The sequence below is a fragment of the Vicia villosa genome, linkage group LG4 (genome assembly GCF_029867415.1).
Source record: "Vicia villosa cultivar HV-30 ecotype Madison, WI linkage group LG4, Vvil1.0, whole genome shotgun sequence".
Lineage (NCBI taxonomy): Eukaryota > Viridiplantae > Streptophyta > Magnoliopsida > Fabales > Fabaceae > Vicia > Vicia villosa.
The window spans coordinates 153,352,902-153,424,990 of NC_081183.1; the positions used below are offsets into that span (position 1 = coordinate 153,352,902).

The following is a 72,089-nucleotide window of genomic DNA, read 5'->3' on the forward strand; positions in this document are numbered from 1 at the left end:
GTTGTAACATTTCCCATTTATTCAATAAAAGATTTATTTGTGTTTGCAAGAAAATAATCTTTAAAATATTTGGAAAAATCATAAATTTCTTTTTTGCATACATCATTTTGCATATCGAGTCTGTTGTATAGAGTCTCATCTTTTGGATCTTTCTCCAATAGATCGTCAAGCTGTCGCGTCTCAAAGTTTCTCGACCGCGCTCGCAATCAGATCACAGATACAATACTCGTTCAAGTAGAAGAAGAGTAATGGAACACTCTGAACAAGAGAATATTGAGCTCCGTGGTACAGTGACCACTCTTCAGGAAAAGTTGGAAAGTCTCACTACTCTGGTTGACTCCTTAAGGGCCGCACAGAATCAGCCGCCGCCGCCCAACAGTCAAGCAACAGTAACATCTGAAGTCACTACTCCAGTTTCTACAGTTGCATTCGGTATTCCATCTTTCTCCATGCCAGAAGGTTGGGGCCCGCCTTTCAGCTTTGGTACAGGTTTCCGCCATAATTTCTCTGGGGTTCAAACATCCACAACTGAAGCACCTGCTGCACAAGGTTCAGCGTTTATTCCACATTCAGGGGTAACTTTTTCCCAAATCACTATGGCACTTTCTCAACCCACTATGACAGTTCCGACCCCTACGGTTCACACAGTTCCTTATGGTGGCAATGAGATTTATCATGATCAGGATGATAGCATAAATCAGCGTAATCTTGTGGAAGATCTCCAAGAGCAGTTTAACAAGATGCAGTTGGAAGTTAAAGCTATCAGTGGAAAAGATTTGTTTGGAAAGAATGCCCAGGAGCTATGTTTGGTTCCCAGTGTACAAATGCCTGCTAAATTCAAGGTCCCTGACTTTGAAAAGTACAAAGGAAGTTCTTGTCCACAAAGTCATCTTGTGATGTATGCCAGAAAGATGTCTACTTATGCAGATAATCATCAGTTGCTTATCCATTACTTTCAAGACAGTTTGACTGGTGCCGCACTGAAGTGGTACACAGGCTTGGATAGCACTAATATTCGAACATTCAATGACCTAGGTGAGGCCTTTGTCCGACAATACAAGTATAACTCGGATATGGCTCCAGACAGAGATCAGCTTCGGTCCATGGCTCAGAAAGATCATGAAGCTTTCAAAGAATATGCCCAACGATGGAGAGAAACTGCTGCTCAGATTAATCCACCGTTAAAAGAGAAAGAGATGACAAAGATTTTCTTGAATACTCTCAGTCCGTTTTATTATGAACGCATGATTGCTAGTGCTCCAAGTGATTTCACCGAAATGGTAAACATGGGGATGCGTCTAGAAGAAGGAGTCCGAACCGGACGTCTAACTAAAGAAGGTGGATCTTCAAGCGGAACCAAAAAGTTCGGAAGTGGTTTCCCAAAGAAGAAAGAACAAAGTGTTGACATGGTGTCCCAAGGAAAGCCAAGAGGAAATGCCAATCGTCAACGACAGGTAGCTGCCATTGCGCCAGTCGTTAATACAGCACCGAATCCGGGGTTTACTCCGCAGTTTCAACAACAACAGCCTCGACCACAGGTTCAGCAGTTTAACAATAATCAGAATCGTGTGCAAAGAGCTCCACAGTTTGATCCGATTCCAATGACCTACACAGAATTGTACCCTGCTTTGATTGAAAGAGGTCTTGTTCAAACTAAAGCACCACCACCAGTACCTGAGAAACTCCCATGGTGGTACAAAGCTGAGGTCTCATGCCCTTATCATCAAGGGGCACCTGGCCATGATCTTGAGCATTGCATAGCTTTGAAATACGAAGTTCAGAGGTTGGTTAGGTCTAATCTCCTCTCTTTCAGAAATTTGAATCCTAATGTGCAAGCAAATCCGCTGCCCAATCATGGAGGGCATGTTGTAAACATGGTATATGGATGTCCTGGCCAATACCGAGTCTATAATATCAACTTCTCAAGAGCAGATTTGGTACAAATGCACGCTACTCTTTGTCGAGGGCCGAATTTTCGCCAGCATCAATACGGTTCCTGTAGAATATGTTGTGTGGATCCTCACGGGTGTTCGATTGTGAGAAGAGATCTCCAAGTGCTGTTGGATAATGGTACTATTGAGATCTACAGAAATAGGGATGAAAATGAAGTTAACATGATAGGATGTTATCCGCATGAGCTTTTAGTCTCAGATATCAACTCGGAAATGCCTACAGTTAACGTCATCGTTCCTCATTTCAACATGCCTGAGCGCATGGAAGTTACTTACAACAAGCCGAAGGTTCCTATTGCTCCTTTGATCATCTGTTTACCTGGACCGGTTCCTTATAACTCTGACAAGGCAGTTCCATACAATTACAATGCTACAATGATAAAGGATGGACAAGAAGTTCCTTTACCTACTCTCTCATCCGTTGTAAACATTGCTGATGTAAGTCGTGTAACAAGAAGTGGACGTGTGTATACTCCACTACCTCCAAAGCAGCCTGTTACTCCTGCAATTGGGCAAAATCCTGTTGGTACGCCAGTGGGGAATCCTGTGGAAACTCCTGTCAGTAATACAAACACTGATGTTGGTCAATCTAGTGGAACCAATGTCAATCCTGATTTTGATGAAATTTTGAAACTTATCAAAAGAAGTGAGTATAAGATTGTGGATCAGCTTATGCAGACTCCTTCAAAAATCTCAATACTTTCATTGCTTTTAAACTCAGAAGCCCACAGGGAAGCCTTGATGAAGGTCTTGGATCAGGCTTTTGTAGATCATGATGTGACTGTTGATCATTTTGATGGGATAATAGCCAACATAACTGCTTGCAACAATTTAAGCTTCTGTGATGAAGAACTCCCCGAGGAGGGTAAAAATCACAATCTTGCTTTGCACATTTCTATGAACTGTCAGTCAGACTCTTTGTCCAATGTGTTGGTAGACACCGGATCTTCCTTGAATGTGATGCCAAAGACGACTCTTGCTCGCTTGTCTTACCAAGGAATGCCTATGAAATTCAGTGGTGTAGTAGTCAAAGAATTTGATGGATCGCGAAAATCTGTTATCGGCGAAGTCAACCTTCCCATGACAATTGGTCCACATACATTCCAAATCACCTTCCAGGTCATGGACATTCAAGCTGCTTATAGCTGTCTGTTAGGACGACCATGGATCCATGAAGCAGGGGCAGTAACTTCGACGCTCCATCAGAAGTTAAAATTTGTAACAAATGGAAAATTGGTAACGATAAGTGGAGAACAAGCCTTGATGGTGAGCCATTTATCCAATTTCTCTTTCATTAGTGCTGATGATGTGGAAGGAACTCAGTTCCAAGGTCTCTCTTTAGAAGACGAATCTTCCAAGAAGAAAGCATCAATCTCTTCTTACAAAGAGGCAGTGAAAGTAGTAAAAGATGGAACTACCACTGGCTGGGGGCAAGTTGTGATCCCTACCAAGAATGAAACCAGAGCAGGTCTCGGATGTTCACCAATGTTCTCAAACTGCACCAAGAAGGATGAAACCCTTCGTCCGATCAAAGAAACATTCATTAGTGGAGGATTCCTTAACCCAATTCCTCAAGAGGTTAATGTCCTTATTGAAGAATGCATCGAAGAAGGTCTACCTGATCCTGAAGAAGAATGGAAATGTTATCTCAATGACTCGGGATACATATCTCAGGAAGAACCATATCCTCCGTCAGAGAAACCCAAAGGCAAAGAAACTGAGCCTGTTCCTGCAGAAATCTGGGACACCTTGGGACAACCAAGTGGGAAATTTGATTATATGGTGAAATATACTGCACCTGAGAGTTACAAGGTTGCGATTGAGGATATCCAACCAACTGGATGGGGAGATTCCTTTGAATATGATAGTCAACCAGAAGAGGCCTATCAGCCCTGTCAATTTTCTCAGCAGCCTGAAATTACTGGAGATTTCGGATTCAATGCATCTGCCAAGGTTTATAATCCTGAAGATGGTTACTATCACATAAATGCCATTTTTGAAGATGAAGGGGAAGATGGTCCCGCAACTGACTCAGAAAGTGTCGCTGACAATGAGTCTCTTCATCCCGAAGACTGGGAAATACATCCCGAAAATTCTGAGGATTGTGACTCGTCTTATGCTCTTCAAGAGGTGGAAGAAGACCGTTTCAACTCTACAAAGAACAAGGTTGACAAACCAGGACCTTCGAATCCTGCTCGACCAGCAGTCGATGTCAATACTGAAGACAATTCTGAGGAGAATTTTCCTGAATACATAATGCACAGAGGAGTTCGTTGCTACTGGAAGGCTGTCGACGTTCCGAATGTTGTTCGCCGCTCAAAGTAATCACCTCGCTGTTATTTTGACCTCCTGCCTTGCCCAAAGCAGAGAGATGTTTTATAGGGCTTTGCTTTTAAATGTTTCGCCCAAATAACTTTGTGTATAGGGCTTTGTTTTAAAAGTTTCCCTCTTTGTCCTGCCCAAGGCAAATGAGTTTGTGTTTAGGGCTTTGTTTCAAAAATGAATCATAAATAAAGTGTCATTTTGAATTCCCTACATTATATGTTTTATTTTTGCTTTTTTCTGGAAATGGTAATCCTAAAAAACCAAAATAAAATAAAAAAATAAAAAAAAAAAACTTTTTCAAAAAAAATCTGCATACACTCTTGCATTCATAAATTTTCTGAAATAGATATAAATCACATGTGCAGATTTACTATTGATAAACCCATTGAATACAATAACCCTATGCCCTCTCCCAACTTTGAGTTTCCTGTGTTCGAAGCCGAAGAAGAGGAAGAAGAGGAGATCCCGGACGAGATCTCTCGATTACTTAAGCACGAGGAAAGAGCCATTCTGCCTCACAAAGAGCCTTTAGAAAAGATTAACTTGGGTTCTGAAGAAGACAAAAAGGAAGTAACCATTGGATCGCTGCTTGATGCTGATATCAAGAGTAAGTTGACAGACCTTCTCAAAGAATATGTTGACGTGTTTGCCTGGTCCTACCAAGACATGCCTGGGTTGGATACCAATATTGTTCAGCATTACTTACCATTGAAGCCAGAATGTCCGCCGGTTAAGCAGAAATTGCGAAGGACTCACCCTGATATGGCTAACAAGATCAAAGTGGAAGTTCAAAAGCAACTCGGCGCAGGTTTTCTTGTCACCTCTGAGTATCCTCAATGGTTGGCCAACATAGTGCCAGTTCCGAAGAAAGATGGAAAAGTTAGAATGTGTGTTGACTACCGTGACTTGAACAAGGCCAGTCCAAAAGATGACTTTCCATTACCACATATCGACATGTTGGTTGATAACACTGTTAAGTTCAACGTCTTTTCCTTCATGGACGGGTTCTCCGGTTATAATCAGATCAAGATGGCTCCTGAAGACATGGAGAAGACATCTTTCATCACCCCATGGGGTACCTTTTGCTACAAAGTGATGCCGTTTGGATTAAAGAATGCAGGCGCAACTTACCAAAGGGCAATGACTACTCTCTTTCATGACATGATGCATAAAGAAATTGAAGTTTATGTGGACGACATGATAGCCAAGTCCAGCACAGAAGAAGAACATATTGAATACCTTTTGAAGTTGTTTCAAAGATTAAGGAAATACCAGCTTCGCTTGAATCCTAACAAATGTACTTTTGGGGTTAGATCTGGAAAACTCTTAGGTTTCATTGTCAGCCAAAGAGGTATCGAAGTAGATCCCGACAAAGTCAGAGCTATTCAAGAGATGCCTGCACCAAAGACTGAAAAGCAAGTAAGAGGATTTCTCGGACGATTGAACTATATCTCCAGATTTATCTCTCAAATGACTGCTACTTGTGGGCCGATTTTCAAGCTTCTCCGCAAAGATCAAGGGGTTGTATGGACTGAAGATTGCCAGAAAGCGTTCGACAGTATCAAAGAGTACCTGTTAGAACCACCAATATTGATTCCTCCAGTTGAAGGAAGACCGCTAATCATGTACCTTACCGTGTTGGAAGAATCCATGGGTTGTATGCTTGGACAACAAGATGAAACCGGTAAGAAGGAGCATGCCATCTATTACCTGAGTAAGAAATTCACAGACTGTGAGTCTCGTTACTCCATGCTCGAAAAAACGTGTTGTGCTTTGGCTTGGGCTTCAAAACGTCTCCGCCAATACATGATCAACAATACTACTTGGTTAATCTCCAAAATGGATCCGATCAAGTATGTCTTTGAAAAGCCTGCCTTAACAGGAAGGATTGCCCGATGGCAAATGCTGTTATCCGAATATGACATTGAATACCGTGCTCAAAAAGCGGTCAAAGGAAGCATTCTCGCCGATCACTTGGCGCATCAACCAATTAATGAATATCAATCTCTCAAGTTTGACTTTCCTGATGAAGACGTCTTGTACTTGAAGATGAAAGATTGTGACGAACCGTTACCTGAAGAAGGTCCTGAGCCTGGATCAAGATGGGGCCTAATTTTTGATGGAGCAGTAAACGCTTTTGGCAATGGAATTGGGGCAATCATCATCACTCCCAAGGGTACTCATATCCCGTTCTCCGCCAGACTGCTATTTGATTGCACCAACAACATCGCAGAATATGAAGCTTGTATCATGGGTCTCGAAGAAGCCATTGACTTAAGGATCAAGATCCTCGACATATATGGAGATTCAGCCCTCGTGATCAACCAAATCAAAGACAAGTGGGAAACTTACCACCCTGGTTTGATTCCTTACAGAGATTATGCAAGACGTCTGTTGACTTTCTTCAACAAGGTTGAATTGCATCATATACCTCGAGATCAGAATCGAATGGCAGACGCCTTGGCTACTCTGTCTTCCATGTTCAAAGTCAGTCACTGGAATGATGTGCCTACAGTCAGAATTACGCGCCTTGAAAGGCCTGCCTATGTGTTTGCAACTGAAGCAGTCATCGATGATAAACCGTGGTTCCACGACATCAAACGCTTCCTTCAAACTCAAGAGTACCCGCTTGGGGCATCAAACAAAGATAAGAAAACTCTAAGGAGGCTTTCTGGCAGCTTCTTCCTGAATGGAGATGTGCTATACAAAAGAAACTTCGACATGGTTTTGCTCAGATGCGTGGACAGACACGAAGCAGACATGTTAATGCATGAAGTGCATGAAGGGTCCTTTGGAACTCATTCAAACGGGCATGCAATGTCCAAGAAAATGTTAAGAGCAGGATACTATTGGTTGACAATGGAATCTGACTGTTATAAACACGTGAAGAGATGTCACAAGTGCCAGATCTATGCAGATAAGATCCATGTGCCACCGACTCTACTCAACGTTCTCTCATCTCCATGGCCTTTCTCCATGTGGGGTATCGACATGATTGGAATGATCGAACCGAAAGCTTCAAACGGTCATCGTTTCATCTTAGTGGCAATTGATTACTTCACCAAATGGGTCGAAGCAGCATCTTACGCCAATGTTACAAGACAAGTGGTTGTGAGGTTTATCAAGAATAACATCATTTGCCGATATGGTATTCCCAGCAAGATCATTACTGATAATGGTTCAAACCTGAACAACAAGATGATGAAAGAATTATGTAAGGAATTCAAGATTGAGCATCATAACTCTTCTCCTTACAGACCAAAAATGAACGGCGCCGTGGAAGCCGCCAACAAGAACATTAAGAAGATCGTCCAGAAAATGGTCGTCACTTACAAAGACTGGCATGAAATGCTGCCATTTGCTTTACATGGGTACCGTACCTCAGTGCGTACTTCAATAGGGGCAACTCCCTTTTCTCTAGTATACGGCATGGAAGCTGTGCTCCCCGTAGAAGTTGAAATCCCATCAATGAGAGTCCTCATGGAGACCAAGTTATCAGAGGCTGAATGGTGTCAAAGCAGATACGATCAGTTGAACTTAATCGAAGAGAAACGTATGACTGCTCTATGCCATGGACAGTTATACCAAGCAAGGATGAAACAAGCTTTCAACAAAAAGGTTCGACCTCGTGAATTTCAAGAAGGCGACCTCGTGCTTAAAAAGATCTTGTCTTTTCAACCAGATTCTAGGGGCAAATGGTCTCCTAATTACGAAGGCCCGTATGTTGTCAAAAGAACATTTTCTGGCGGCGCCATGACTCTTGCAACCATGGATGGTGATGAACTCCCATATCCTGTGAATGCTGATGCAGTCAAGAAATACTTTGTCTAAAAAATACAAAAGAACGGCTCGGTAAGTCGAAAACCTGCAAAGGGCGACTTAGGCAAAAATGAGCGTCTCGGTGGACTGAAAACCCGAAAGGGCGGTCCAGGCAAAAATTAGAGACAATAAACAGAAAAAATTCATCCTGGTAGATTGAAAACCTGAAAGGGCAATCTAGGCAAAAATTAGGGATTAATGACAAAGTAACTGCATCAGTCCGTACTTCGTCACCTGAGGAGTCTTCTTCATCAAAGGATCTTCAAACAAATCATCGCCAATCTGAAGCAACAAGCACAGTTGGAACTCAAAGTTGTTAAGGGGATAGTGGTTATTGCTTTCAATGTAGCCTTTTCCACATAATTACCATTTCCAACTTTTGTAAATACTCCATGGAATCACGCCTTTAGCTGATTTCCATCCTATTAAATAAATTTGAGCCTTGTGCCCATTTGTTTGCAATCTTTAATTTCTTTCAGCTTGCAAAATGACGCTTTAATTGTGTTATTCACTTTTGAAACAAAAAAGCAAAAAATAAGTTTTAAATGAATTTACTTCACTTTTCTTTTTCAAAATAAAAGCGAAATTTTCCTTTGAGTTGTGAACAACAGAAGGAACATCAACAGCTATCTCCATAGGATGAATCAAAGATTATGATAGAAGAAGCTTTTTTTATCCCCAGTGAAGAAGATTTTCCATCTCCAGTGAAGAAGTTCTTCCATCTTAATAAGAAAAGATGCTTATCTTCCCCAGAGAAGTTTAAAGCACACAACATCATTCATCACCTGTGTTATCTACACCGTGTTGAAGAACATTTACCAAGTATCTGGTTGTATTGCGGCGTTGGTCCATCTCCAGTATATACTTCATTGTCTGTCAGTTTCGTCAGCATGCATGCGACATTCATGACATTCATCATTCATACATATTTACATCATTTATGCATTCTTGCATTTTTCAATAATCACTTGTTCAGGGTATATCTATTCCGAAAAAAAAAAGGAAAAAAAGGAAAAAAGAAACAGATATGGGCGTGTCATCTATCCAAGTAGGTTGTCACCCATAAGCAGAAAAGAATATCTTCTTTCTCCAGTTCTCCACTGAGATCATTCCTCGTGGAAGAAGGTTGCTTTAGTTTCTCCTCTCAAAACAAAGGAGAAAATCCCCAGTTGAGTTCATTCCTCATGGGTACAAAGTCTTGTTTGACTGTCTCTTTCCAATTCATTCTTGGTTAGGACCTTGTCTTTACCAAAGATCCAAATTCCGATTCCTCAAACAGAGTCGTGAGAAAAACGAACCATAAACGATAGCCTCATCATCTGAGCAGTTTATGTTTCTTTCAAAAGATTTTCCTCTCTAGGAAATCAATCGTGAAGACCATTTGACAATCAGGGCCTTATTACTGTTCACAAGGCTGAATATCCAGTAATTTCCCAAGCAAAGTCTCCAGAATCATTTTATCACTCGGCTGATAATTGATCATGTCTTCAAAACCGCTATCACGAGGCTGGTAGTCGGTAACCTTTTGTTCTGGTTATATTATTAAACATGTCTATCACAGGGCTGATAGTCGATAATATTAACCGAACCTTTGAAACTCTTTGGAACTTCTCCATATGGACAAAATGGGACCAATGCAGATAGAAAGCTTGGGTGGAAAAAAGTGTGTCTATGTGGTTACAGATGATTTTTCTGGTTTTACTTGGATAAGATTTATGAAAGAAAAGTCAGACACCCTTGAAGTCCTTGAAGATTTGTGTCTAAGTATTCAAGAAGAGAAAAATGGGATGACTATGAAAGTTAGAAGTTACCATGACAAAGAGTTTGAGGATGCAAAATTCTCGAATTTTGTGATTCTAAAGGTATTAGTTATGAATTCTCTTCTCATCAAGATGGATTTGTTGAGCAAAAGACTAGAGCAATACAAGAATCAACTAGAATCATGCTTCATGCTAAGAAACTGCAACAAGAATTTTGGGATGAAGCTAGGATTACGGCATGCTATATTAATAACAGGGTGACCTTGAGAGAAGGTACTTCAACCATTCTTTATGAGTTATGGAAAGGAAAGAAGCCTACAGTCAAACATTTTCATATCTTTGGAAACAAATTCTATATCTTGACTAACAAAGAAACCATAAGACATGAAGGAATATTTTTGGGTTACTCTACATATGGCAGAGCTTGTAGAGTGTTTCACTCTAGAAAGAGAGTTACAATGGAACTCATAAGTGCAGTACTTGATGTCTCAATTACTGAAGAAAATATGGATGTCACAGATAATGTTGGAACATCTTGTATGCAAACTAAAGGTGTATTAAGGGATGAAATCTATGAATTCACAAGCACTGAATCAGTAAGTTCTCAACCCAACAAAGGTCACTCTACTGAAGAACAAATATTACATTTCAAGAAATTGACTATAAGACACTCTAACAAAGGGAACATCATTGAATTCAATGAACAAGTATCTAATGTTGATGGATGTTTTGGCTTAAGGAACAATATATGTTTTTGGATCAATGAGAAGCAAGTATGTGCTTCATGGTATACTGTTGAAGTTGAATTTAGGGAAACAAGAAGAAGTTTATCTAAACTGATAAAACACAAGTTGAAGAATTTTAATGTCAAACATAATGTCTTGATATTACAGTGTGTTGATTTGAATATTGTCATATATCTCATTCAACATGGCTGGAATAAGAATCTTGTTATCCAACTAATCAAGAATTTTGTTGAAGGGAAAGTGATTAGTCTGGAGCATATGGACTACAAGGAATTACTTACTATTATGTTTAAAACAAATCAAATTAATAACATAAGCACTTGGATTGGAACTTGCACTATTGAGGAGTTATAGCAATTACTGAAGGTGGAGAAAAACACAAGAAAGGGGGGATTGAATTGGATTTTCAATAATTCTCTTTCTTTTAAAAACTCTCGCGCGGAAGCTTACGGGGTTGCTATTCATCAGAAGCTATAAGCTCTCGCTTATCAGAAGCTTATCATTTCTCAGAAGCAGTTTGCCTTCTTAGAAAGTTAATACTTCTTTGAGCATCTGATAACTAGAAAACATTAAACATTAAATAAATAAATGAACACCATCACTAGTACAAAAAGAATAATTTACACCCGTTTTTTATTAAATTTACACCCATTATTTTTAATAAAAATCAGGTGTATATCCACAGGGTGAGAAATGTCTTACGCATTTACACCCTATTTTAAAACGGGTGTAAATACGTTCGTAATTACTCCCTATTTTAAGAATATCGGTGTCATACCCCAATTTTTGACCTAAGATACCACCTCATATCATTGCATATGCATCATTTGCATCTCTAACAAATTGCATAGCTTGTGTTTGCTACTTGTGACTCAGCAGGGTTAAATCAAGAAATCACTCATCAGTACAAGTAACAATCAATTAGGGTTTTGTTATCCCTTCATCTCAAATGAATCATCTTCATCTACAATCAACATTTGGTCCTCAGAGATTCATTTCAACAAGCTCAAAGGCTCTGAATCAACCAAATTAGGGTTTTGACTGAAGACTGCACACTCCTGACTTTTGCTCAGAATTTGACCTAATGGCTTGGGACATGATATCAAGACCTCAAGTGCATCATTTTGACCTAATCCATTGGCTCATAACATCTCCTACACAAAGATTGATCAGGCAAATCCTCAGATCAGGGTTTTGAACTATCAGGGACCAAAATCAGGGATCACATTTGGGAAACCCTAAAAACCCCCAGGGAGTCAATCAAAGGTTTCAATCATCTTCCAATAATCCCTATGACAACATCCAATGGAAATTACATCTCAATTCAAGATCCACAGTCATCAATTTCATCTGGTCGACAATTAGGGTTTTGACCTGATTCACTGAATAACTGACTTTTTAATCAGGACATGGTGCCACAACTCAAACCATGGCTCAATATCCTCTAATGCTTCAATATGATCCATTCATACCATTCATTTGATGAGGATAGCCTGTTTCATTGAAAACTCCAGAAACGCGATTCGTCTGAAAAAGTCAACTATACAAGATCACCATTGACTTTTGGGGAATTTTGGTCAACCATGACTTTTGAAGTTTTTAATCATCAATATATGATATTAGAAGTCATTTGATCAAGAAAAATCAAGAAAATCAATCAAGAATCAAAAAGTCAAAAGTTTGACTTTCATACTTAGAAAAATTTCTAAGTGTTTTTCAATGGTTTTTTCCAAACTTTGAAAGGGAATTTCTCAAAATTTCACCTACAAACTGAAAAAAACTTCCAACATGAAAGTTGTAGATTTTGATCCAATAAACAACTTTGACACATATAATTTTTTTCCATAAGATCAACCATTTAAGAGATATGGAGCTTCAAAGTTGGCATCTTTTGAAAATTTCACTTAAAACTTCATTTTTCTCAAAGTTCATGGATCTTTTTCACCCACTTCCTTAAGGATCTTGAAGAAACTTTCAACTAGGGTTTTGAAGTGTGTAACATGAGCTTTCCAAAATGTCCAAGAGCATGAAAAAATTTGAAGTGTAGCTATGGTTTTGAATTTTGCCATTAGTGAACTTTTCACTTGAAATTTCAAGTCATTTTGCCAAAGTTATGAGCCAAATTGCCAAATGGACCAAGTAATGATACATAGAGGCAATAATTGGAAGATATTTTCTGATTTGAGACAGATGGGAAAGAGATAAGAAGCATAGCCAATTTTAACCATGGTTTAGTAACTTTAACCATATGCATTTAATGGTAAGATTCCTTTCTATCCTTTAAGTGCCAAATCACCAAAGAAGAAGCAAGTTGCAATGTTCTGAGTTCAGAATCCTTGGCCTATAAATAGAGGTTCAAATCACTTCCAAATTCACACCAAAGTCTCACAAATTATAGGCTTTCTCTTTCTTTCTTGAATTGCAAGTTTCTTAAGTTTCAAAGAGGTAGAAATCCCAGCCTCCAAACCTTGCAAGTTCTGAACAAAGTGATGCTTCCCACAACTTCTAAATGTCAAATGTGATGTGTTTGAATCACTCATACACCCAAAAACACCTCAAATCTCAGAATCACTACCTCACTTCCATAATTGCATATATTGAACCTTATCATGCCAAAATCCATACCAAGCCATATCTGTCCAAACTAACACTCCTAATACCATCCATATACTTCATATGAATGATCCAAACACTCACCAGCAATCTGAAACACCTCCATCTTCAAATTCGATTCATACTTGAAGCAACTGCAGTTCGGGTGCCATGGCCATGCTCAGATGAATTCAGCTTGTTCCAAACATCCAGACACCTTCCATAATCATCATTGTAGCTATCCAGATTGATACAAAGCATCTGTAACACTTATATTGAAGAATCAAATCTCCAGTTTGGCCGTTTTTGAAGGTAAGTCACTTGAACTTCAAACTCTATCATACATGCATCATAAATGAAAAACTGCCATGCCATCTTGTTTCTGCATATGTATGGATCATTAACCCTCAATCAATTGCAACTTATCATGCACACACACGATTTCAGATTGAAACTCAAAATTAGGGTTCTTCGTGTTCATCAGAAAATTGATAGCCTTAGAGATAAAATAAATGCAATTAAATGATACCATCATGTTCCTGGTGAAAAATCGAGCAAGATAGGCTATTCACTCGATCCAAACAATTCAGTTTTCAGAATTTTCAAATTTGAATTGGGTATGTGTTCTTGGCGCCAGATTTTGAAACTGAAATTAGAAGTTGATTCAAAAATATAATTGATTCGTTGCAAATACTAAACAGACCACGCGCGTGGTCCAGTTGGTCATGTTTTTGAGTGGTGAGCGTGAGGTTGTGGGTTCAAACCCTTGTGGAGACAAAACCAATTTTTTTTAGTCCCTATTTTCTTTGATTTTCTTCACAACTTCAATTAATTATTTAACTAACCAAATTAACTCATTTTTTATTCATTTTTTGCATACCTCTCACTTAATATATATATTTTAAGAATATCAAAAAAATCATCAAAAAATATTTATTTGATACATTTTTTAATAGTTTTAAAATGACTTGTTTTTAAGTAATTTTAATACTTTTAAATATTATTTTTCATTTGATTTTCAAGTTAATCATTTGTAAATACTTTTTGAAGCAAACCCTAAACATCTAAATGTTAATTGAAGACAATCTTTTTGTTTATCTTGATTAATTTGATTTCTTTTAAAATTCAAATCGTTTTAAAACGAGCGATCGCGATTCTTTTCAAAAACAATAAACCATTTCTTTTTGAAACTATTGATTAAATCTTTTTAATTGATCAATTGATTTTCAAAACGAAGTGGGGCCTCTCGAATATTAGAGAGTATAAGACCCACTCCTTTTTTCCTTTTATACAAATTTTTCTGTGTACAGAAAACTCTTTCAAAACAAACTTTCAAACAGTTTTTCAAACCTCGCGTCTGTAAATAAAACAATCAACCATGTTTTATAAAAATACCATGGGCCTCCATGTAGGTATAAGTCCCAAGCCCTTTGTACATACCCATTCCAGTACATGAAATTAGGTATTTCATTGTACGCCTTTTTGTACATATCTCGATCAGTTTGTTTTTTAACTTTGAATAACAAACCAAAAATGAAGGTTTCTTTAAATCTTCCCAAAAAATATACCATGGGCCTCCATGTAGGTATAAGTCCCAAGCCCCTTTGTAAATACCTGTTTACATAGCTTTGAATAAACTCAAGTGGACTTCTCCTCGAGTATAAGTCCCGAGCCCTGTATATACAAATGGATCATGCTTACAGGTATATTTCCTTCATAAACTCCATTATATACACACACTTTGTCGTATATATGTGCTTGTTCATACTCGTTCATATTTGTTCATGTACTTGTTCATATTTGCTTGTATTTGTTCATACTTGTGATTGTGTTATATATGCTTGTTCAACTTAGTACAACACTAGGTTCCCCATAGCCTCCTATTGGGCTTCGTGCAAAGAATCTCCCTAGTTTAGGTTAGGACATAGAGTATGGTTTCCCGGTGAAATCGCTCTAAGAGCTCAAACCAACTATACCATGCCTCCCCTTGGGCTTTGTACAAACGAGTGACCCTCCCATAGCCTCCTCTTGGGTTTACAATGCAAGGACCCTGGATTGTCCCCCCCATAGCCTCCTCTTGGGCTTACAATGCAAGGACCCTCGGATAGCCTCCTCTTGGGCTTCGTACAAGGACCCACGGGCTTCTTATAAGCATCCCCAATATCCAAATCAAATACCCTAGGAGATTAGACATTTTTCATCTCTATGCTAGGAGTATCTCTTATATATCATCACAAACAATCAATCAATCAAACTTTTTTGCCACAAGGCTGGCTAATCAATCAAACTGTTTTACCACCGTACTGGATGATTAATCAAAGTTTTTGTCACAAGGCTGACTTCATTGAAACTTTTGCCACGAGGCTGGCTGATTAATCAAAACTTTTTGTCACAAGGCTGACTTCATTGAAAGTTTTTGCCACAAGGCTGGTTAAACAAACAAACAAAAATCAAACAGATGTATGTGATGATATAGATTAGATACATCTAGCATTTAGACGACATTTGTCTATTTTCCTTTGCTTCCACTAGCATAAGTGGGAACTACGATTGCTCTGACTTTCTCAACATCCCTTTGAGAATACGTAGGCACAAGGTCGATCCTTGGCGAGCAAAACAAAACAAAAAAACCATTCAAACCTTAGCACCCGTAGACCCCGAGCTACAGATGCTCTGATTCCCTCTAGGGGATATGTATGCAGAGGATCGCGATGATCTTTGCGAGCATAATCAAACAAACACCTTAGGTCCCACCTATTTCACAAGAACCTCTCAATAATATGGAATGAAAAACAAAGTAAAGAACCCTGTAGAGTACTACAGATACGATGGGTGCTAATACCTTCCCTTCGTATAACCAACCCTCTTACCCAAGATCTCTCCCCCACTTTTAGGTTATTGCAGCTTTTTTCCTTTTCCTCTTTTGGAAACAATAAAAAGTTTGGTCGAAACAAAGAAAAATCATTTTTTATGAGCACTCGAGCCCAAAGAAGGCATCAGGTGTCTCATCCCACAAAAAAGAGGAACAAAACGATTTTTCGCCCGCGACAATCGGGTGTAAATATGTTCTACGTTACACCCTATTTTAACAAAAATCCGGTGTAATTTGGCGTAATTACGTTTTTAATTACACCCTATTTTAACAAAAATCGGGTGTAATTACGTTTTTAATTACACCCTATTTTAACAAAAATCGGGTGTAATTACGTTTTTAATTACACCCTGTTTTAATAAAAATCGGGTGTAATTGGACGTAATTACGTTTTTAATTACACCCTGTTTTAATAAAAAAATCGGGTGTAATTGGGTATAATTACATTTTTAATTACACCCTGTTTTAATAAAAATCGGGTGTAATTGGACATAATTACATTTTTAATTACACCCTGTTTTAGTAAAAATCGGGTGTAATTGAGCGTAATTACGTTTTAATTACACCCTGTTTTAATAAAAATCGGGTGTAATTACGTTTTAATTACACTCTATTTTAATTAAAATCGGGTGTAGATATGTTCTTAATTACACCCTATTTTAATAAAAATCGGGTGTAAATATGTCATTTATGAATGAACAATTATATTATATTTAAATCTATTTACACCCTATTTCATATAGACCATTTAGTTATATTTCATTTTCATTCATAATATTGCAAATACTATAAAATCATATTTTAACTAAGTCAAAATATTTTTAATATTAACCAAAAAGTATACAATATCATGTGCATTCATAATATTTCAAGTACTATAAAATCATACACATAAAAATTATATTTTAACCAAGTCATAACACTTTCTTCATATATAATTTTACGCCATGCTTGACGGTTAGCTTCGGTGTTCTCTAGTCCAATTGAATTCAACCGCTTTCCACATGTAGCATTGGATTCATCCATGGCCAAAATACCACGCCCTGGAGAAGCAATTGCTTTCCACAATTCGATCCGGAGGAAGACCTTCTACGTTCGTGTACACCGACTTCATCTTCTCAAGCAAAGTCTACAAAATTATTCATTAAATAGCAATTCAGAGCCAAACAACAAACCTCTAATTTCTTAAAAACTACGAGGTTAAATTTTTTTTACCGTTTTGCCAGCCTTGTCAATCCCTAAAATGAGTACATGAAGCTTTAACTTGTTGAACATGTACTGCCAAAGTCCATAAAATAATGAAAGCATCCTTTGTTGAGAATGTTATCACAAAAAGTGGCAAGAAGTTCTGCACTAGAGTTTCCAGCAACACCTTTGTTGCAAAAGACCTCAAAAGCCTCTTTAAGAGTCGATATGATCAAATCTTTCAGATTTACATGCACATCAATCAAACATAACTGTAAAAAAAAAACCAAGAACAATCATGTAAGACTGTTTTCACTAACATATTAAATATTTCAACTATAGTAATTACTTTGATTTTTTTATCGACTAATTACTTAGATATATATTAGTAAGTTGTATATAGAACTCAAGACAGAAAAATTAACAGAAAAGAATGACTCACCGAGTAAGTAATGAATTGAAACTACTTTCTCGGGTATAATCTTATCTTCAAACTCAAATTATAGTTTCCAGTTGAATCGGAACTCATGGAAAGAATTAATCGACGGACACGGGCTGCATGTTTTTATCATTATAGTAGATTATAGCGGAAAAACCTGCAATTATATACTGGCCTATTTGCGGCACCATTATAGCAAATTATAGCGGAAAAACCTGCAATATTTACCATCGTAGTGAGCTCAAAAACCACCCGCCATAGCGACCATGGTGCCGCTATTTGATAACACTTATGCTAGTAGATTAGTTCAAACAAGTCAATTCAAACAGACTCCAAGTTACATTTGGGGAAGGGATTGAGATAATTGAGAAGAAAACAATGGTTGAAATTTATGTTCATCTAATATAATTTCTCGTGTGTATTTGCCAGAGTATCAACCAGTGACTCAAGTTGATAGCATGGTTTATGAATATTTTTAAAAATGTAACAAAATAAAAACTTAAGTTCTCACTTTGGTCAAACTAAAAGTAAGAGAGCTTTCTAAGGAAGGGTTTTAAGGCATACTTGAGAGCATGTAATATTGTCTTCAACGTTATGCCTGTTCCAATTATTGTCATCTGTATAAGCTTCCCAACGTGAAATGGAAATGCTTTGGTCCAAAATCATCGAACCCTGAACAAGAATATATGCAAATTAGCAAACAGATTTAAACTAGGACAATTTCATGTTACTGAATAGGTAATGTTCTGCAATAAAACAAGATGGATTGAATTGAACAGGTAGAAATATCACAATATATTAAGCTAAAATATACTCTTGAATGTAATTGGTGAAATTTTAACGACTTCACAAAGAAGGTAAAGGTAAGAACCTTACATTAAGTTTCTTCATATATAAGTTTTCTTCTTCTTTGATTTTGAAATTTGTGACCATTTTGAAATTGATATAGTACTACTAGTAAGAAACTTTATGGTCAGCTACATAGAAAATTAGGAAAACATACCTAAGAGAATAAAAAATTAGTTAACAGCCATCAATAATATTGAGATCTCATTTTCTTATGGCAGAAAAACAGAGAAAGGTAAGCAAAAAACATCTAGTCTATAAATAGAATGGTTAAAAGGAGTTAACCATGCAATCAAACCATGTCTAAAATGCAGAGTAATTTATTTCCATTTCTCCAAATTTGTCACTACCTAAGGTAAGTGAATCCAATGAATGGCAAAATATATGTGGTCTCAACTCTTGAAGCAAGAAGCTGAATGATACACAAGTGTCTATAAAATCAGTAGCTTCACATTTTAGCTCAAGTTTTCAGAGGTTAAACAATCCCAGCAACAATTCTGTTTGTTTAGACTACACAGATACCGAGTAATTTTGACAAACAGTAAAAAAACAATGTCAATAGTATAAGAGTAAAAAATCAAGATAAATTAGGTTCAAAATACAGCACATGTCAGTAAAAAGTAAAAACCATTATATGCAACCATTGATCAAGACAGGAAAAGTGAAGCATTTCATCACTATTAAAATGAAAACATATAAAGTTGAAAACAACTTCACATTAAAATAGCAGTCAACCTTATGAAAAACTACTGAAACACTTCCGGTTCCAGCTATCTACTCAATCAGAATGCTAATTTCATAATCCAACATTTATCTGAAGTCTTGTCAAAGACTCATTTATGAACATTTTATAAGGTAGACCAGAATTGATTTCAGGGTAAAATCGGGCTTAGTTAATGAAACATCACAACAAGCAAAAAGAAGGGTAAAGATTTAAAAGATCATACAGCTAAACTTCAATGAAACATATAGAATCAAGTTAAAACCAGTTACATAATTGGTACCTTGAAATGAAATATTGTCAAACTGTGATCAAGTATACGAAATTCTACTTCCAGCATTATAGAAGGCACCATATTGCCTACTATCATTTCATCGATGAAATTACTGATACATTTTCTAATCATTATTCCTTTTCCAGTCTGCATAACTTACATTCTTTATTAGGCCTTTGTTCATCTTTCCCATTGGTTTGAAAGTAAAAGTAAGAGCATAAGAGAAAATAAGATAGAAATAAAAATAGACAATGTGAATAACAACAGCTTCAAATTTTAATTAAGAAAAATAACAAGAGAACAATTATGTACCAATTCCATTTTACGACAGATCTCTGAAATATCAGCTTTCAAAAGCTGATTATTGTAAAGTAGCATTACATGAATGACATGAAGCATTGGATATGTAATTGAATGGAATCTACACAATCAAATCTTGATTCTCAAGGCTATTAAGACTTGGTTTTAAACAATTTCTCCTACTATACTTCAAGATATAACGATCTGATTTCCTCCTACTATACTTCACGAAATAACGATTTGTCCTCCTACTGTACTTCAAGTGATAACGATCTGGCCTCCTCCTAAAATACTTCAAGAAATAACGATCTTTCAGCTCTTCCTCATGAGATGCAGAATCACCTTGCTTGCGATCAAGTTCCAATCCCCAATCTTCTCGGCTTAAGTTTATTAGCCGATCAGAACAACTTCCCTCCCCTTCCTAAACGTCTCTTCCCCAATCTCTTCAACACCAAATTTAACCGAATCCATTTTGGGAGGCAGATTCAGAGTACTTTCTTCCCTATTCCCCAGCTCAACAGCCCTTTTACCCACCACACCTCCCTTCGCCACCACATCTCGAGTCCTAGCAACCGCTTCAATCTTCCTCTTCACCTTACAGTTACCATCTTTAACCACATCCTCCATAGATCTGATCATCTTTCCACCCTTCAAAACCCTAGAACCCTCTTTCTCTAACTCAACCCTACCCTTTTTCAAAACCACACCACTCTTTAATTTTCTTAAACTTCTCATACTTCTTCTCCTAGAAACTTCCACATGTTTAGGAACCCAGCAATCCACACACACAGAAAACTCAGAATCCATACAAGAATAAGACCAAGGAGCGACATTTTTATACTTAAAGAAACAATTTTTGTGAACAGAATGCTGACATAGCGCACAACGAAAAGAATCTGAAGAAGATGCGGAAAAGCAATAGGAACAAATTTGGGAAGATTGGATACAAGAAAAATTTATCTAACAAAAGCATATATACTCTGTCCTTTAACCTACAGTAGTAACGGTAGCTGATTCAGATTTCAGACAGACGGTAATAACATGTTGATGCTATATAGAAACTGCATAACTTCTTTGATGCACAAAAATCACATTTGAAGTTGAACATACGTGTGAGAGATTGTTATTTAAGTTATACCTCGTGCTCCACGCCTACAACGGCTGCTTCAGCACATTTTGGATGTGAAACTAGAGCTGATTCTACTTCAGCTGTCCCAATACGATGGCCACTGCACATATCAAGAGTATCAAATTTAAACATCATAAATGAATTTTATGTCTATTCATATGTACATGCTTGCACTTATGAAGAATGAAATTCCAGGATTGACAAATCACTAGAAAGAGATTATGGAATTCAAAGAATACCTGACATTAATGACATCGTCAACTCTCCCAGGAAGCCAATAGTATCCATCTTTATCCCTGAAACAAAGTCAAGTGCATAGAACATAATTAATTATCCCACACATTTTCAAAAGCCCTTTTTCCTGTATTTGAAGGAAGGCTGCAAAATAATAATTTACACAGCCTAGACTTGAATTCAAAGATACTAACGCGAGACTCCAAAGTATATGAGTATAAAATGTTTAGGAACACTAACCTGCTGCAGCCATCACCACTGAAATAGTAGCCAGCAAAGGGCTTGAAATATGTTGTTTCATATCGTTCATGATCGCCATACAAAGTTCTGAATGCCCCTGGCCATGATCTCTTAACACACAAGTAACCACTAGACTCTCCTTCTATCGCAACACCTTTCTCATCCACTATGACAGGCTAAAATAACAATATAACTTGTCAGAGAAATTGGCATACTGAACTACTAGTAGTAAAAAAGAGCAGGGAAAAAAATCACTATATATGATAAAATGAACAAATTTGGTTTTCTTAACAGACCTCGACTCCAAAGAAAGGGCAAGTAGCAGAACTAGGCTTCTGTGGCCAAGCACCAGGTAGTGGAGTTATCTGCAAGCAGCAGTGAAGAATTTCAATCCCAAAGACAAAGATTCACAAAATATGAGTGTGCACGTGTGTGAAGACTTTTATACAAAACCCAACTCTCAATTAGCACTTCAGCTATGTAGATGTGATACTGTTACTAATGGAATCGACCTAAATTACATGTTTAGTGTCTGTCATTAGAATCATATTGAACATAGTGTCGTGTTGTTGATGTTGAGCATTCAGGCTGAAGTAATCAAACAAAAAAGAGAAAGAATTGAGTTCAGGCATTTCACCGAACATTTGGTGTGCATGTTACGAAATGACGAATTCGTTAATAAACCATAATTGAACAACAATCACACAACACAATCGAAGAATAGAGATGAAGAAGATTGAAACTGAAGTTCACTTGAAAAAAACGCACGTACCGAATTCCATCATGAATCTGCGTCGGCATCATCTTCATGTATCTTTCGTTTCTCTTAATTTCATTCTCATTCGCTTGTTCCATTAATCACCATGCTCTGCAGTGGATTGGATTTTGTCGAGGAAGAGATTGAAAAACACGTTAGATAAGCACTTTTAAGAGGAGAAGTATCGCTTTTCCGGTTTGACGTTCGTTGTAACTGGGCATTGTTGGTAACTTATTATTTTCTGTTTCTTTTCCATATATTTCATAGTATATTTCATATATCATATTTCATATATCATATTTCATATATCATAATACATGTTATACAATAAGTTTTTAATGAAATAGATTAATATTTTGAGTTATAAAATTAAATATTGTTTTAGTCCATTTAAATTTACACCCGTTTTAAATTTAACGGGAGTAATTGAGATCTGATTATAATAATATTTTTAATTTACACCCGTTTTAAATAAATAAGGTGTAAATTGTCACGTACTAATACTTAAAATGATATTTTATTTTCGAAATTGCCACTGCATTTCTTAATTACACCCGTTTTTAGTATATTGGGTGTAAATGTTAAAATTATATTGTTTATTTTGTACTAGTGCATATATATTCTGGTTCACTTGAGAGAATCTCAAACTAATTAATCCAGTCCACCATTTCGAGGTGATTTTGCCTTAAACAAGGTCTTAATCCACTATAACCAATCAGATTACAATTGAACGTGCCAATAGCCGGTGACTAACATTACACAGACAACCCTGTGACTAACAACCTTGCACATGCAATAGCCTGTCGGTGAATAAGAAGTTACTAGTCTGAATCCATGAATACGAATTTTATTAAAATACATGTTACCAAAGAAAATATTATTACAAAAATCATTTTTATTATGATCCCATGATGCCGACACGAGTGTTCACTTAGTTGTGGTGTGCGGTTTCGTGTGCGGTACGCAAACACGTGACAAAACTTTAAGCTTAAAAAAAACGTTAAAAACATGCTCTAATTGTAATTGTAAGACAGCAGTACAAGACACAGCAACTTGATCGTTAGTGTCTGTCCTTTTCCACTTCTCTTCTACTTTCAATTCTAGCTGCGCCTAACTTCAACATTTGTATATATAGGGTACTCTTCTTGATCTTTATACCTTCAAAATTTTCACATCTTCACTTGATATATATCTCTTGAAAAGATGAGGAGGAACTGCAACTTAGAACTCTGCCTTTTTCCTCAATATGTTTCTGATAGCAATCACAATCAAAACCATCACATGTAAGTGTTCATTTTTTTTATTTAATTTATTGTTTTATTTTTAACATTTATAGGTCATGAATTAATTCTTTGTTAATATCTTTCTTAATTGAAGGGTTGAAGAAGAAGCAGATAATGATAAGAGTTCAATGCAAAATCAGCAACAGCCATTGACTATTTTCTATGATGGCAAGATGTGTGTTACTCATGTCACAGAATTTCAGGTAATTTTATGATTCTATATGATCTTATATAATATAGGGTTAATGAACTTTTTGGTCCCTCTAAATATTGCAGATTTCGTTTTTAGTCCCTCTAAAATTTTCCTTTAAGAAATCATCCCTCCAAAATTTTTCGTCTAAACTATTGGTCCCTAACGTCAAATTTGCTAGAGATTAGCTACGACTTTAGCCACTGATTAGCTACGAAATTTGACGTTAGGGACCAATAGTTCGAAAGAAAAATTTTGAAGGGACGATTTCTTGAAGGAAAATTTTGGAGGGACTAAAAACGAAATTTGAAATATTTAAAGGGACGAAAAAGTTCATTAACCCTATAATATATATGTGACCAATAAAGCATATGTATTCTTGGAGAAACAATAATAATTAATGGGTTACTATGAATGTTGTGCAGGCCAAATCAATCTTAATGATGGCAAATAAAAAAGTGCAAGAAACAGTAAACACACCAACAGGGTCAGAGCCATCAACACCAACAATAGTAGAATCTCCTCAGCAATCGTGTAGTCCTGGTCCTGGTCTTTCAATGAAAAGATCTTTGCAACGGTTTCTACAAAAGAGAAAAAATAGGATTCAACAAGCTTCTCCATACAATCATTAACAAATTAGAATAAATCTTTCAATTAAAATAAGATCTTTGCAATGGTTTTTTCAGGAGATGATTTCAGATCCTAAACTGATTGTGATTTTTTAATAGTGACGTAGTGAGCTAGGAGAGTTTAAGGCAGGAAAAAGTAGTTGATTCTGATGGGTTATCCCTTCTATTAGGACTAGCCAAAATGAATGGGGTTAGTAGCTCATGTGTGTATATGGTTTTGTTTTTATCCAACATAGAAGAATAGGGTTAAATAAGTGAAAAACAACAAAAGAAAAGAGAGAAGAGTGAAAAACACAGCAGCCACACCAATTCACGCAACCTGTTTTCAGCTCCAACTAGTCCAACAAAATTAGAGTTTTCTCACAACTCAACCGTTGGATCGTCCAGAATCTTTAGCACAGTGTTCATCACTCGTAGAAGTACATTCTGAACAATGGAGATCGGATACAAAGCTTTCTAAGTCTGTCTGTCGAGCCCATTTGTGAGGTGTGAATTTTTTGGTGTTTTTGGGTTTGTTTGTCTCTTTTGGGATGCAAGAAGCATACTTTGGTTAGGTATATGAATTCGGATCTAGCCGTAAGCTTACATGATCGAAAATCCACATCTGGGTATATGGTGACTTTTGTCGGGGGAGTCGTGGCTTTGCATTCAAAGTTGCAAAAGTGTCTTGCACTCTTAACTATCGAAATCGAGTTTATAAATGTTGTAGAAGCGTCAAAAGAGTTGTTATAGCTGAGAAATTTTTCAATGGAACATGGTGTGAAACAAGAAAAGTATGTCTTGTTTTGTGATAATCAAAGTTTCATTCACTTATCAAAGAATTCCTCCTTTCACTCAAGGTCGAAACATATTGATGTTTGTTATCATTGGATTTGTGATGCATTAGATTCCAAGTTAATGGATCTTGAGAAGATTCAAACTTATGATAATGGTTCAAATATGCCGATGAAGGTGTTTCCTAGGGGAAAGTTTGAGTTTTGTCTTTCAACTAATTGGTTGGGGGAGTTTGTTGGCTTATCCCTCCCATTTGGAGTGGCCCATATGAATGTGGGTTATTAGCTCATGCGTGTGTATGCGTTTTTTATTATCAAACAAAGAGAAACAGGGTTAAGTATGTGAAAAACAGCAAAAGAAAAGAAGAGAGAAGAATGAAAAATACAACAACCACATCAATTCTTGCGGCTTGTTTTCAGCTGCGAATAGTCCCACGAAATCGGAGTTTTCTCATAACTCAACTGTTGGATCATCCTAAAATTTTGGCAGAGTGTTCGTTACTCATAGGAGTACATTCTGAATGGCGGAGATCAAATTTTGAGCTTTCTAAGTCTGTTTGTCAAGTCCAGTTGTGAGGTGCGAATTTCTTGGTGTTTTTGGGTTTTTTTGTCTCTCTTGATTCTTGTTTTTTTGCAAAATTGATTGTAGATCTTGATGATGTTTATGTATGCCTATAACTAGTGTTAGAGAGAAAATTACTTGTACCCATTATTGATTATAGTGGAGATATTAAGTGGCATAAGGGTCTCGTGGTTTTTTACTTTGTTGATATTTGTAAATATATAGTGTTAATAATATTTGTATATAGAATAGTCCCACATCGACTATATCATATAATTAGTTGTAATCTCTCTATATATAATAAAGTCTCCGTAGTGCTTTACAAAACACACGGTTTATTCAAATGTCTCTTAGTCTCTCATATTTCAACATGGTATCTAGAGCCTACTGAGAGACAATCTTTACCGTGCTTTACCCGGTTGACCCACTGTCGTCCGGTGAGAAATTTTTTGGCAAACCGTGTCATAACTCCGGTTTGCCTTCCATACACTGCCGTGTCATAACTCCGGTTGCCGCCGCCATTTGTTGTTGTTGCTATTGTTTCCGGCAACCTTCCGGCTACCCACTTGCCACCGTGCAACTGTTCCAGATCTGATACTCATGGCTACTCAGAACTTTACGCCAAACTACGATGATTTTCTCAAGTGGTATCAAAATTATCAGAACTCAGATTATACTGCTTCGATTGCACACACTGGTAATTCATCTGCTTGCCTTTCTCAATCATCTTCTCTTGGATCCTGGGTCCTTGATTCTGGTGCGTCTGATCATGTTACTGGTAATAAAAATCTTTTCACTTCCCTCTCTACCTCGGGTTTCTTACCTACTATAACTTCTGCCAATGGTTCTCAAACCCGATCTGAAGGGATTGGTACTGTTAAAATTCTACCTTCTCTCTCTGTTACTTCGGTTCTTTATGTACCTAATTGTCCATTTAATTTACTTTCAGTCAGTCGTTTAACTCGGTCTCTTGATTGTACTGTCACTTTCACTAATAGTAATGTTACCCTGCAGGATCGGAATTCGGGACGGACGATTGGCGTCGGATGTGAGTCTCAAGGCCTTTATTACCTCTCAATGTCATCTCAGGCATGCTCAGCCAAAGATTCCCCACTCACTATCCATGCTCAGTTAGGTCATCCTAGTCTTCCTAAACTACAGAAGTTGGTGCCAAGTTTATCGAAGGTGTCTAATTTACATTGTGAGTCGTGTCAGTTAGGGAAACACACTCGTAGTCAATTTCCAAATCGAGTCAATAAACGAGCTTCATCCCCTTTTGCTTTAGTTCACTCTGATGTTTGGGGTCCCTCACGTACTGTCTCTACACTTGAGTCTAGATATTTTGTCACCTTTATTGATGATTTTTCACGTTGCACATGGTTATTTTTAATGAAAAATAGATCTGAATTATTCTCTATTTTTGAAAAATTTTATAAAGAAATAAAAACTCAGTTTGGTGTGTCTATTCGTACCTTAAGAAGTGATAATGCTCGTGAATACTTATCCCAACAATTTCAAACTTTTATGTCCAGCAATGGTATTCTCCACCAAACATCTTGTCCTCATACACCTCAACAAAACGGGGTCTCCTTGACTTGAGCATTTCCTTCATGAGTCATTTTCAAGGACTCATATATGTCATAGGCCGTTTCCCTGTTAGATATCTTCTCATACTCAGCATGAGAGATAGCATTCAGCAAAACAGTTCTGCATTTATGATGATTCCTGAAAAGCTTCTTCTAATCATCGCTCATTTCTTGCCTTGTCAGCTTTACGCCACTGGCATTTACCGGATGTTTGTAACCATCCATCAGAAGATCCCATAGATCACCATCTAGACCAAGAAAGTAACTTTCCAGTTTATCTTTCCAGTATTCAAAGTTTTCACCATCAAATACCGGCGGTCTAATATAACCATTGTTACCGTTGTGTTGCTCAGCAGAGCCAGATGTAGATGTAGACTTTGCAGTTTCATCAGCCATCTTTTACTGAAGCGTTTTTCTCTTCCTGAATCTTTTCTAAACACGGTTAAGTGCTTGCACCTTAGAACCGGCGCTCTGATGCCAATTGAAGGATAGAAAAACACTTAGAAAGGGGGGGTTTGAATAAGTGTAGCTTTAAAAACTTGACCGATAAAAATAAATTGCACAGTTATTTTTATCCTGGTTCGTTGTTAACTAAACTACTTCAGTCCACCCCCGCAGAGATGATTTACCTCAACTGAGGATTTAATCCACTAATCGCACGGATTACAATGGTTCTCCACTTAGTCAGCAACTAAGTCTTCCAGAGTCTTCTGATCACACACTGATCACTCCAGGAACAACTGCTTAGATACCCTCTAAGACTTTCTAGAGTATTCTGATCCACACGATCACTCTAGTTACAACCTGCTTAGATAACCTCTAAGACTTCCTAGAGTATTCTGATCCACACGATCACTCTAGTTCCTTACAACTTAATGTAATCAATTCTAAGAGTATTACAATTGCTTCTTAAAAGCTATAATCACAAACTGTGATATTTCTCTTAACGTTTAAGCTTAATCTCACTAATATATTACAACAGCAATGTAGTGAGCTTTGATGAAGATGAAGATTCTGAGCTTCGAATAGAACAGTGTTTCAGCAAGTTAATATGAGTTGTTTTGTTCAGAATCGTTAACCTTGCTTCTCATCAGAACTTCATATATATAGGCGTTGGAGAAGATGACCGTTGAGTGCATTTAATGCTTTGCGTGTTCCGTACAGCATCGCATTTAATGTTATACGCTTTTGTCAACTACCTCGAGCCTTGTTCACGCTGTGTCTACTGACGTTGCCTTTAATAGCTTCTAACGTTCCTTTTGTCAGTCAGCGTAGCCTGCCACATGTACTTCCTTCTGATCTGATGTTTGTGAATACAACGTTTGAATATCATCAGAGTCAAACAGCTTGGTGCAAAGCATCTTCTGATCTTCTGACCTTGAAGTGCTTCTGAGCGTGATACCATCAGAACTTCAGTGCTTCTGATCTCATGTTCTTCTGATGCTTCCATAGACCCATGTTCTGATTCTGCTTCGACCATCTTTTGATGTTGCATGCTGAACCCTTTGAGACAAAGCTTCTGAGCGCTGAATTATGCATACTCTTTATATATTTCCTGAAAAGGAAATTGCATTGGATTAGAGTACCATATTATCTTAAGCAAAATTCATATTATTGTTATCATCAAAACTAAGATAATTGATCAGAACAAATCTTGTTCTAACAATCTCCCCCTTTTTGATGATGACAAAAACATATATAAATGATATGAATTTGCGATCAGAAAGAGCAGACGGCAAAAGACAAATTACACAGCTATAGCATAAGCATGTGAATATGTCTCCCCCTGAGATTAACAATCTCCCCCTGAGATAAATAATCTCCCCCTGAAATAAATACTCGAAGAACTTTAATAAAAGACTTCCCTGATTATTTCGGTAGAGACGATCACATAAGCTTCTGTCTTCAGAGAATTCATAGCTTGTGACTTCTGCTTCCATTGGACAGCTTCAGAACTTGAATTTCTTTAGATCCCTAGAACACTCATAGCTTCTGATTCCTGCTTCCATTTAGGACAGCTTCAGAACTTGAATTTCTTTGATCATCAGAACATTCACAACTTCTGATTCCTGCTTCCATCTAGGACAGCTTCAGAACTTGAATTTCTTTGATCTTCAGAACATTCACAGCTTCTGATTTCTGCTTCCATTTAGGACAGCTTCAGAACTTGAGTTTTCTGGATCTTTAGAACATTCACAGCTTCTGATTTCTGCTTCCCTCGGATAGCTTCAGAGCTTTGAATTTCTACCAACATCACTTCATGCTAGATTTGTATCAGAACATTGTTGAATGTACCAGAGCATCATCAGATCATCTCTACATCCTGAAATGTTACAGAACAAAAACTAAACGACAAAAGTCAGCATGAACGAGTCAGAACATAAAATGTATATTAGAACACATGATATGTATCAGAGCCATATAGGCTAAAATAATGTATCAGAGCAAATAGAATTTTGTCAGAGCAAATAGACAAATATGGATCAAATTCTATTATCAGTGCTTCTGATTCTGAAGCTTGACAGCACTCAGCTTGCTTCAGTTTCCATAAGCTTATTCTTTTTACAGAATAACGCTTCTTATGGTTTCGCTTCTTGTGTGCTTTGAGGATTCTCTTCACTTCTTTATACCTGCAAAACACTTAAACCATATAGAACTTGCAGTTCTTGTTAGTGAAAGCAACTGATTAAATCAAATCATTTATCACATATTTCTCCCCCTTTTTGTCATATCATCAAAAAACAGAAAAGATTCAGAGACAAACAAAAAGAAACACACGGAGGAAGAAGATGATTTCATTGAAGTTCAAACATCAGGTACAGAAGTACATGAAGATAAGTAAGATCAGATGCACAAAAACAGATGCAACGAAAAGAAAGAAACAACACAGACTCAATCTAAGATGGCCCTAGCCTTGACAGGATCTTGGCCAGCATCTCTTGAACCTCATTGTTGTGTCCATCTTGCCTCACCATGAAAGCTCTAAACTCAGCATTGAGTGAGCTTTGCTCATCCTGTCTCTTCTGAATTTCTTCCAGAGTCCTTGCAAGACGAGAAGATTCATCAGAAGAAGCTTCACCGCTTTCAACCACAGGAATAGCAACTTGATCTGTAGCTTCCATGGATAGATCATTTGCAGGGATTTCCTCAACAGGATCTGATTCAGCAACATGATCTTCAACATCTGCTTCTTGCATAGAAGCATCTCCATATTCTGCAGCAGGAATTTCCGAGTCTCCATTCTCAAGTGCCTGAAGAATGGCAGCTAGATTCCTGGGAGCAGAAGGACCTTCAACTTCTGGTGGGTCAACAACTTCTGGAATGACCAAGCTTGGGTCTTTCTCAGAAGGGTTTTCCCTCAGATAGTTAAAGAGAGTCTTGAAGTCTCCGAGCAGAACAGGATAATCAGGAATAAAGATAACAATATCCCTGCATGGATTTGCTTCCATTTCAGCAGCCAGTCTTAATTGTTCCATCTCATCCAAGAAGGGCTTCTCTTCCAACAGATGTCTTCCTTTGAGACTAGCAAACCAGAAGTCTTCATAATTCCTCAGAATTCCACGAGGCCGTGGGGCAGCAGCCACTAGTCTTTTCTGTACTCCCATTGCTTCTTCTTGAAACACCTTGCGAAATCTTTTCCAGATATTTCTTGTAGAAACATCATTCAGACCATTTAGGAAGGCTTCCTTCAGAAGGTCTAAGCCATTGATTACCTCATATCTGAAAAGTTCCAGGTAGGTAGAGAGTTCAGGTTCAGGCGGATTGAGGGTGAATTTGTAGTCCGGGTAGAGAGGACAAAAGGGTTTTGATTTTCTGGTAGGTAAGGGATGGGATACAGAAGGTGGAGGTGCGGTGGATGAGGAGGAGGGAATAACTGAGAGAATGATTGATGAGGATGGATTATTTGTAAAGGGAATTGGTGAGAAAGTCTTATCAGAAGGAGTTGGGGGAAGAATATTTAGAGGAGTGGGATTTAGAATGGGAGAGGAGGAGGTTGATGGAGAAGGATTTGGTAAGGTGAAGTTTATTTTTGGTTCAGATGGAGGTGATTGGAAGGATGGTTTAGGGACAGAGGGAGGTGGAGTAAAAACCTGCCTGGAGATTTGCACAGAAGAAGAAGATCTGGTTCTGCGAAAGGAATCTCTAATCCTTTTCTCCCTTCGTTCTTCAGAGTCCACCTTGTCAGGATCAAAGGTGACTCTCAACTTCTTGGCTTCCTTAGCCTCATCTTCTCGGGCTTTTCTTTTAAACCTAGCCTTTTGTTCCTTCTGATCCTTCTTCAAAAGGTCAGCCTTGGACGGAAGTACTCTGCCACGGATCCAAGCAGGATCAATATCTGATTGCTTCCTAACACAATCTTCCAGGTAAGACTTGACAACCTGATGCAGTTCTTCTTGAAACAAGGAGGCAAAACCTTCAACAGCAACTCTTCTTGAGAGAATGTCAGGAAAGCTTGAGCACACAGAAGGTACATTTTGAATGAGTTCTAATCTGAACAAATCCACACCATTGAAAATGGGACCTTGAACTACTCCAAGCAAATGGGATGCATTGAGTTTTCTGATGGAGCCCAGCACTTTGCTTTCAATAAGAATGTCTGAAATCATTCTTCCAAACGGAATAGTCGTTCTTGAAAGATGAGGGTACTTCGCCCTTTCCTCTTCTATTGACTCAAAGATTTAAGTCTTCAGATTCTCAAATAGAATATGAGAAATGTTGATCTCAGTCTTTTTGCCAATGCAGAAAAGAGTGTGCTTGTGATCTGGACTGATGTAAGAAGAGGAGAGCATCCTTTTTCTGTGGTGAAGAGAACCCAGAATAATCTCAGCCCATACTCTATAAAATGGCCTCAAGGTGCCTGTGTTATTCGAGTCAATCCCAGAAGACTGAGAGATTTGTTTTTCAACTATCGACCAATCAACAGATGCATGTCGAAAACCAGACCAACCTTCTTCATCATTCAGATTGTATAGCTTCCTGATCAGTTTTTCAGAGATAACCACTTCATGCCCTAGCACGAATGAAATGATGGCCGTTGGGGTAACCGTTGCATGTACCCAGAAATCCTTCACAAGATCAGGATAAATTGGACCAACCAATCTATTAAGGTACTTGGACCATCCTTGCTCAAGGATTCTTGCATCACACTTAAAGCCATTCGCTTTAAGATTGTTTAAGTCCACAGCAGTTTCACATAAAACCTCCAAGTCCTTCGTGGGTATCAAGCAAGTTTTCAAAGGAGCATATTCATAATTTCATAGAAGGATTTGTGAAGAAGTAAGTCTTTCTTTTGAGGAAGATGAACAAGAGGAAGAGTTCATGATGATTATGCCGTAAGATCAGAACAAAGACTAGGGTTTGAAAAAAAAAACAGATGCAGCGAAAAGAAGATGTAGAACAAAATAGAGAGAAGGAGAAAAGAATGAAGTTGAAGCGGGCTATTTAAAAGATTTGAAAATAATTAAATCATTTTGCATTAAATGAGAAATGACATTAGGAGAGATAGCATGGTAAATGAAATGATTTAATACAGTTACCTAGGTCGGCGTCTTTTCAACTGCACGCTTCGTACTGACCGTTGAGACACGTGTTCATCATCAGATAATGGATGACAGGTGTGAAATATTCAATAGGCTTTACGCCTTCTGATTCCGATCACTGCTTCTGAATTGATCAAGTTTCTCTTCTGGAAACACTCCTTCTGAAGTGTGCTGATGTAAATCTGAATGATCTTCTGATCCATTACTTCTGATATACACAGCTTCTGGAGATTCACTTCTTTGTTCTGCAGCTTCTGATAAGACAAAACTGTATATGCAGAAATTCTTAAGCTGCTTTGTTTCATCAGAAACAAGTTTATCATCAAACCAGATATTTATTGATTCGTCCACAATCAATGTTTCAATATTGTATATTCTGTAGCATTTAGAGCATTCAGAATAATCAAGAACGAAACACCATTGCTTTAGAAACAAACAAAACAGATGGTTCCAAGACTAATAAACTTTCTTTTCTGATCTCCTACGAACATAGTTTCTTCAACAGATTTAAGTACCAGAACTTGGAAGACAGTCCTTCTTCCCTTCAAGTGTTGAGACCAACTTGAGTCCAGGTGACATGACATGTTGACTTTTATCTTCTTTGTCGCCAAGAGAATCTGCAAAAGAAATAGTCTTTTTCTTTGGTACCCACATCTTCTTGGGTCCTTTCTTGTTAGTTCTCCTCAAGTTCTGATTGAACTTGGGTTTAACATTGTAAGCAATAGGAGGAACAGCATGATAATTCTTAATGTGAGTTTCATGATATTTCCTAGGTTGTGTCACATGCTTTTTGGTGTGTGTTATGTGAAAACTTTGAGCATGTGATGTGTGCCTAATATCATGTGAGTGGCCATACTTGAACTGCTCATACAGTGGCTTGTATGTGATTTTCATTTTATCAACAGGTTCAAGTTTGTATGGGGTTTCACCCTCAAAACCAATGCCGACTCTATTGTTTCCAGACACAGCATATATCATAGAAGCTAGCTGACTTCTGCCAATACTTCTAGATAAGAACTTCCTGAAACTTAAATCATATTCTTTCAGAATATGGTTTAGACTAGGAGTGGATTTTTCTGAATCAGAAGGAGATCCAACATTATTGGATAATTTTAAAAGTTTTTCTTTTAATTCAGAATTCTCCAACTCAAGCTTCTTTGTTTCAAATTCAAATAGCTTTTTCAGCTTTTTGTATTTGAGACTAATCTGAGACTTGAATTCCAGAAGTTCTGTTAGACTGGAAACTAACTCATCTCTAGTAAGTTCAGAAAATACCTCTTCAGAATCTGATTCTGATGTAGATTCTGATCCGTCATCTTCTGTCGCCATCAGCGCACAGTTAGCCTTCTCATCTTCAGAGTCTGAATCATCTTCTGACTCATCCCAGGTTGCCATAAGACCTTTCTTCTTATGAAACTTCTTCTTGGGATTTTCCTTCTGAAGTTTTGGACATTCATTCTTGAAGTGTCCAGGCTCATTGCATTCATAGCACATGACCTTCTTCTTGTCAAATCTTCTGTCATCAGAAGATTCTCCACGTTCAAATTTCTTTGAACTTCTGACGCCTCTGAACTTCCTTTGCTTGTTCTTCCAGAGTTGATTTAGCCTTCTGGAGATCAAGGACAGTTCATCTTCTTCTTCAGATTCTGATTCTTCAGGATCTTCTTCTCTAGCCTGAAAAGCGTTAGTGCATTTCTTGATATTGGATTTTAATGCAATAGACTTACCTTTCTTTTGAGGCTCGTTTGCATCCAGTTCAATTTCATGACTCCTCAGGGCACTGATCAGCTCTTCCAAAGAGACTTCATTTAGATTCTTCGCAATCTTAAATGCAGTCACCATAGGACCCCATCTTCTGGGTAAGCTTCTGATGATCTTCTTTACGTGATCAGCCTTGGTGTATCCCTTGTCAAGAACTCTCAATCCAGCAGTAAGAGTTTGAAATCTTGAAAACATCTTTTCAATGTCTTCATCATCCTCCATCTTGAAGGCTTCATACTTCTGGATTAAAGCGAGAGCTTTAGTCTCCTTGACTTGAGCATTTCCTTCATGAGTCATTTTCAAGGACTCATATATGTCATAGGCCGTTTCCCTGTTAGATATCTTCTCATACTCAGCATGAGAGATAGCATTCAGCAAAACAGTTCTGCATTTATGATGATTCCTGAAAAGCTTCTTCTAATCATCGCTCATTTCTTGCCTTGTCAGCTTTACGCCACTGGCATTTACCGGATGTTTGTAACCATCCATCAGAAGATCCCATAGATCACCATCTAGACCAAGAAAGTAACTTTCCAGTTTATCTTTCCAGTATTCAAAGTTTTCACCATCAAATACCGGCGGTCTAATATAACCATTGTTACCGTTGTGTTGCTCAGCAGAGCCAGATGTAGATGTAGACTTTGCAGTTTCATCAGCCATCTTTTACTGAAGCGTTTTTCTCTTCCTGAATCTTTTCTAAACACGGTTAAGTGCTTGCACCTTAGAACCGGCGCTCTGATGCCAATTGAAGGATAGAAAAACACTTAGAAAGGGGGGGTTTGAATAAGTGTAGCTTTAAAAACTTGACCGATAAAAATAAATTGCACAGTTATTTTTATCCTGGTTCGTTGTTAACTAAACTACTCCAGTCCACCCCCGCAGAGATGATTTACCTCAACTGAGGATTTAATCCACTAATCGCACGGATTACAATGGTTCTCCACTTAGTCAGCAACTAAGTCTTCCAGAGTCTTCTGATCACACACTGATCACTCCAGGAACAACTGCTTAGATACCCTCTAAGACTTTCTAGAGTATTCTGATCCACACGATCACTCTAGTTACAACCTGCTTAGATAACCTCTAAGACTTCCTAGAGTATTCTGATCCACACGATCACTCTAGTTCCTTACAACTTAATGTAATCAATTCTAAGAGTATTACAATTGCTTCTTAAAAGCTATAATCACAAACTGTGATATTTCTCTTAACGTTTAAGCTTAATCTCACTAATATATTACAACAGCAATGTAGTGAGCTTTGATGAAGATGAAGATTCTGAGCTTCGAATAGAACAGTGTTTCAGCAAGTTAATATGAGTTGTTTTGTTCAGAATCGTTAACCTTGCTTCTCATCAGAACTTCATATATATAGGCGTTGGAGAAGATGACCGTTGAGTGCATTTAATGCTTTGCGTGTTCCGTACAGCATCGCATTTAATGTTATACGCTTTTGTCAACTACCTCGAGCCTTGTTCACGCTGTGTCTACTGACGTTGCCTTTAATAGCTTCTAACGTTCCTTTTGTCAGTCAGCGTAGCCTGCCACATGTACTTCCTTCTGATCTGATGTTTGTGAATACAACGTTTGAATATCATCAGAGTCAAACAGCTTGGTGCAAAGCATCTTCTGATCTTCTGACCTTGAAGTGCTTCTGAGCGTGATACCATCAGAACTTCAGTGCTTCTGATCTCATGTTCTTCTGATGCTTCCATAGACCCATGTTCTGATTCTGCTTCGACCATCTTCTGATGTCTTGCCAGACCATGTTCTGATGTTGCATGCTGAACCCTTTGAGACAAAGCTTCTGAGCGCTGAATTATGCATACTCTTTATATATTTCCTGAAAAGGAAATTGCATTGGATTAGAGTACCATATTATCTTAAGCAAAATTCATATTATTGTTATCATCAAAACTAAGATAATTGATCAGAACAAATCTTGTTCTAACACTCTTCAAAGCAGTGGTACTTGGGAACTGGTCCCTCTACCCCCTGGAAAATCTTTAGTAGGTTGTCGTTGGCTTTATACAGTGAAGGTTGGTCCAGATGGTAAGATTGATCGATTTAAGGCTCGCTTGGTAGCCAAAGGATACACTCAGATTTTTGGGTTGGATTATAGTGATACCTTCTCGCCTGTAGCCAAGATGACATCTGTTGGACTTCTTCTAGCCATTGCAGCCATTCGACATTGGCCTCTTCATCAACTTGACATCAAAAATGCTTTTTTACATGGTGATCTTGAAGAGGAAGTATATATGGAGCAACCACCTGGATTTGTTGCTCAGGGGGAGTCCTCAGATATGGTTTGTAGGCTACACAGGTCTCTTTATGGTCTTAAGCAATCTCCGAGAGCTTGGTTTGGCAGATTCAGCACTGTCGTACAACAGTTTAGTATGGTCCGTAGTGAAGCTGATCATTCTGTGTTTTATCGTCACTCTACCCAAGGGTGTGTCTATCTTATTGTATATGTGGATGATATTGTCATAACTGGCAGTGATCAGCAGGGAATACTCCAGTTAAAACAACATCTCTCGAATCAATTTCAGACAAAAGATCTTGGTAAACTCCGCTATTTCTTGGGTATTGAGGTAGCCCAATCTAAAGATGGTTTGGTGATTTCTCAGCGGAAATATGCTATGGATATTTTGGAAGAAACAAGTTTGTTGAACGCTAAACCAGCTGATACTCCTATGGATCCAAGTGTCAAACTCCTACCCAATCAGGGGGAGCCCCTATCTGACTCGGGAAGGTATAGGAGATTGGTTGGAAAGTTGAATTATCTCACAGTCACTCGTCCGGACATTTCTTTTGCAGTTAGTGTGGTAAGCCAGTTCTTAAATTCTCCTTGCCAAGAACACATGGATGTTGTTGTCCGAATTCTGAGATACATCAAACGTGCTCCGGGAAAAGGCCTCGTGTATGAAGATAAAGGACATACTCAGATTGTTGGATACTCCGATGCTGATTGGGCAGGGTCACCCATTGATAGACGATCCACCTCTGGGTATTGTGTACTTGTTGGAGGAAACCTTATATCTTGGAAAAGTAAGAAACAAAATGTAGTTGCAAGATCAAGCGCCGAGGCAGAGTATAGGGCCATGGCAATGGCAACATGTGAACTCATTTGGTTAAAAAAGTTGCTCAAAGAACTTCAAATTGAAGAAGCAAGGCCAATGACACTTGTTTGTGATAATCAAGCTGCATTGCATATTGCTTCAAATCCAGTCTTCCATGAGAGGACCAAACATATTGAGATAGACTGTCACTTTGTCAGAGAGAAGATTGAATCAGGCGACATTGTCACAAGCTTTGTCAACTCCAATGATCAATTAGCAGATGTGTTTACAAAATCTTTACGAAGTCCCAGAACTAACTATATATGTGGCAAGCTTGGTGCATTTGACTTATATGCTCAAGCTTGAGGGGGAGTGTTGATATTTGTAAATATATAGTGTTAATAATATTTGTATATATAATAGTCCCACATCGACTATATCATATAATTAGTTGTAATCTCTCTATATATAATAAAGTCTCCGTAGTGCTTTACAAAACACACGGTTTATTCAAATGTCTCTTAGTCTCTCGTATTTCAACATACTTCTAGTTAACAGAGGTTTTTCTACCCTAAAATTGTGTTGTGTTGTTTGATGTGTTTTGTTGATTGTATTTGCATTTGGTAATTCAGAGAGACTGTGTTATTGAATTATTTTTCTGCATTTTGGATCTCCTCTAAACATATTCTACTTTGAGGTTGAGTATATTGTTGCAATGTAGTAAAAGAAGTTGTTTGGATCAAGAAAATTTGGTATAGTTCTTAGCTTTGTGGATTTCACTTATCTCTAATGTGATAAGTATGGTTTCACTGCACAAGCTAAGGAACCTACATCTCATCTACGATCCAAACACATACTTATGAATTATCATCTTTTTCAAAAGATAACCGAAAGAGGAAGTCTAAAAATTTACATACTAGCAACACTTGGAAATGTTTTTTACTCGATTAAAAAAAGCATGATGATCATACTAAATATAAGGGTAGTATGCATATTCATGGATGTCTCTATTGGTAGTGGGACATTGTTTAAATTATCCCTGGAGCTCAATGGTTTTATGGTTGAACTTAAAACAATTAACACGTAGTTACTTTAATTATTTAAAATAAAAGGTTTTTTTCTTTATTATGTTTGTTTTCAAAATAATAATATCCCTAGAAGAGTTTATTTGTTTAATGAAACATTAAATGTGACTTAAATTTGAGACACCATTAAATATAGGGATTATATTTTAAAATTATATGTAATCAAGTTATAGTGTCAAACAAGACAAGAAGAAACAATTAACGTGATGTATGTAAGCAACAACACAACAGAAGACAACATCATAAAAACTTACTTATATATTGGTCCAGGGATCCATCATTCATTTGGACAACCTCAGTCATGTCAATAGTGAGGAAAATGTAGTTGTACCCGTTGATCGTAGCGGGAATATCATTCTAGAGAAGGGGAAATCTAGGAGTGTCATCCGTCCTAGTGGTAACTAGAGAGGAACTTTCCCATCCCCTCTTCCTCACAAATCTATCCTTCCATCCTTTGAAGTGGTTGGAGTGAGTTATCCAACCCATGTTGTCCTAAGAAAACCAGCCAGAGTTAACTAGCCACGTCAAGCAAACACTTTGGTGCAATAAAAAGAGAAAATCATTTCACCTGATGGGTAAACCTCTAGTCGATGGCATATGATCTCAAATTCACTAATCATGTTCTAGATGTTTTGTGTGATTTGGGATGAGGCCACATTGAGTACTGTAAGAACCTTGTGAATGATGGGTAAGTAGAAATCAAAAGAAGAAGTAGAAGAGGTGTCAGAGGTTACCATGTTGGTTCCCTCCGCCAGGGAGCACACCTCTAGAATAAATTCTTAATTATTAAAGAGAAAACAAATTGTCACCGAAGGGAGGCTATTTGGTCATTGGTGGTGTAAATGGACTCAACTTCCCTTGCGTCCTTGGCTTCAAGATCAGATATTGTCATAATCTTTCTGTTTCCTAGGAAAACAGAAGGAAAAAGAGTCAATATCACTACCACCACCGTTATCACTATCGGAATTAAGAGAACTGTCGCAACTGCCAAAGATGCTTAGTTCCATTAATCTATAGTCAACAGTCTCGTCAACTCGACTAGAAATCCTATAACAACAGTTATTTAGGGCTATATGCTCTTCATGTGTCGAGCATTCAAATAGGTTGTTATCCTAAACTAAATCCCTAATAATCTCCATAAAGAAAGGAGGGAAAGGGGATATCTTACATGTACTTGTGTAAGGTATGAACTTGATCTCGTGCAGATGTAGAAGTTGTTAAAGGTAGTAGAAGAGTGTTGGAAACCTTAGTAAGAAAGTGTGCGGAAAAGTGAAAAATTTAGGGTTCGCCCCCTTAAATAGAAGAAACTAGGCGTAATCAAAGGTCCCCTAAATTTTCAATCATATGTGAAAGGTTTTCTATGTTTCGACACGTTCCAGAAAAATAAGGTCAGTTGGACATTCCAAGGTTAACTCATCATTGATAACATTAAATACCTCACACACTTTCCACTCCAACAAATATTTTGGGATTTTCCAACTAATGTATGACTCACAGTCTAGACACTTGTAAATGCGTCTAGACTCGCTTGAGGGACTCAAGTAGCCTCTCACCTAAAGGACTTAATAACCTCTTGCCTGAGGGACTCAATTAGCCTCTCGTTTAAGGGATTAAATTAGTGTCTCGTCAAGGGGATCTATTAGTGTTTAATATTAAGAGTTCAACTTAAGATTGCACCGTTTACGATTCTTATAAGATGCTTAGATAGGAAGAATGAACTAGATCATTTCATCTTTACCAAGCCCTCGTGCTTGAGAGAGTATCGATATACTTGTAAAGGGGCCTAAAGACACAACACAAAGATCTCTTGTCGCCTGTTTATCATGTCAACTTCTGTTTGTGGAATGTATCACCCTTTTGTTAGATGTATCATCCTTCTCTTGGTTAAGATGTCGAAGCACAGAAATGAGTGACATGTCTTCCTCCTGTAATAGCAAGGAAAATATTGTGAGAGATGTGAATCAGGCTGCCCTAAATATTAGGAGAAAAACTACCCACTCCATAAGTGGTTGCTATCTCCAAGGAGGCCTAAGATTCAGGCCTTGCATAGTTATAAATATTCCTCATCATAGTTAAAAAAAAAAAAGCAGAACAACAACACAACACAAGAAACAGACATATATATATATATATATATATATATATATATATATATATATATATATATATATATATATATATATATATATATAGATTCTCATTTCATGTGAGCTAACTCTCAACCTCACAACAACCTTAAAATCTCCGATTAACCTCTTTCTTTTAATGACAACACTTATATTCATGATTAAAAAAACTACAATAATCATATTAACCTCTATCATTATTTTAATATTTTTTTAAGTAGAACAAGGAGAATATATTACAGGAATTACTAGTCTGAATCCATACACGGTATATTATTATGATACATGTTACCAAAACTATTATTATTACAAAATCATTTTTAATATGATCCCATAATGCGGACACGAGTGACACACTTAGTTGGTATCGTGTGCGGTACGCAGACACGTGACAAATATTAAAGAAAAACGTTGAAAACATGCTCTTATCTTAATTCTTTGATCTTTCACTCTTTTGTTAAATCAAATACATGCTCTAATAGTAATTGTAAGACAGCAGTACAAGACACCACAACTTGATCCATAGTGTCTGTCCTTTTCTCGTTCTCTTAGCCGTTTCAACTCCCAAATTTACTCCTCTTTTCCATTCTAGCTGCGCCTAACTTCAACATTTATATATACTAGCTAAATTACCTGCACGGGTTTTTTCAGACTATATAGTTTACGTTTTTTTAATTATATAAAAATGATAATTTTAATAAATTAAATTAAATTATTAAGTAATTTTTTAAATATTGTAATGTACATGTATTTAATATTAAACTTTATAAAAAATATAATAAATCATTTAAAATTCGAGAGTGCATCTAAATATAGATTGTAAATTTTATAAATATTTTAAAGTTAATTAAGATAATTTTTGTTAACTATAAAATGTTCAATAAATTTAAATAATATATTATATTTAATTATAATATTGCACACATAAACACTTTAAGTATATTTTAGTTGTTGTAATTGTTTTTATATTTTATCTATTTATTATTATTTAAATTTTTAATAGTAACTCATTTGTGTTACAATTTTTTAGGAGACATTCAGTGTGCAGTGCATTACTTTTAACCTCCTATGATAAATATTAACGAAATAAATTACAATGTTTATTATTGATTAAATGATATGAAATAATATTATAAAATAATAAAATAACAAATAGAAGATAATTTTTAGGATTCCATATAAATAAAAGGCGGGAATGATATATTTAATTTTTTTAAAGATTAAATTAATTTCTTTTAGTATAATAAACTTATTTGAACTTTTTTATTATCACTTCTCAAATGTTATATTGATCAATGTAAATAAATTTAATTAATGTTACTATTAAATTTTGTTAATAATCATTAAACTTTATTAATACTCATTAACTTTTATAAATTTTATTACCATTTATATATTTCAGAAAGTGAATATTTCTACTCATTAAATTATGCGTTAAAATCCCAAAATTTTTACTTACATCATTATAAACATTTTTTAATGCAATTTAACATTTTTTTCTTATTTTAAAAAAGGTAAGAAAAAATATTTAAGAAATTTTATTTCACTATTATAAGCCTCGATTATTAGAAATTTACAAACTTAAAAATTATAAATTTATAAATATAGTGTTGCAATAAAATTAATAATCAAAATCCTTCACTTTAATCGTAAGACGAAATCAAGAATTGAGCCTCATGATTAGAATATTTTATTACTGTGTCAAATTTTTTTATTATGTTATTCTATTTTTCTTACATATCCTTCTATAATATTGTTTCTATTCGTTATTTGATATGAACTCTTCATATTTTAAACTCTTAAATACTCTATCAAAATTGTATTTTTTTTATTAATAATGTTATTATTATTAAATTTTTATTTTTCAAATTATTATTAACTTTTAATTTTAATTATTATTAAAATATTTATGACCCACTCTCTTTACTCTAAGATCTTATTATCACAATTAATTATTAAAATACACACCAACTATACATTTTTATGCCAAATAATATATTTTGTAAATTAAAAGTTAAAAATATCATACATTACATGACTCTTACAATGATAATAGAAGTTACAAAGAACAATTTATTACTATAATATGGACCAATTATACCTTTGTATGCAAAATAATAAATATTAATAAGACAGTAAATTTTATTAAAAATTATAACTCACAATTTTATTAATTAAAATTTATTATTAATTAATATCATTTTAAGTGATTGATTTAATATTTAAGGAATAGAATTGAAAAATATTTAAAAATTAGTGTAATTAACAAATATTATTACTAAGATTTTCTTATTAATCATATAATAAAACACCAAATAGCGTTACATATATACCTGTAACAAAGTAACCACATATTTTTAAAAATTGATATGTATGTATAAAATCAATGGAGAGAAAAAATAGTATACAAAAGATGGAATATGTTAGCAACCAAAAGAAATAATGAATGTGTTATTTGATGATTAAAAAATAATATATTCTCACTTACCCAATTTACACTCATGCCAATTAAAAAAAATTATTTTGTGATGTGATTCAATTCTTTTTTGTTGATAAATATGTAATTCAAATATGAAAAGTTAAAAATAATTAAATTATAGTGTATTAAGTCACTTATATTTAAAATTAAAAAGGTAAAGAAAGACCAAAAAGGTAAATTTCCAGAATTACGATAATATTTCTACTTTGACATGAACAGTTGTTTTTTCTTCAATTGGGTTTTATATCAATGATAAACCCAACTACATATAACTAAAAAAAATGTAATATATTTTATATATAATAAAAAAACTATTAAATATAAGGCTAAATAGTAACATAACAAACAAATTCAAAAATGTAGCAAGAGATTTTTCTGTAATCGCATTCTTGAGTAGTCACTTTTGTAGCACCATACCATTGAAGCATTGAAGAGTTATTTTCAACCTCATATTTTGTCTTAGTTTTTAATACCTTAAAACCTTCGATAACATAAATCATCTCTTCTTCCAAAACGTTTTTTTGCATGAAAATTTTCTTGGTATCATTGCATGTATGTAATTGCTAAAAAAAAAAATTTAAAAAGCAAAAGAAAATATTAACAAAAAATAATTTAATAAAGGAATAGATGAAATGAGTGTACCTTTTCATCTATTAAGATCATATATGTGCTAATTAATACTTTTCTTCTAGTAATGTTCATATTATCCCACATCTGACTGATTCTACTTTAATCATAGTATTTGACGTAGTATTAGTAAGATTGTTGAGAAATATATGACTGGAATACGTGGTGAGAATAAATAGGATAGTTGAGAAGCAAGAAAGATGGGACAAAATATATAGAATTGAAGAATAAAATGAGAAATACATTGAATATGTAAATGAATTTTGTAACTGAAGATATGGAATAAAAGGTCATCTTAAAATGAATAAGAGTAATTGAAGAATAAAATTGAAAATTAATTGAATGTGCAAATAAATTTTATAACCGATGGAATGAAAGGTCTAATGAATGGTAGGTGGTTATGGAATAGGAAAGATGAAATAGATTAATTGAAAAAATTAAAAATGAGAGATTTAAATAGATTAATAATACAGTTCTATTTAATATTTTGTTGAGATATTTTTTTAGAGATTAAAAAATAAATAAATTATTACACAAATAGCATATCAAAATAGTAATTTTATGATATTTGTTTTTAAATAATTTGTTTTTAGTTTTATTAGAGATTAAAAAATAAATAAAAGTTGTTATTTTAATTATTAATATTGTGTGACTTATTAAATAATATATTATTTATTCTTTATTATTTATATTATTGTTTATATTATTATTATTATAATATTTATATTATTATTATTGTTATTTTAATTATTAATATTGTGTCAATTATTAAATAATGTATTCTTTATTATTTATTATTTTTATTTTTATTTTTATTATTATTGTAATAATTATTATTATATTTATAATGAGTATTTATTTTTATATAGGTTCAAATTAGTAAAATTAAAATTAGGGTTTATGCTTAGATTGAAGAGTTTTTATTATTATTATTATGATTATTATTATTATTATTATTATTATTATTATCGTTATAATTAATTATTAATGTAGGGGTTTAATAAAAAAAATATTATTTAAATAAGTAATTTATTTTGTATGAATAAAAATTTGATAAAGTAGATGGACAAAAAAAGTGAATATAAAATTAGGGTTGCGCAACAATTATTAAGATGATACATCACCATATCTACTTATTATTATTATTATTATTATTATTATTATTATTATTATTATTATTATTATTATTATTATTATTACTATTATTATTATTATTATTAATAACATTAATAACTATTATTAATATTATTTTTGTTACGATTAGTATTATTTTAATTATTATTATTATATTATTATTATATTATTGATATTAATAATAATTATTAATATTATTTTTGTTATGATTATTATTATTTTAATTATTATTATTATTATTATTATTATTATTGTTATTATGATTATTATTATTTTAATTATTTATATTTTGTATTTTTGTTATGATTAGTATTGTTTTAATTATTATTATTATATTATTAATATTAATAATAATTATTAATATTATTTTTGTTATAATTATTATTATTTTAATTATTATTATTATTATTATTATTATTATTATTATTATTATTATTATTATTGTTATGATTATTATTATAATTATTTATATTTTGTCAATTTAAAAACTAATAGATTTAAGATTGTGGCGATAAATATATATTACTTATTATTTATTTACATTATTATTAATATTATTTTTGTTATTAATATTATGATTATTATTAATAATGGTATTATTATTATTGTTATTATATTTATTCTTAATGTAGGATTAAATTAGTAAAGTTAAAATTAGGATGTGAGGTCAAATTAGTAAATTTAGAATTAAGGTTTGGGCTTAGAGTTGCTATCAGGTTGACATGTGGCTAGGGTTGCCATCATGACAACCTTGCATTTATATATAAGATAGTCTATTCTTTTTGATCTTTATTTTATACATTTATACCTTCAACATTATCACATCTTCGCTTCATATCTCCCTTCAAAAGATGAGGAGGAATTGCAACTTAGAACTCTGCCTTTTTCCTCAATACGTTTCTGATAGCACTCACAATCAAAACAATCACATGTAAGCAACTTGTTTTCTTAGTCTTCCTTATTTCTAGATTTTCAAATTAGGTGATGAATTAATTAATTTTATCTTAATTAAAGGTTTGAAGAAGAAAAAGATAGTGATAAGAGTTCAATGCAAAATCAGCAACAGCCGCTGACTATTTTCTACGATGGCAAGATGAGTGTTATTGATGTCACAGAGTTTCAGGTAATTTTATTTATTTTATTATGTTTGGCATTTGAGTGGCATTTGTTCTTGAAGATGATATATGGTTCTCTGTGCAGGCCAAATCAATCTTAATGATGGCAAATAGAAAAGTGCAAGAAACAGTAATGACACTAGAGTCAAAGGCATCAATACCAACAATTGTACAATCTCCACATCAATTGTATAGCCCTGGACCTGGTCCTGCTCTTTCAATGAGATCTTCTTTGCAACGGTTTCTACAAAAGAGAAAAAATAGGATTCAACAAGCTTCTCCATACAATCATTAGCAAATTAGAAAATGGGTCTTTCAATAAAAAGATCTTTGCAACTGTTTCTTTAGGAAAATGATTTCATATCCATTCTGATTTTATTTTAAAATGGTGGCGCTGCGAGCTGAATGAGTACAAAGTGAAAAAAATGTAACAAAAGATATTGTTTGGATCAGGATGTTTATTATATAATTTGGTATACTTCTTAGTATTGTGGATCTCATTGATCTCTACTGTGATAACAATGGTAGCATTGCATAAGCTAAGGAGCATAGATCTCATTTGCAATCTAAACACTTACTTATGCATTATCACCTCATTCGGGAGAAAATCAAAAGAGGAGATGTCAAGATAGGTTGAGTACCCACACCTGACAATATTGTTGACTCAATCAGAAAGTCTCTTACTCGGCATAAACATGTTGGTCATATTAGACCTATGGGTGTTATGGGCTCTAGTGCTAGTCAGAGGTTATTGGTGTGTGCCCTAAAGGTCAATGATTTTTTGATAGAACGCAAAACATGTATCAAGTTAATTATTCATAATAATAGGCATTTCTTTATAACATTTATTTTCAAAGTAATAAAACTTCTAGAATAATTAATTCTTTTAATGGAGTGTTAACTGTGACTTAAATGCGAGACATCCTTAAATATAAGGATTCTATTCTAAAAGGATATTTAGCGAAATCTGGTTGTCAAATAGGATAATAGTAATGCGTAAAGATTATTACGTGAGTATACTGGTGATCATATCTCACAGGTCATGAATATGAAATTTCAAATCTTCACATCAGTATAAATATTATGAGTAATATTTAATTTGGACTAATCCACCATAAGAGTAATACATATTGTGTTATGTAAATGTCATGATTTAATCTCATGGTGATAACAGTGTATCTAACCCTTCGACCTAAAATCATTATAGTAAGTACATGAGAAGTTGATCACTTTAATACCATCAAATGTTATATGTGTTCATCAAGTGACTTAAAACACAATAGGGGTGAGTTAAGTTAAATGGTTTTTGAAAACTCTTTGCAAAATGATTGATTTAACTGAGTTAGTTTTAAGAAGAGAGGTGTAACATAGATTTAAGGGTAGAATATACATGACAAGAAAGTAAACGAGTAGAGTTAGAAAAATGCACGAAGGATTTATACAAGTTTAACCTTAAAAATGTGGATCTGTATGCTTGTAGATACAATAGATTGCAGTTGATGCTTTCATCACGTGTTGATCATGATGGTTTTCATGATGACTCCTATGTTTGATGGAATCCTATTGCTTGACCCTTTTCTTAATCATGTTGGTACATGGTAATATATTTCTAAGCCTCTTATTAGGAGAAGATTTAAGTTTCTAGTGAAATGCAAAAGTCAAAGATAATATAGTAAGGAATCTGAAGCTTCAAAGTTGTGTAAGAGAGGAAGTGAAAAAGATCAAACATATATATATATATATACATATATATATATATATATATATATATATATATATATATGAGGAGGGATCAAATTACACCCGAAGAGTTACACCACGTGTTACACTCGTTCAATAACTACATCTCGAATTAGTATTTTATAAATTCAACCGTTGGATTGAAACATAATATCATATAGATCATACCTATAAAGTTTGAGCTTAATCTATAATGATTTACTATGTCATTGAATTACATTAAAATTAACGTTATATGAAAGCTCATTTTGACGTTAATCTTTGGATATCTTGATGATATAGTAAATCATTATAGATTAAGCTCAAACTTTATAGGTATGATCTATATGATATTATGTTTCAATCCAACGGTTAAATTTAAAAAATATTAATTCGAGATGTAGTTATTGAACGAGTGTAACTCGTGGTGTAACTCTTCGGGTGTAATTTGATCCCTCCTCTATATATATATATATATATATATATATATATATATATATATATATATATATATATAGACCCAAATAGCGTCATATTCTGGGAATTCATTTAAATTGACTAACACGTCGGTTTTTAGTAACAACCGAGATAATAGATTAATTATTAATTAAAAATATTATAATTGATGCATAAGAAAGGTATTTAAAAATATTGATGCAAAAGATATAACCCCTCGTCTGGCCATTATAACCGAAGGTAATACAAATAAAAAACAAAACTAAATAAATAAAGGGAAAAAGGAAAGGCGCCATGTGACCCTAAACCAATAAAAATATAAATATAACTAAAATACAGTTACTAGGATTTAAAGTGAACTCTCTCTCGTGTGTGTGTGCGCGCGCGCGCGTGTGCGTAGGTTATTTATAATCGAGGGTATATATTGTTTATATTTAAAAATAAATAAATGACAGCGTTAAATGGACATATACCTTAATCATTGGTGGGTTGAAGTGAAAGATTTGTCATAAAAAGTATTATTTATAGTAGTGTGGTGTATGTTACACATTCGACTTAAAACTAATATAGTCAGCGAATGAGAAGTTGATCACTTTAGTAGTATCAGATGGTATTTGTGTTGACCAAGTGACTTCAAATACAAGGGTATAATTAAGGTAAATGGTTTTTGAAAACTTTTTGCAAAAAGATTGATTTAATTTGGCAAATTTTAAGAAGAGAGATTAAGCGAAGATTTAAAGACTAAAGATACCTGACGAGATAGTAAAAGCAAAGAGTTATGAAAGTGAACAAAGGATTTATAATAGTTCGGTCTTACTTCATGCGGCATGTTATAGTCCTCAAGAATTTCTCCTTGAGATTTCGACTATCAACTTGAGCTTTTAAACCATAATCATCCCATAAACTTGCACCAAACTTTTACTGAGGTTCAACTTACAACATTTATAGCAATTTCAATGTTACAAGAGAATGATACACTTGATTTAGAATTACCGCATGACATGATTTAGACTACAATTACACAACTCTTAATTTATTATTTTGCTCTCTCAACATACACATAGATAAATGGATTGGAGAAATGTTACCGTAGAATATTTGGTCAACGCTTCTCGCAGAGGATATCTTTTTTCTTGTCTACTATGAAGTCTCAAGCTCAGGTTTTAGAATAGTATGCTAAGAAAGCTCTCTTCTTGAATGACTTTGGTCATATTCTTTCTCCAAGGTTTTGGAAGAAGACTGTGGATGGTGGTCCTGGTTATATTATAGGGTCAAGTAGTGGAAAGATAAACATGGTGGAAATGGAGTGTGAGGACAATGACTATGATTAGATGGAATATGTTGAGTTTCAATATGTGTATTCAGGCTGTGATGCCTGGCCCATATGGAGGGGTTACTTTACCCAATGGTTCACATGTTGATAAGTGCATAATGGGAAGTGATATGTTAGTGTAGCGGTGAAATTGGTGAGACTAAAGTCATGAGAAAGACTTAGCTCATTTGTTTTAAACAAAGTCGCCACCGTGCTTTATTGTTTCCAAAAGGAATGAGAGAAAGAGCGAATAAAATTCACAGAAGTTTTTAAAATAAAAAATAATAAACTTATCAGAGATTTGGGTACGGAGGGTTTTTTATGCAAGGGGGAGGTTTTAAGCACCCCTCACATCCATGGTACTCAATGGGAACCTCTTTGAAAATATTATTGTTTTGTGTACATTTTTTTTGAAAAACCATATGTGAATTTGTTTAAAAAAGAGTGTGGGGATGGGAAAAAAAGTTTTTGAAAGTGAGCTCGATAAGACATCGCATCTTAGGCCTACATACCCCTTTAACAACAGGGAAGTCAGAGCTTTTATAGTTTCTCTTAAAAGAAAAATAAAAGGGGGCCAAAGTGACTAAAATCTTTTTGGGTGTTGAGCTTTAACAATATTCAACGGGTTTTTAATAAAAAGGGACCAAGCTTTAACAATACAAGGTCAATGGACTAAGATTAGTTTCACCGGGAATAATTATTCTCTTAGTACCAAGGTTTAAAAAAAACAAAGGGGTGGTTGAGCTTTAACAATACAAAACCAATTTTAAATTAAAAAAAAAAGGGACCAAGCTTTAACAATACAAGGTCAATGGACTAGGAGTAGTTTCACCGGAAATAATTCTCCTCTTAGTGCCAAAGTTTCAAAATAAAAGGTTGGTTGAGCTTTAACAATACTAAACCAAGGGTGGGCTTTAACAATACAAAACCACTTTTAACAAGTGAAAAGTTTTAACAATACTTTAACACAAAATAAAAGAGATTTAGAAAAGAGTTTAAGTACCTTGACAATTTTAGTCAATATCATTCTCATTCCTTTGGATTTTCAACAAACAACTTAAGCAATCAATCAATGGATACCTCAAGTGTGTGTGTGTGTGTGTGTGTGTGTGTGTGTGTGTGTGTGTGTGTGTGTGTGATAACATGTGTCACAAAAGACAAACAAGTAAGTATGATAATCATCAATGATAATGAGCAAGGACATTTATACCTTTGGATTAATTCATGTATGAATGATGGATGATAAATATGAAACTCATGCATATGGTTAGATAAACAAGATATATACAAAGATAACAAAAACACAAGAATGGAAATCAACAAGTATATGTACAAGTACAAAGGATAATGATAAATATAAACAAGTTCATTTAACATGGATAAACAAAGATCAACATATTTTTGAATTAGGGTTTTGAAATTAACACCTAAATCTAATTGATTTTTTTTATGATTAAATACCAAATTCTAAAGGAGATGTGGTCTAAGGGTACATGAGAAAGTCAAAGACCTTTTATCCTAACCCTAAAAATATATTTACAAAAATAAACAAAAATTGATTTTAAGAAAATATTCAAAAGAAAATAATTTTTGTTGATTTTTAATACATAAAAGGACATATTTTTTATTAATTTTTTTATGATGAAATAATAAATACTTTTAGATTTTTTAAACATGATAATAAAATAGACAACATAAATAAACCACACAAAAAAATGGAGTTAAAAAATATTAGTTTTACTATTTTTAAATGATTTTTAAAGTTGAAGCAAAATCAAAATGAACAAGTGATAAAAAAAGGAAGTTTTGTGGCTACTAATTAGGCTTGAACCCACGCACCCTAACTCAATTCTCAAAACAAATACCATTGAGCCATGTGCTTCATAAATGGGGTAAAACACAAAAAAAAAATCAGAATTTTGGTAAAAAGTGGGCTTCGAACCCACGTACAGGGACAAGAGAGGACTAAGACCGCGCTGTGGACCAAGTGAGCTAATGATGCATTCAAGTAAAGACACGCTTTCAGCATATTATATTTAAAACTTGCATTTTAAACAGAAGAGATGGCGCAAAGTCCATCATCTTCTTCGTTGGAACAAAACATGAAGACCTCCATGGCTGATCTCGTATTTTCTCAAATCTCCATCAAATTTAAAAATGTAAAACACCAAATTGCTTAGAATTTTGCCACGATTTCAAACATGTAGCTTTCAAAGATTAATTTAAATTGAAACTCGCCAATTTTTGGAAAAACCGTATGAACCCTAAAACTAATTTTTCAAATTAAACTCTTAAAACATAAAATTAGGCCCTAAAACCTTAGGGCTATTAATCCCTACATGTTTTTTATCAGAATGGTATCAAGACATGCAAAGTTTGATGCCTAAATGATAGAGCTCGAGTTTGAGTTCTTTACCTCTGAAAATGGAGGTCGTGCCCTAGCTTAGAGGTGTTACAGAAGTGTTATAGTGATCTGGAAAGCTTCAGTGACCTCTAGGGATGGTGTTTGAATGCTTAGAATGCCTTGAGAGCCTCTATAACTCCAAACTCGATGGTACCTAAAAAGTGAAAAATTCAAAGTGCAACAATGGCTTCCAAGTGTTTCAGATGTTAGTGAATGATCTGGACAGCTTCTATATGATATATAGAAGGTGTTTGAACGATAAATTTGGCTAGTGAGTTTATGGAATGAAATTTGGAAGGTTAAGGCTTTTTATGAAGCTTTAATGGAGGTTTGAGGGTGATTATGAGTTTAAGGTGTTTGGGAGATGTATGGAGGTGATCAATAGCTCACAAATGATGTATGGAAGGTGTTAGAAAGGTTGGTTTATACCCAGAACTTCTCTAACTAAACATTGCTATGAAAATGCAAATGACACAAAAAAATGGTTTTTGGGATGAAGAGTGACTTTGGGATTTCTTGTGTGTCTGATCAAGGGAGTGAGGCCCTTTATTTATAGGCCAAGATTAGGGTTTGTGGAGGGAAGAATTAGATCAATTGAACATCACATGTGAGAGTTATGTACTTTTGCTTCTTCATGAAGTTATGTGAATTCCATAGTTCCAATGGAAGGTACAAGCATGCTTGGAGTGGTTAAACACTTTAAACATGTTGTGTTTGAGCTTTAGGGTTGCTTGTGATCAGATTAAAACAAGTTGGAAAATCAATGTATTGACTTTGTGCACAAAGCTTACTTTTCAAGAATGGAAGTCTAAGCTTTTGTACACAAATGGAATGAAATTTGGATAATGCATAAAACATTTGGATCATAGCTCAAAAGCAAGTGATATCTTCTGATTTTTGTGCCTCGAACAAGTTATAGGGGCTGCAAGAAAGGAATCTTTGCATTTGAAGTGGTTTTGGTTCATAACTTTTTCATGTTCATGGAGTTTTTCAAGTGTTATGGAGCCTTCTTCACAAAATCATATCTCATAGATCAAGCCATAGAATTTCATGCTAATGGCCTCTTTGGAAAGTCCTTTCTACATACTTCAATTCACTTGTTAAAAGTTTTCTCAAACTCTTTTGGGATCATGGAGAAAAATGGCCACAAAGTTAGGAAAAATTCTAGTGAAAACACTTAAAACATTTCTAAGTTTTTTGAACATAATCTTCTTAATTCCATATCTCCCAAAATAATCACTTTTGATAAAGATCTACAAATTTCATGTTGGGAGATTTTTTAGTAGAGAAAAAGTTGTTTATTTGATCAAGATCTACAAATTTCATGTTGGGAGATTTTTTAGTTTTATGTGAAATTTAAAGTTCCCAAAATGAGGTCAAAATCACTTAAAACCCTAATTTTGACTTTTGTTGACTTTTTTATTCTTGATAAATTTTCTTGATTTCTCTTGGTCAAATGTCTTCGTTAATCATATGTTGATGATTTTGATCCTCAAAATTTCATGGTTGATCATTTTTCTCAAAAGTCAAAGGTTAACCACACAGTTGACATTTTCCAGATGAACTGCAGTTTTGTGGATTCCATATGAATCAAGGTCTCCTCTTCAAATGAATGATGTGAATGGATTATAATGTTGATTTTGATGCCCTTTAATTATGGTTTGAGTCTTGGAGCCATGTCCTGATTAAAAGTCAACCCTCTAGTGGAATTAGGTCAAAACCTTAATGTGGACCTTAGGTGATCTTGAAAGTGGTTGATCTTGAATTGGGCCATCCTATGACTTGGATATTAATGAGAGAACCCTTTGAATCATAGCAGAATGTTGAACTTCCTAGTGGGCCTCAAAACCCTAATTTTCTCAGTCTCCTCTTGATCAGTCTCTTGTCTTAGGACACAAGTAACAAACAATAAATTTTTTGTATTTTAGGTTAGCAAATGATATATACATGATGATAATGATGATGATGAATATCCTACTATTTGGAATATGGTGGGATCTCAATGGTCAAAAATTGGGGTACAACAGTTAGCCATAAGAATGGGTCAGAATGGGAATGGCTAAGATGGAAGTGTTATTTTTCGAACATGTTAAATAAATATCGGTGCACATATTTGTTAGAAAACCTTAATGGTACATATGGTTAATTGACATCCTTAAATCCTTGAAGGGGGTTCAATACCTATTGACCTCAAATTTGTTTTATAAATTCTTATTAAATTCATTAATTCAATTAAAATTTCCACTAAAATAATTTAAACAATTTATTCTTCCAAAAAAATTTTCAAAATTCTGGTTTTATTTTTTATTTTTAAATAAATATAATAATTTATATTATTAATAAAATAACAAAATTATAAATGAGGTGGAAAATCATTCATGCCACATAATCTCAGCTACGTCATCAATTTAGTTGTTCCATTGTAGAAAATGAGACTTAAATGAAATGGGGGACAAAAATCCCGAAAAATTGAAATAATGGGACTAATAAATCGGATTTTAAAATAGGAGGATCAAAATTCAAAAAATAAGGGGACAAAAGTTGCAATTAAGCTAAATAATTCAAAGACTCCACCACACACACACACACACACACACATACACACACACACACACACACACACACATATATATATATATATATATATATATATATATATATATATATAAAGAGTCTAGTAAACGTGTGAGGACTGTAGCCCTTAGAAGAGGTGATGACCATGTGTTGCCCTCTGGTAGGAATTGCTTTGTCTTTAGTGGTTCTCACTCTTCCTATTAAGGAAAACATGGAAAAAGAGGTTTCTTGGTCAAAGAGAAGTCAAAGTAAATAGTTGATCCATGCCCTATTAGAAAGTAGGGATTCAAATCTTCACCACTGATTAAGTGAGTGGTTATCATTCCAAAAAAAAAAACCTAGGCCAAAGGGGCCTCTATTAATACTTCTTCCTTAATGGGAGATAGAAAAGTCATTACACCCTAAGCATAACACTTATACATAGAGCCATTCACCTGATCATGTGAGTTGACCCTCTCATACAACCGTAAACATCACGAAACAGGGCCTCTCGTTGTCGTATGCAAGCCCTAATCACCATCATTTACAAAGTCCTATGAGTACCCTAGACCCGTGTAGGGAAGCTAGACACACCTATACTTTTTGACAAGTACAGTGACGCCCACCGTAGGCCTTGGTAAATCTAACCTGGGTCACAATTGTTTTATTATTGTCATTTCCATCTTCCTTCGAGGAAGGCTTTTGAAACTCCACATTCCAGGGTCAACACCGTAGCAGGGAATTTCTCCGAAAAAGGAAGTTTTGACTCCTCCCAGAGGAAATACGACAAATAGGTGCTGACCGCAAACATTATTTCCTCAGGGTTCTCTAATAGGGAGCATGGAGAATCATGAATCAACAACAGCTTCTCTAGTAGTAATGTTGTCTGAATCCTCCCTCATGATAATGACCCCATGATCATCATAATACAACACGCCAACTGGGACGTCAAGCGAGTCCTGAGAGATCTTGGGAGTTCTGCAAACGTCCAATCCTAGGATGCTTTCTAAAGAATTCACCTCAATCCTAACGGTATCAAAACATTTCGGGGTTTGTTAATAGGATTGTCTAGTGAATAGGTATAAGTGATTGGCCATGTAACCCTAGAGACAACCTTTGGCAAGGGAGCAGACGCCAAGGTGATCAAAGTCATTTATCTCATAGTAAACGCCATGTTTCCCTACAACATCATCTGAGGTCGAGCCACCATCAATGCATTGGGGGCGTTTATTTCCACATGTTATTTGGTCTTGAAGTATTTGCTACCTAGTAGGCGAGTCGGGAGAATTCGAGGAGACCAGAAAAGCACTCAAGAGTGTTATCAGAGCAACCTGGTGACGGGGATAGAAGAGTTTGCCTTTGATGGCACCCTCTTTCCTGAGGCTCTAAATGCAGACACCGATTGTTGGGATCCTAGATTGGCCGCTGACAACAAGAGACTCACGCCCACAAAGGAATTAAAGGAAGTCAAGATAGGCCCCTCAACCCATCAAGTGACAAAGAAAGGAATTTCTCTTACCGAGGAAGAAGAATACGAGCTAGTCGACCAACTCATTAGAAACGCCGACTTCAGCAACAACATTGGCATTATGTTGGGCAGTGATCTAAGAAGACTTAGATGCCACCATAGTTGGTATAAAGTTGAACAAAGATTAAAACGAAAATAAGATCGCTCGGTTTGATGCAGTGGTTAAGAGGCAATCGATTTTCGTGGATACTCACGGGAATCAAAAGTTGATTCCCATATACGGTGCCCACTATTTCGGTCACGAATGAGAGATTGGTAAGATGAATGGAGAATGTCCTTCCAGTACGATGGCAAAAAATTCAGGTGTGATGGAGCGAGATGGACATGTGAGGTTAACACTTAAACACCAAAATCTACGAGATATTAACATGGTACAACTTTCAATGGTGAGAATGAGATAATACATGTTATTACGTGTGACAGATATGATAGATGATTAAAATCGTCTCCACTTGAACCGACGTATTTTACGGGGAGCCTTCTAATCATATCTGAATGTCTTTAAATCCTTGGTAGCTTTGATTAGGGGGCCGACTACCTAGCGAGGTTCCACCTGCTTGCTTACCTTTTATGATAATTCTTCAAAGTAGACCTTTGTAGTCTTGGCAAGCCGAAACAGCTATACATGACGGCAATAGCTAGATGAAAGAAATAGAAGAAAAAATCTGTTTCTACAATTATTTATGATTAATGAAAAACATCAATAATTATTAATGACAATTTAATATATCATCAACATCTTTCTTTTCTTCAATAATTTTTTAGTAAGGCAGAGAAAACATGTTACATGACTTACTAGTATCAATCCATTCACGAGTTTATTATTATTATAATACATGTTACAAAAGACAATATATTAACAAATCATTTTTATTATGATCCCATGGTGTCAACACGAGTGACACACTTAGTTGGTTTCCAAACACGTTGAAAACTTGCTTTTATATACTTCTTTGATATTTCTCTTTTGTTAAATTAAACACATGCTCCAATTGTAATTGTAAGACAGCAGTACAAGACACCGCAACTTGAACCTCAGTGTCTGTCCCTTTCGCTCTATCTCTTAGCCGTTTCCACGCATAAATTTCATCTTCTTTTCTATTCCAGCTGCGCCTAACCAGACTAGTATTTATATATATCGGCCACTCTTATTCATCTTTATACCATCAAAATTTTCACATCATCACTTGATATATATCTCTTGAAAAGATGAGGAGGAACTGCAACTTAGAACTCTGCCTTTTTCCTCAATATGTATCTGATAACAATCACAATCACAACAATCACATGTAAGTAATTTTGTTTTCTTTGTTTTCCTTTTTTCGATTTAATTTATTGTTTTTTTTTCACATTTATTTATTGAATTAATTCTTTGTTAATTTCTATTTCAATTAAAGGGTTGAAGAAGAAAGAGATAGTGATCAAAGTTCAATCCAAAATCAGCAACTGCCACTGACTATTTTCTACGATGGCAAGATGTGTGTTACTGATGTCACTGAGTTTCAGGTAATTTTATTTGTTATATGTTTGTTTGGCATTTGATTGGCTTTGATATATTATAAATATGGTTAATTATTTTGAGAAACAATAATAATAATGTGAATGTTGTGCAGGCCAAATCAATCTTAATGATGGCAAATAAAAAAATGCAAGAAACTGTAATGACACCATCAGGGTCAGAGGCATCAACACCAACAATTATACAATCTCCACATCAATTGTATAGCCCTGGACCTGCTCCTGCTCTTTCAATGAGACATTCTTTGCAGCGGTTTCTACAAAAGAGAAAAAATAGAGTTCAACAAGCTTCTCCATACAATCATTAGCAGATTGAAAAAACGGATCTTTGCAATTGTTTCTTTAGAAAAAGGATTTCAGATCCATTCTGATTATGTTTTTTCAATTTGTGGTATTGTGAGCGGAAAAAGTTCAAAGCAGGAAATGTATTCTACCACTAAGGTTAGGTAAATTGTTGTCTCAAATGTAACCAAAGAGAATAGTTAGATTAAAAAGTTCATTATTTAATTTGGTTTAGTTTTTAGTATTGTTGATTTCATTGATCTTATTGTTATAAAAATGGTGGTATTGCACAAGCTAAAGAGCCTAGATCTCATCTGCAGTCTAAGCACATACTTATGCACTATCACCTCATTCAAGAGATAATCGGAAGAGGAGATGTGGAGATATGCATAGTGTCAACACTTAACAATATTATTGACCCACTCAAAATGTCCCTTACACTTTAAAAGCATAATGGTAATATTAGATCTACTTTGAACTAGGTGTGTTCAGATCAGACCAATTTTTACTTCTAACAATTAAGAATGAATTTCTGTTCATTGAATCAGCACCCTCCAATCGTAGGTAATTTTGCACTAAATTAGGTTATCAATTCCTGTGTTATTTATATTTTGCCTTTATTTTTTCTGTTACGCAATTAACTTGTCATATACATTGTTCCAACATTGTGCCTTACATCTTATCATCTGAAGAACAAAATTTCAAGAACTTAATAACATCTTCAAGGGTACATAGACAGCAAACACTACCAAACTCACCGGACATCTTCATTTCGGCCATATGTTAACAATTAAAGTGATTGCACATAAAAGATTTCTTGCCACATCAGAACCTTCTCCATACAGTGCATTTGATATATGTTGTGGTTGCAAACTATTTCTAACATATGATGTCCATTTGAAAAGTTATTTAATGCACCTAAAAAATAATATAACCTTTAACCACTAGAGGAGAATAAGGTGAATAGCATTGAGGGGGTGGTGTGTATGAATGCTTAGCGTCTAAAATCTTCATTGTATGTCCGTTACATGGGGTCATTTCAGATGACCCTAACACTTTCTTAACCACTATGAAATGACCATCTACAACCTTGCATAGGCATTTCTTGACATTATAGCTCATCTTTTTATCTTTATCATAAAAAAATAACAACCAAACCAAAGCACCTACAGACCTGGCTCAACAACCACGTTATAAAGAGCATCATTCAATGCTTGAGAGAAAGCAAGACAATGCCTAAAGAGTATACTCTTCACAGTGACAATATGTGTTATGAGAACTCTCTAACAAACTTTCATCCAAAACAAACCCCTAATTTGCGTCAAGGTTATTGGAGTCTGTTGTAGATGATTTTACAATACCCATAATATGACTTTCGACTCTCCTATCCCATGAGTAATACAAAACAGACAATCAGGATGATAACATGCCCGACTCGTAGCGCTTATATACCTACTATGTAATCATTGCTCAAACACCCTTAACTCCTCCAATGCCATAAATAAATTCTCATCATTGTCAAAGGCTTTTTGTATTGCACTTTTTCGTTCATTGTTAGATAGTTGTAACGTCTTAAGATGAGACATCATACGAGAAATACTCTTTCTCTCATCCTTGCCATTATGAGTGTAATGAAACTCTTAAAATGGACAATAAATGCCTTCTATCATAGTAGAAATTATTGAACAATGCAAAATTGTATTTATTCCATACCCAATACAAAAGATATATATTTGATGAAGTTTAACAAGCACGTTATAGATATTAATAAGTGAGTATTTCATCAACTCGGACGATAGATTCCATAATAAGTAGACATAACAACATTGTTTCTCTAAAAAAAATATTCTTTTTGAAATTTACAATAAAGAAACTTCTAGCGATAGTGATGGAATAATTAAATAAGAATAAATGTTTATAATATAATTAAATAAAAATATTTAGTAAAATATATTAACAGTCAAATAAGTTAAAAGTTAATAAATAGATATATTTATATAAAAATAATAAATATTAGACTGAAATTTTAAAAAGACAAATAATTCTTAACAAAAATTGTTACAAATAATGAGACACGAAGGTAGTGCATATTATTGAAATTGGGGTTAAATATATTTTAAGTTTATTTAAAAGTAGATATTTTCACTTTTTGTTCCTCTATAAAAAATTTCTAAAGAATGATCCTCATAAACTTATTTAACCATATTTTTTATCTCTCTTACAACTTATCGATGATTTTTACAGCTTAGCGACAAAAGTAGCGACGATTTTAACGATAGTTTAGTGACGATTTACTATTTAACGACTGAATCAATGACGATTTTAATGAAGCGACTAAAAGTGTGGATGTCAAAAATTAAGAGGATTATTCTTTAACTAAATTTATTAAAAAAATGAAAAAATAAAAATATTTAAATTTAAAGAAAGACTTTAAACATATTTAACTCTTGAAATTGCGTATAATGTCTAACTTTAGAAAGAAATATAAATATTTTTTTTGCATTAGTACTTTACAAATATTTGTTGCCGACAAGTTGGTGATAAAACCCGAAAAAGAAAATAAAGGATATACTCCACAAAACATATTCGAAGTTTAATGTGAAACTTACAAGTATAGTATAATATTTTCAAACTTTGATGCCAAGCAAGCTTGAGAGGATTGTTTGCTTTTTGTTAAAAGCAAAGTTTCCAAGAAACTTCTAACTTTGACTTTAGATGGGGAGTTTTATTAATTTTTTAGGTCAATTATTTCGGATATTGAAGGTTTTGTCTCACAAGAACTTTAAATACTTCAAGCAAATTTAAATCCTGACATTGTAATATATATCCTTCAAAGATAATGAATAAAACTTGTTTATTGTATTATTAGTAATAGTCTAATTTGTGATTTTTCTATTAACAATTTTTTTAATCCATTATGTTAGTTAAGATTTGATTATTTTATTGGACAAGATTAACGCATTTGAGAGAAATTAATAATGACACTTGGTATTTTAAGAAAAAAATTAATCTTTGATTATCTTTTTTTTGAAATATAAAATTATTATATATTTAAATTTTGAAATTAAAATATATTAATATCACACGTTTTAGTTATGAAGAAAAAATATAACTTTTTAAAAAAAAAAAAAAAAAGAAGGTTACAGTATAATGAGATTTTTCTCTGTTAATTATAGCTTCAGTTTTAACGTTGTGATGTGTGGGCTAGTCTAGTGGGCCTTCAAGGCTTCAACTGGACAATCCTTTATACGTAATACACCGGAGAAATCATAGTTACACTCCCATATTCCCCTATTATAAAAAAAAAATCAATGAGATACCAAAAATACCTTTTAGTAATACTCTATAATTAATATATATATATATATATATATATATATATATATATATATATATATATATATATATATATATATATATATATATATATATATATATATATATATATATATATATATTCAGTTTGATTTTTTATCTTTTGAAATATTTCTTTTTTGTTATTATATTTTTTGTTACAAATATTTTAAATAGAGCAGCTAGAGAATTGTAAGATTATAAAAAAAAAATGAGGTCCTCACTATAGTTGTGGGATTTGAAATCATATAAATATTATTAACTTGTGTTTTCAAAAAAAAAATTAAGTAATCTAGAAAGATAAATTTATTATCTTATATACATAGTCTTTTGACTTTTAAAAAATTAATACAATGCATTAAAATAAATATTTTTATATTTAATTTTTTTAACACATGTCCTTATAGTGTTAGGGGTAGAAATAAGTTGGGCCGAGTTAGAATTTGCCAAGTCTAAGTCAGGCCTGTCAAAAAAATTAAAGTTTAAGTCTGGCATGTAGCCTGCCGTAGGCTTATTTTTTTGGCCTGAGCCTGACCTTTTCGAAGGCCTGGTTAGCCTACATAAATGCCTATTTATTTTAGACATATATAAATAAGAATAAAAAAATGTTTAAATAAACTATCTAACTAAAAGAACTTATGAGAACAATGTTCATCAGATATTTTGATCTTATTTTCACAAGTTCTTCAAGATAACGAAGTTTCATTAATGTATTTTAATTCAAAGTACAAAACATAATATAATGATAATAAAAAAATATTCATATTTATTTAAATAGGTCGGCCTGATAGATTTAAAAGACTTTTTTTAAGGCCTGAGGCCTAACCTTTTTAACTAAATAAACTTATAAAAAAATCTAAGTCTTTTCTATTTAAAAATAATATGTAATTTGACCTGAGCCTATATAGAATCAGTCTACGGTAGCATTAATAAAGAATATATTTTGAAAAAAATGTAGCTAAATTATTTTAGATAATTTTATATTTAAATGCCGACAAAATCTCCATGCAAAAGAAAAAGTAAACTTTTATCATAGTAAGAAGAGGCTTTTTTACAGCTTTACTATAACATGTTCTCAGAATGTTTTTTTTCCTGACAAACTAAACTTTTAACTGTATAAACAGAATATGTCTAGCAAAGTAAAAAATTTCAATTTCAAATAACCCACTCACAAACAAATGAAAAGGAAGGAAATTCAGATTTTGAAGAAAACTGAAGAGAAAATTAAACGTGGGAAAAAATTGAACACAGAATCATTGAGAATCCATTTTGGTTCTCATTTCTCAGCTCTGATGCATATATGGTACTCCTATATCATTTCTTGCAATTTCGCCATCTCATTATTATTGCATCGTATTGGGTAACATTAGTTGTCTCCATCTTGTTGCCAACATTTTATTTTACATTTTTCTTCTTTAGATAGGTTCAAAATATAATGATGAAATAATCATATCAAATTCGATTTGTTTATTTAATATTTAAATATCAATACTATCTCGGGTGTACAAAATCTAACACAATCTATTGTGACTATTTGCACTTGAGAAAATAAATTTAATTTTAGGATTTCTAAAATTTTAACACTATAGAGGGTCAAAATGAGGTCAGATTAACCCTCCCTCACTCTAGAGATGGAATTAGATTAACTCGATTTACATAAGTTTATAAAATAAAATATTTAAATTTGAGTTAACCTATTTAATTTTTAAGATATATATATATATATATATATATATATATATATATATATATATATATATATATATATATATATATATATATATATATATATATATATATATATAATATTAAAATAAGTTAAATAGTGTATAAAAGGTTATTTTATCTATTTAAATTTAGAGCTAGACAGTCTATGTTCACTGAATATAAAAAAGTTACTAAAGATTTTATGTTATATGATTTATCTAGTAATGAAACCTTTCTCTCTCGAAATGTTATTTTTTATAAGTAATTTTTTTCCTTTTAAAAACAATATTAAGTACTCTTCAACTCAGCCAATCTTCTTAACACTTTCTAATCCTATATACATCCTTGATGATATCCCTACTAACACATTAATTTTCGAACCTAATACTTCCTCACTAACTGATATGTCTATTGTATCATCAAGTGCTGACCTATCCCTGCCAACTAATATCCATCATACAAATAACCTCCTTACATTTTTAGATGTAGACTCAATCCATATAAACATTAATCCTAACCTATCCCCGTCTCATTCATCGATTCCCCAAAATTTTCCTGCAACTTCTGAACCTGCTCGCCTTTTACCCATTAGACATTCCACATGAATCTCACATTCTCCCTCTTACCTAGCAGATTATCATTGCTACAAATTGCTACTATAACATCCCCTACCATTCTATATCCCTCATTTATCATTCGTATTGTCATATAAACAGCGTTCACCTTCATACTAAAAATTTAATTTATCCATTTCCTCTAACCTTGAACCAAAAACCTTTACTCAAGTCAATAAACTTGACTGTAAGAAATAGGCCATGGCTGTTGAACTACAAACTCTTGCGGATAATCATACTTGGTCTATTGTTGATTTACACCCAAGAAAGGTTCATATTGGTTGTAAGTGGGTATATAAAATCAAGTATAATTCTACTGGTTGTATTGACATGTACAAGGCAAGGTTATTGGCCATGCACTATTACAAATAATATATTTTATGACAAAGTTTTTATCTCACCCATCAAAAAAAATAAGACTAAATGCCAAGGCACGCGATGTTTTATTTAAAAAAAATAAAAAAAACCACTTATTCACTCCGCTTTTAATATAACCGAGTGAAAAAAATTTAGGGTATGCTTCGAATCTCAGCTATTGCAACTTATGTTTTTATTTTTTTTATAATTGTAAACTAAATGATATATCCCTTCGGTTTTTGGTAATAACCGAGGGATAGAATAATCAGAGTATACTATAAAAGCACTCTTTAAACAGATTTTACCCTAATCCTAACTTATGTAGCTGCCTAAAACTCGTATGTATCATTCTTTGGGATGGATTGCAAGACATAAAAATCTTCAATGTTCTGTGTTCTTCTATTTTGAACAAAACATTTGTTTTCGCCCTTGCAATCTATCTCACATAATGGTGTTGATGTTGATGTTGATGTTGTTGTATTTTTGGGATAACCTTCCTATGTTGTCAATCAAAGAAAACAACATTACTTTCCTCGGTTGACAGCATTGAGAAATTTATTCTTAAACATGGTGTAAACTACACACACAAAATAGTGATTAGTAAAAAATTGAAATTGAAACACAAACATGTTACTTTCAATTCTTTATCATTCATCATTTTAATTAAAAAATAAAATATTTTCCCCTAAGCGTTTTAACAAAACCGGGGGGTTCCTTATTTTATAATTAAAAAAGAAAATACTTTTTCCTCTTTTTTTAACAAAACTGAGGGGTCTTGTTACATAGCTACAACAACGAATCTCTACCCTATAGTTATAAAGGAAAAACACTCAGGATATTGCCAAGACAATAATCCACAATAAACTATTACATCCACCACTTTATATTTTGCTCTCTTTCTTGTGAAAGCATTTGTTCAAGATAATGAAATTTTTGCTTCAAGTTAAAGAAGGTTGGAAAATTTCTCTATGATGGATTGCAAGTGTAGAAAATTATTCTTGCTTTAAGTGAAATAAAGAAGGGAGTTCGATCTTTAAAAAGATTAGAAGTTGGATGATGGATATGCAACAAAATATGGAATTGTTGTTATAAAAGAATGACAGCGACGATGATGAATCTGGATTTGTTGTAATCAATGTATTTTAATATTATGTGTAAATAATGTAATGTTTTAAAAAAAGCTTATTCACCTCAATTTTGAAATAACAGTGAAAATATTTATTTTTGTAATATTGTAAAGTCATCAGGTATTATATATATTTTCTGGAAATAATAAACCAACTAACATCCATAGACAAGTGGTTAGGCATTCACTTGTGGAAGGGAATGTCTTGGGTTCAACACTTCCCTTAAGTAATTTTTGTCTTTCATTAAGATTTAAAACACAATAAAGATTTAAAAAAATGGCCAACGTGGATCTGAATTTTATATATATATATATAATGAAAAGAAAAAATAAACAGGAGGCAAAACAATAGAATCTTGAAATGTTAGGGACGGAAGCTAAATTTTTTTTTTACAAGGGAGTTTTTTCAAAAGTCGCCTATATGGCAGAGGCAAAATAACTATTACCCTTTAAAAAAACTCCTAAGTACCTAAAAGGAAGAGACTTAATCTTACAATAAAAAAACCCTAAGTTATTTTTAAAAAGCAAGGTTCAACATTAATCCAAATCAAGCTACTCTTATGAAAGTTAACCCCAAGACCCGGAGCAAGCTCAAACGTCATTAGAATAGCTTTGATAGTCCACATGTTCTCTAACAAAGAATCAACCAAGATTAAGGCATTATCAACATAGTAAAGGTCGGAGACTGGTAAGTGTCAAAATATCGTTTTTTAAGTATATAATTGTGGAACTTATTGATTCTATTCTTTTGGTTTTTGTAATAAAATTCCAACTTTTGTGTAAATATTTGTATTCTTGAGTTTTGATTCATTTTGTGTACTGTTTGATAGTTTTCCTTTGTGTTATAGGTGTTTATGCATATCGGAGCCTCGAGGAATAAAGTGCCGAAGGCACGACTTTGATTTTGCAGTTTTGGAGCAATAAATTCCTGCTACTCGCTTAGCGAGTTAAGCTCAGTAAGCGAGATTGCCCGAGACAGCAGCTCGTTAAAAGGGGCAAAAATCACATTTTTTTAGGTGATGTTTTGGGTTATTTATTCCTATCTCATCAAACTCTCATTTTTAGGTTAGATTAGGTTAGAAAATAACTATGGAGCTTGCATTTGGATGATTGGAGGTGGATTGAGCGTCGAACGGAGTTGACAAACCGGGAGATTTTCAGTTCATTTCTCTTCCTCTTTGTGTTTTCTCTTATAGTTGGGTTTTGTGTATGTATTTACTTTGAACTCATATATATTTGTCACCCATGGCGTTATATTTAATCTGCTTTACAAATCTGTGTTGATTATTGTCCTGGATTTTTGCTCTGTGCTTGGGATTTGGGTTGCTTTAGAGATAAACTTCTTGAATCCTTATCTAGGATGATTATCTGTTAGTTTATGAATTCTAGAGATAGATTTAGAGCTAACAATCATTGTGGGTATCTATGTTCTTAATGCTTTCGTGTGTGTGAGCGGCACGCGAGAGATCACCGACACAAGAATACAGATGTTCTCGCAGTTTTGCGTTAGAGATAACCTTGGTTGTGAGTTGATCTCGTAGGTGCTCTAGAGATGGACACTGGTGTGAGAGATACGTGATGACATAGACCAGTATCGTAGGTTATGTATAACTGGTCGATAAGTTCAAGTTTGTGAGAAGTAGATTATATGCAATGCTTGATAAATCTTATCTTTCCGAAGAATAAATTCTTTTTATGTTCATATTTAATTTTCATTTTTATACTTTTGTTCATTCAAACCCGAGTTCGAAACCATAGAAAACGTTAAATGGCATTCTCACCATTTCTGTGGACACGATAAATCCCGGAGCAATATTTCCAAATCTTTTGTTGCTTGCCGCTATGCCTGCTTCAACAAAATGGCGTTGTTGCCGGGGATGGTTTTGTTTAGGATTGCATCACAATAGTTTCCATGGTTTTGAGCTTTGTATATATCGTATATATTGTATATGTTCACTTGAATAATTTCATTGGTATATATACTTACTTGTACATGTTTGCTTGTCTATGTTCACCATACATGGTTACTTGTATATGTTTACATACAAGTATACTTTTACTGGTGAAACACTTTGAGATCGGACTAGCTCGTTCTTTAAAATCTTCACTTTTCAACGTATGAATCCAACATTCACCAACTTTCTCTTTGTGTATGTTAATAGTTGTTCATTTTCATATTTGTATATATGTGTTTGTTTGTGTACACATTTGTATACTTGCGTTTTCTTTTATGTTCGTATAATTGTTGTATATATTTGTACCTATAAATTTTGTTGAGTGTTTTGGTTAGGACACTTTATTTAGGTTTGCACAGTGAGACTTCACCATGGCATGACGAGAGGAAGCTACTTTCCAAACACCAAAACAATAAAGGCGTCGAGCTAACGACGTAAAATAAGCGCTTCTTGGGAGGCACCCCAACAGTTGTAATTATTGTTTATATTTCAGTATTTAAGGTTTTTAGGTGAAGTGGAGGTGGTTGGAAGACCTGTTTCTGTTCTGAGTTTTTCTGGTTTTTACTGTCTCGCTTAGCGAAGTCAAGCTCGCTTAGCGACAAAGAGAAAATTCTGCCATTTTATTTTGTATCAGAGAGATTCCTATTCCACTTGGTTCACTCCTTTTTCCCACTTTCACCAAGGTTATTTAGTAGTAGGTACTAGTTTTATTTTTCTAATTCTTTTATTGGTTGTTTGGACTCAAATTTTGTCCGTTAATCGAAGATTTTTGAGGTGATTCTTCGAAGCTTGAGTGTTTCAACTTACGGATGTATGGTAGGATATTATTTTTGAAGTTGTATCATTCAAGGTACTCGTTTATCGCTTTCTATAGCATAGCATGTTTAGGAAATTTCTCATTTGTACAATTACCATACCATTCATTCATTCGCATTACTTGCTTGTTGATTGAATCACTTTAGTTCCCAAACCATAAATGTGTGGAAGCTTTCCATTATTCATATATATTGGAGGCCACAATCTTTGTTTTAACTGGATTTTATTATGCTTTATCTTTTGCTTATGTTGATTTTATGAAAGCATGAAAAGGATCAAGGAATTTTGTTTCATTTTGAGCACAATCACCTTAGCCAAATAGTCAATTCACCTTGTGAGTGTGTGAGCATTTGTTAACCCCCTTTGAGCTTTTTGCCAACATCCATATTATTTCTTGAACTTCTTTGCTTGCATTTAGTTCACTTATTTTTGTATGGATGTTGATTCATTTTTTTTAACCCTCAACTTTCTGTTCTTATATGAATTTTTTTACCTTGCCTTAGAAAGAAGGGAGTATTCATATTATGATGTGGTTGAATTCAAGTTGGGGAGAAAAATGATTGTGCACTTGTGGTTAGTTGCTATGAGTTTGAAAAGAAAAAGAAAAGAAAAAAGTGAAAAAGAAAGAAAAAGAAAGAAAAAAGTGAAAAAATTTTGAAAAGTAAAAATAAAAAGAGTATGGAATAATTATGCTAATAAGTATGGTGTTTTGGTTGTGACCACTTGGAATAAGGAAGAAGTTTGATCAGAATTTTGTTGTTTGAACCTGTGTGAATTGACCACTCCCTTAGGTTTAGGCAATTTTTTTTTCCGATTATCCTTAGGACTTATTCCTTGTTTGTTAACCAAACCACATTACAACCTTGAAAAGCCCTTGTGATTCTTGTTTTTGTATCTTCAATGTGATTTTTGGATGAATGCATAATTTAATCTTTAGTTTGCAAGATTCTTGGATGAGTGTTAAAAGTCTTTCACCTTTGTGTGTTCTTCATCCATTGATGAATTTTTGCTAGGTATGATTCATGATGTGAGCTTGTATTGTTTTAGAATGTTTTGTATGATTTTTGTACTTAGGATTCATTTTGTTTACATGTTTTCATTGTAGTATAGTTGTAAGTATTACTTTGTTTATACATTTTTGTGTTGAGTCATACATTTGTTTTTGGTTTTCTAAACTTGTTGATTCACAATTCTTTCATTTATTACTTTTGCTTCTTTATGTTATTTGACATTGTTTGAGGATAAACAACGTTTCAAGTTGGGGAGAGTTTGATAAGTGCCAAAATGTTGCTATTTTGAGTATATAATTGTGGCACTTATCGATTCAATTTTTTTGGTTTTTGTAATAAAATCCCAACTTTTGTGTAAATATTCGTATTCTTGAGTTTTGATTCATTTTGTGTACCGTTTGATAATTTTTCCTTTTTGTTATAGGTATTTATGCATATCGGAGCCTCGAGGAATAAAGTGTCGAAGGCATGACTTTGATTTTGTAGTTTTGGAGCAATAAAATGAAAATCATGCAGAAGCTCGCTTAGCCACCTTCAAGCGCGCTTGCATAGGCTCAAAATAAGGATGAGAAAAACCATCAATTTGGTTTCCATTTAGTCATTGTTAGATAGAGCATTGAATAAGCTTTCCAACACATCGAACCGAGCATAATTCGGAGTTACGGTTCTCAAGTTATGGCAAAAACAAAATTTTATTTTTTTTATACTACTCGCTTAGAGAGTTAAGCTCGCTAAGCAAGATTTCCGAGACAGCAGCTCGTTAAAAGGGGGAAAATCACATTTTTTAGATGATGTTTTGGGGTATTTGTTCCTAACTCATCAAACTCTCATTTTTAGGTTAGACTAGGTTAGAAAACAACTATGGAGCTTGCATTTGGATGATTTGAGGTGGATTGAGCGTCGAACGGAGCTGACAAACCGGAGGATTTTCGGTTCATTTCTCTTCCTCTTTGTGTTTTCTCTTATAGTTGGGTTTTATGTATGTATTTACTTTGAACTCGTGTATATTTGTCACCCATGGCGTTATATTTAATCTGCTTTACAAATATGTGTTGATTATTGTCTTGGATTTTTGCTCTGTGCTTGGGATTTGGGTTGCTTTAGAGATAAACTTCTTGAATCCTTATCTAGGATTATTATATTTTAGTTTCTGAATTATAGAGATATATTTAGAGCTAACAATCATTATGCTTATCTATCCTTAATGCTTTCGTGTTTGAGCGGCGCGCGAGAGATCACCGACGCAAGAATACGGATGTTCTCGCAGCTTTGCGTTAGAGATAACCTTGGTTGTGAGTTGATCTCGTAGGTGCTCCAGAGATGGACACTGATGTGAGAGATACATGATGACATAGACGAGTATCGTAGGTTGAGTATAATTGGTCGATAAGTTTAAGTTTGTGAGAAGTAGATTATATGCAATGCTTGATAAATCTTATCTTTCCGAATGATGAATCTTTTTATGTTCATATTTAATTTTCCATTTTTATACTTTTGTTCATCCAAACCCGAGTTCGAAACCATAGAAAATGTTGAATGGCATTCTCACCATCTCTGTGGACATGATAAATCCCTGAGTAATATTTCCAAATATTTTGTTGCCTGCCGCTATGCCTGCTTCAACAGAGACCTCTAAATTAAAGGTTAAACTTCAAAAGATGAAAAAAGACTAAGCTCTGAAGCCCTCTTAATCAACCTACTAAGACATTCAACCACATGGAGACAGAGTGATAAGTGCCAAATTGTAGTAATTTTGTGTATAGTTTTGCGGCACTTATCTTCTCTTTTTTCTCAACTTAGACGCGTTTTAGTGTATATTACATACAATACGTATACTTTGTATTTAATCGATTTTTTGATTCATTTATGTACCGACTAATAGTTTTTCATTCATTTTGTACGTATTTAAGCATGTATGGAGCATTGAGTAATAAAACTTCAAGGAAAATTTTGAATCAATAAAAGCAATTGAAGGAATAAAAATTTGTACACTGGTGTGAGTCGCCCGACGGAGCAATTGACTCGCCGGGCGAGGGTGGAAAATAAATGGCCAAGTTTCTTCCTTGGCTCGCCTCTTGGCCGCCAGGCGGAAGAATAAGGATTCGTCGGGCGAAGCAATTCGTTCGCCGGGCGAAAGTAGATATTTTTTCCCACTTGTTGACGTGGTGCAAGCTGTGTGGCCAGAATAAAGTCGTTCGTCGGGCGGAGCAATTGTAGAAAATTGTAGATTATATATATATAAATATTTTGTGGAAAATATAAATATTTTGTGGAAAATTGTAGAAAAAATGTATTTTATTGCGGGTTCGGGTTCAGGTGAAAAAACCCGAACCCAACGGGTGTGGGCGTGGGTGTTATTTTTCCACCCGAACACCCTTTGGGTTTGGGTTCGGGTGTCGACTTCAGGTGCGGGTTTGGATAGTGCGAAACTCGCACCCGACCCGACCCGTTGCCATCCCTACTTAGGAATTATCCCTTGTTTGTTAACCAAGCCACATTACAACCTTGAAAAATCCTTGTGATTCTTGTTTTTGTATTTTCAATACGATTTTTGGATGGTTGCATAATTTAATCTTTTGTTTACAAGATTGTTGGATGAGTAAAAACACCCCACTTTTGTGTTTTTCATCTACTGATGATTGTGTGCTAGATGTGATTCATTTTTGAACTAGTGTTGTTTTAGAATGTTTGGTATATTCTTTGTATTTAGCATTTGTGTCATGTTTATGTTATCGTCGTAGTTTAGTGGTAAGTATTTACTTCGTGTGTACCGTTTTGCATTTGAGTCATACATTTGTCCGTTTTTCAAAACTTATTGATTCGTGATTTTTGGATTGTTGCGTTTGTTTCCTTGAGTTATTTGATTCTTGTTTAGGGACAAACAAGTTTAAGTTGGGGAGAGTTTGATAAGTGCCAAATTGTAGTTATTTTGTGTATAGTTTTGCGGCACTTATCTTCTCTTGTTCCTCAATTTAGACGCGTTTGTTAGGAGTAAATTAATGGTAAATTCATGTGTTAATATAAGTGAGTTCTTCTCTAAACCAATGCAAAAATGTGATGAATCCATAGGTTTTTATTAAGAATTGAACTGAATAAGTTTAGTTCGTGCGTAAAGCAAATCGAATCACTTGTGGGTGTTATTGTTGCAGGTTTAGAGCTGAATAAGAACTTAAGAAGAACATGAGGAGGAAAGAAATCTGGAAGTCTCAAAGGCTGAAGAAAAAGATGGAAAGTACAAA

General features: G+C 34.3%; 3 protein-coding genes and 2 long non-coding RNA genes across 5 annotated transcripts; 3 read left to right on the top strand and 2 right to left on the bottom strand.

Moving 5' to 3' along the window:
- Positions 1-16,801: 16,801 nt before the first annotated feature.
- On the bottom strand, positions 16,802-20,783 carry LOC131595554 (uncharacterized). The gene is made up of 5 exons (XR_009281942.1): positions 18,567-20,783; positions 18,255-18,362; positions 17,694-17,905; positions 17,282-17,523; positions 16,802-17,195 (listed from the first exon to the last, which is right to left on the bottom strand). It is a non-coding gene; the product is annotated as an uncharacterized LOC131595554 (long non-coding RNA).
- A 761-nt stretch (positions 20,784-21,544) lies between these two features.
- Positions 21,545-22,494, bottom strand: LOC131595555 (uncharacterized). The gene is made up of 3 exons (XR_009281943.1): positions 22,207-22,494; positions 21,731-21,799; positions 21,545-21,610 (listed from the first exon to the last, which is right to left on the bottom strand). It is a non-coding gene; the product is annotated as an uncharacterized LOC131595555 (long non-coding RNA).
- An 813-nt stretch (positions 22,495-23,307) lies between these two features.
- On the top strand, positions 23,308-26,501 carry LOC131595553 (protein TIFY 5A-like). The gene is made up of 3 exons (XM_058867922.1): positions 23,308-23,474; positions 23,569-23,677; positions 24,090-26,501. The coding sequence occupies exons 1-3, from the start codon at positions 23,395-23,397 to the stop codon at positions 24,294-24,296; spliced, it is 396 nt and encodes a 131-aa protein (XP_058723905.1). The 5' UTR covers positions 23,308-23,394; the 3' UTR covers positions 24,297-26,501.
- Positions 26,502-45,875: 19,374 nt separating this feature from the next.
- On the top strand, positions 45,876-46,472 carry LOC131599977 (protein TIFY 5A-like). Its single transcript, XM_058872211.1, has 3 exons — positions 45,876-45,955; positions 46,039-46,147; positions 46,225-46,472. The coding sequence occupies exons 1-3, from the start codon at positions 45,876-45,878 to the stop codon at positions 46,432-46,434; spliced, it is 399 nt and encodes a 132-aa protein (XP_058728194.1). The 3' UTR covers positions 46,435-46,472.
- Positions 46,473-57,115: 10,643 nt separating this feature from the next.
- On the top strand, positions 57,116-58,136 carry LOC131599978 (protein TIFY 5A-like). The gene is made up of 3 exons (XM_058872212.1): positions 57,116-57,400; positions 57,509-57,617; positions 57,725-58,136. The coding sequence occupies exons 1-3, from the start codon at positions 57,321-57,323 to the stop codon at positions 57,935-57,937; spliced, it is 402 nt and encodes a 133-aa protein (XP_058728195.1). The 5' UTR covers positions 57,116-57,320; the 3' UTR covers positions 57,938-58,136.
- Positions 58,137-72,089: the final 13,953 nt, after the last annotated feature.

What these genes read in the sequence shown, in the direction of transcription:
- LOC131595553 (XM_058867922.1), top strand. Translation starts at nt 23,395, where the DNA reads ATGAGGAGGAACTGCAACTTAGAACTCTGCCTTTTTCCTCAATATGTT. An exon ending in CACAATCAAAACCATCACAT is followed by an intron (nt 23,475 to 23,568) that starts GTAAGTGTTCAT and finishes TCTTAATTGAAG; the next exon opens with GGTTGAAGAAGAAGCAGATA. An exon ending in CTCATGTCACAGAATTTCAG is followed by an intron (nt 23,678 to 24,089) that starts GTAATTTTATGA and finishes AATGTTGTGCAG; the next exon opens with GCCAAATCAATCTTAATGAT.
- LOC131599977 (XM_058872211.1), top strand. Translation starts at nt 45,876, where the DNA reads ATGAGGAGGAATTGCAACTTAGAACTCTGCCTTTTTCCTCAATACGTT. An exon ending in CACAATCAAAACAATCACAT is followed by an intron (nt 45,956 to 46,038) that starts GTAAGCAACTTG and finishes TCTTAATTAAAG; the next exon opens with GTTTGAAGAAGAAAAAGATA. An exon ending in TTGATGTCACAGAGTTTCAG is followed by an intron (nt 46,148 to 46,224) that starts GTAATTTTATTT and finishes TTCTCTGTGCAG; the next exon opens with GCCAAATCAATCTTAATGAT.
- LOC131599978 (XM_058872212.1), top strand. Translation starts at nt 57,321, where the DNA reads ATGAGGAGGAACTGCAACTTAGAACTCTGCCTTTTTCCTCAATATGTA. An exon ending in CACAATCACAACAATCACAT is followed by an intron (nt 57,401 to 57,508) that starts GTAAGTAATTTT and finishes TTTCAATTAAAG; the next exon opens with GGTTGAAGAAGAAAGAGATA. An exon ending in CTGATGTCACTGAGTTTCAG is followed by an intron (nt 57,618 to 57,724) that starts GTAATTTTATTT and finishes AATGTTGTGCAG; the next exon opens with GCCAAATCAATCTTAATGAT.